Source organism: Trachypithecus francoisi, unplaced genomic scaffold (genome assembly GCF_009764315.1).
Source record: "Trachypithecus francoisi isolate TF-2019V2 unplaced genomic scaffold, Tfra_2.0 Lachesis_group15, whole genome shotgun sequence".
NCBI classification, from domain to species: domain Eukaryota; kingdom Metazoa; phylum Chordata; class Mammalia; order Primates; family Cercopithecidae; genus Trachypithecus; species Trachypithecus francoisi.
The window spans coordinates 393,985-454,932 of record NW_022681460.1 but is presented as its reverse complement, the minus strand read 5'-3'; the positions used below and the strand labels follow the sequence as shown (position 1 = coordinate 454,932).

Here is a 60,948-nt window from a genome sequence, read left to right as displayed (position 1 = left end):
CCTCGGCGGGCGCCGTGGCCCGGAGTTTCGGAGGCCGCGTCCCGCTGCTCAAGTGGGGCCCGCTGCGCCGCCCCCCGCGTGTGGCCGAGGGTCTCTGGGCGTCTGCGGCCCGGGAGGGCGTGCGGAGGGGACGGGGCGGCGGCACCAGCTCCAGAAGCAGGGGGATTCTTGCGGTGAACATTTTGCAGGAATGTAAATGAGTGCGTTTTGTGTGGTGAGGGAGGAAGGGGGAGCTGGGGGCGGGGGCAGGGGAGGACTGGGGGGGCGGGGAAGGGTGGGGGCGGGGAGGAGGGTTGCACATTTTACAGCTCACTGACCATTTGGCGATCCATTGAGAGGAGGGTTTGGAAAAGTGGCTCCTTTGTGACAGCTCTCGCCAGATTGGGGGGCTGCTGATTTGCATCTCATTAGCCATGCGGGCGGCCGGTGGAATATAAGTGTGGCAGGCGCCGGCGAGAGCCAGATCCTCTGCACGCACCCGCGGAGACCCGACCGGGCCGAGGGCAGAGCGCAGGGGAACCCGAGCAGCCGCGGCGCAGATCCTCCTCCCACGGCCCGGCCCCTCCGGTCCTGCGCGTGTGTACTGGATGGCATTGGCTGGATTCATCGGAAAGACGCGGATCTTTGCTGTGACACCGGAGATCAGAGCCCGGAGTGCTCCCGGAACGACTGCCGCCGCCGAGTGACACCGGGCCGCGATCCGCAGGGGCCGCCGCGCACACCCGCCGCGGCCGACCGTCCCCTCCGCGCCCGCCACTGGCCCCGGATTATCGCCTCGCCCGTGGGATTTCCAGACCGCGGCTTTCTAATCGGCTCGGGAGGAAGCTCTGCAGCTCTCTTGGGAATTAAGCTCAATATCTGGACTCTCTCTCTCTTTCTCTCTCTCCCCCTCCTTCTCCTGCGAAGAAGCTTAAGACAAAACCAGGAAGCCGGCGACCCTCACCTCCTCGGGGACTGGGAGGAAGGAGGAAAACGAAAGTCGCCGCCGCCGCGCTGTCCCCCGAGAGCCGCCTTTCCTCGGGCATCCCTGGGGCTCCCGCGGGACCTCGCAGGGCGGATATAAAGAACCGCGGCCTCGGGAAGAGGCGGAGACCAGCTTTTAAAGAAAGAAGTCCTGGGTCCTCCGGTCTGGGGCGAGGCGAGGGAGCTTTTCTGCCCACGCTCCCCGGGGCCCATCGATCCCCCGCGCGTCCGCCGCTGTTCTAAGGAGAGAAGAGGGGGCCCCGCAGGCTTGCGCGTGGGGCGAAGCAGCATGGGCGGTCGGTGCGCGCTGGCCCTGGCGGTGCTCTCGGCCTTGCTGTGTCAGGTAGGCGGGCAGGTGGGGGCGCCGCAGCCCTGCGGGGTCGCACGGCGGACCGGGGGCGCGGGGCAGGAGCGCGCAGGGAGGGGCGGACAGCGACACAGGCCGCGCCAGTCACAGCCCGGAAGGTGAATCCCGGGGGAGAGGACCCCAGCGCCGGCCGTGCCGCGAGCGCGCTCGGCCCCTGGGCCCCCCCAGGCTCCCCGCGCACCCCTCGCGCAGGGCCCATGCCCCTCTCCCGGGCGGGTCCCGCGTCCTCACGCCCCCGCCCTCCCCCGCGCAGGTCTGGAGCTCAGGGGTGTTTGAGCTGAAGCTGCAGGAGTTCGTCAACAAGAAGGGGCTGCTGGGGAACCGCAACTGCTGCCGCGGGGGCGCGGGGCCGCCGCCGTGCGCCTGCCGGACCTTCTTCCGCGTGTGCCTCAAGCACTACCAGGCCAGCGTGTCCCCCGAGCCGCCCTGCACCTACGGCAGCGTCGTCACCCCCGTGCTGGGCGTCGACTCCTTCAGCCTGCCCGACGGCGCGGGCGCCGACCCTGCGTTCAGCAACCCCATCCGCTTCCCCTTCGGCTTCACCTGGCCGGTGAGTGCCGCACCTGCGGGCGCCGGGCCGGGCCTGAAGCGTGGCGGGCGGAAGGACGCGCTGAGATCCCGCTTCGGGCGCTCGGTGGCGGGACCTCGGGGACCCCGCGAGGCGCCGGTGGGCGCTGCGATCTGCCTGGCGGCGGCCCCAGGGCTCTGGCCCAGCAGCGCGGACACCTCGCCCCGGGGCCCGGCGGGCTGCAGGAGGGGACCGCGCTGGGGCGAAGAGGAGAGGCCGAGCGCGCCCGGGAGATTTCCGTATCCGGCCTCTGTGCCAGGTCCCCAGTCAGAGGCGCCCCTTCACGTGGGAAGGTTCTGGTTTCCCGACTCCTAGACGCGTTGGTGGCGCAATTACCCGCGCAGCGCGACCGCTGCCACCCGGAGCGTGCCCATCCCCCGAGAAAAATGACAACGGCCCTCAGCCCTTTTCCACCCCATTCTGCCTGCATTCTCTCTCTCTCTCTCTCTAATTAAAAAAACAACGTAATATTCTGTAGTATATCCTGAAAACACACGTCAGGAAACCACTCTTTAGAAAAGTTACTCCATTTCCTTAGGGAAGGTGAGAGCAGGCAGGAGATGCGTGGAGACCCTCCCCAGACACGCTGCCCCAGACCTGCAGCCTTCAGGCCTCTGTTGCTGACCTGGTTGTTACAAATGACTCTGCTTTTTGCCTTTTTCTTTTCGTTACATTTCTGGGTTGTCTTACGTCCTCTACCCTCTCTCCCAGGGCACCTTCTCTCTGATTATTGAAGCTCTCCACACAGATTCTCCTGATGACCTCGCAACAGGTAAAAACAAAACCCAAACCCCAAAACTGCTTCCCCCAGTTAATAGCATTGGACTTTGCCCACCCATCCCGCAACCAAACCCAGACAGCTTTCATTCTTCACGAGCCCCAGAAAGTTCAGGGTAGGAGGACTTGGCCCTCCTTCCTGTGCTGAATGTCTGGGTCCCACCCCGTGCTCTGTCCCCAGTCTCAAGGTTCTCGGTCAGAACCAACCAGGAACATCTTCTCCCCACAGAAAACCCAGAAAGACTCATCAGCCGCCTGGCCACCCAGAGGCACCTGACGGTGGGCGAGGAGTGGTCCCAGGACCTGCACAGCAGCGGCCGCACGGATCTCAAGTACTCCTACCGCTTCGTGTGTGACGAACACTACTATGGAGAGGGTTGCTCCGTTTTCTGCCGCCCCCGGGACGATGCCTTTGGCCACTTCACGTGTGGGGAGCGTGGGGAGAAAGTGTGCAACCCTGGCTGGAAAGGGCCCTACTGCACAGAGCGTGAGTCTCTGGGAAGGCACCGCTGGCTCACTCGTCCACCAACACGGACCGCGGGCGGGGATGAGGCTTCCTGAGCCTGGGGGAGCTTGGGACTGTAGAGATGTTCTGGTGGGGAAACTGAGGCCCAGAGGACAGAAGTGGATTGCTATAAGTCACAGCTCCCAAGTCTGGGGGTTGGGGTCAATGCAGACATTTTAACATCCAAGACTGTGTTTATCCACTATCGGAACTGCCTTTCTTAATCAGGGAGGATTTTAGAGGCAGGGCCAGGGGTCAGGAAGTAAAGCCAGTGCTACCCTCAGAGTGTGTGTATTAGAGAGGGAGAGGAGGAAGGAAGGGAGGAACATAGAGAGAGCTTGTGTGTCAGGGGCACGCTTTCAACCAGAGTTCCCTGTGCTGTGACAGCATCACACTGGGAAACGTTCCATTTTCTCTCTGGAGCTGGTGTGCTTGACCTCTCTGGAGCAAACGCCTTTCCGGATACTCCCTGTGACGTGCACTGTCTGTGCTGGCCAGAGGGCAGGCTTTCGCTCCTGTGGGCTGCTGAGGCTGGGTCTCCAAGGCCTGTGTGGGCGAGGGGTGCACAGCCCCATCTGGCTTGAATGCTCAGGCAGCGCCTTGTCTGGAAAAGCAATGTCTTCCCAATAGTGACGGTGGCTCTGCCTGCCTGATTATTGGGTATTGACATGTCAATTTAATGGCAGGCAGGTGACTAGGGCAGGGGTAGGGGCCATGCTGGCTCCTGGTTCTGGTTCATGGGGACCTCAAGAGCCCTCTCTCCAGCTTACTGAGGCCTCATCTGCACGCCTGGCCATCCCAGCCCATTGGTACCGGATTTCCCTACAGCTGGGGATTGGGTCGGACCTGGAGCTGCCCAGAAACTCCAGGAAACCGTCATTCTCCTTGCTTGGAAACAGACAACCTTGGAGAGGCGCTCTGTGAGGCCCAGAAGCTCTGGCAGGAGCTGGGTAGTGCCTGGGGTTGAGGGTGGGTCTTTCCATTCACTGAGTGCCTTGATGTCCTGGTTACTTAGCTTCCCAAATTCCCTCTAGAACTCACTGAGTTCTTTCTAAGCTCTGCCTTGGCCTGAACTAGTTCTGTTTTTTTTTTTTTTTTTTAACAAAGCAAAATAAAACTTGTGGAGCTGCTTGTTAATGAGTTTCATAACCAGGCAGCAAGAGCCAGCTCCAAGCCTCAAGCCCAATGTCCACCCCCTGCCCTGTGGGAGCCTCTGGCCAGTCTGCTGCCTCCCAGCCTGCCTCCCTGCCTCTTCTTCACCACAGGGGAGCCAGAAACTTAGACTTTTTTCTTCAAACACTGAAGTGTCTCCCCGCCCCCAGCTCGCGCGTGCCGTAGATTAGATCTCTCCGGGGATAGGCGCAGGGACACCCGCCGGCTCCTATTGGCAGAAGGGGTGTGTGTGTGTGTGTGTGTGTGTACACGCGAGGGGTGTGTGTGAGGAGGTGGGGCCGGGGGCGCGGGGGAGGCCGGCATTGTTGCGCTGGGGCAGCTGCCGTAGAGGACAGACAATGGAGCAGCTGTCCTGCCCTGGCACCCTGCATACCAGCTGTCCACTCTTATCTGCACACACACTTTCTGGGATATTAAGAGGTGGAGCTTTGTGCATAGAATTGGGAAGTGGGGGAGGAGGAGGGGGAAGACTTCTGACCCTCTCTTAGAAGAAAAGGGGATAGGGTGGGGGTGGGGGCTTCCGAGAGCCCTTTTGCCCTTGAGCCACTGTGTTAAGAAGAATGCTCATCCCCAGGGCTGAGTCAAGTCCCAGGCTACTAGGCAGGGGGGTCAGTCCTCCACAACCTGGGGAGATTAACTCAGCTGGGATTTGCTGACTGAAGCCGGCACCTTGTGTCCCGGCCCCAAGGGCAGCAGCCCTGTTGGGAGGTACTTGGCGTGGGGCTTGACCCTGTTTTTCCTTTGCTTGTAGCGATCTGCCTGCCGGGATGTGATGAGCAGCATGGATTTTGTGACAAGCCAGGGGAATGCAAGTAAGTCCGCACAAGGTGGTGGTCTGTTGTGTTGCCTTTTCTTGTTGTCCTTTCATACCTGGTATATTTGTAAAAACAGCCCTATAGGTGATCATTCAAAAACCTCCAGTAGGATTGATTGAGCAGGGGGCTGTTTTCTCGTGTTTCTACTTAATAAATGTTTGGCAGCATGTGAGGTCATGGCGTTGTCATTCATTTACGCCCCTTCATGGCTATGAGGATTTACAGAGAGTAGTTTAAAAAGAGTTGGCACAGGAAACGACAGTGTCGTTCGGTGGTTCTCCAATGTTGCCTCATCCCAGAATCACTCAGGGAGTGATTTCTGAGATGCTGACACTGGAGCTGTCCTAATACCCACGAAGCCAGAACCTCTGGTGGGGCCCAGGCCAGGCCACAGCTCCCAAGGTGGCCCAGTGTTCTGCTGACCTGGAGAACCAGAGGCTCACTGGTGCTGCGGGAAGATGGCTTCTAGGGTGAGGATGTCCACTGCACAGCCAGCAACAGGCAGCCTCCATCTGAGTCTTCTGCTTTTCTCCAAGGTGCAGAGTGGGTTGGCAGGGCCGGTACTGTGACGAGTGCATCCGCTATCCAGGCTGTCTCCATGGCACCTGCCAGCAGCCCTGGCAGTGCAACTGCCAGGAAGGCTGGGGGGGCCTTTTCTGCAACCAGGGTAAGCCTTCTCTCCCTGAGGCGGCCTGCTCCCTCCAGAGCAGCCCTGGACTTCCCTGGCTGTTTGGTCACTGGAAAAATAAAGTCTTCCTGCATTTGATGTCGAGCTTCCTATCTCCTACTTTTCCTGTCCCCACCCCTCACAGACCTGAACTACTGCACACACCATAAGCCCTGCAAGAATGGGGCCACCTGCACCAACACGGGCCAGGGGAGCTACACTTGCTCCTGTCGGCCTGGGTACACAGGTGCCACCTGCGAGCTGGGGATCGACGAGTGTGACCCCAGCCCTTGCAAGAATGGAGGGAGCTGCACGGTGAGTTGGAGGCTCCGTGGCATCTTACCCCGAAGCTGGGGTGCCCTGGTGTTGAATGGAGTGTGTGGGCTCCTTGGAGCAACTTTGGAAAGCATTTTCTGACCTCTCCATCATGTAGGATCTCGAGAACAGCTATTCCTGTACCTGCCCACCTGGCTTCTATGGCAAAATCTGTGAATTGAGTGCTATGACCTGTGCGGACGGCCCTTGCTTTAACGGGGGCCGCTGCTCAGACAGCCCTGACGGAGGGTACAGCTGCCGCTGCCCCGTGGGCTACTCCGGCTTCAACTGTGAGAAGAAAATTGACTACTGCAGTTCTTCACCCTGTTCTAATGGTAAGGGGGCAGCTGGTGATTGCTCAGAGACTTGGGCGAGTGGTCAATACTGAGATGGCATTAAGAATGAGCATTTGTGAGTAACCTCCAGTTTAGGAAGCACTTTTATCCAGATCGCCAGGAATTCTCGATGGAAACTCTATCTTTGAGTCTGGAAAGACCTGGGGAGTGAGAGAGGCTGGGGCATTTATTACGAAGTTCTCTGCGAAAACCTAGACCAAGCAGTGTATGACTTGCTCAGGGCCACGAGGTGCTCGGGGCACCTGAGGCCGCCTCGGGTTCAGCAAGTGATGCTCACAGGCCCCGGCCACTCCAGCTTGGGAGAGTGGCCCAGCTGTGTGGCCATCCAGCACAATAGTCAGGGGTGTCCCTGAGTGAGGACAGAGAGCCTCCTGCTGGCAGTGAGGGGCTGGCTGCCCAAAGCAGACACACAGCAAGGAGAGCTGGGCCCCAGATCTGCCAGAGCATTCTGGAATGGTCATCCTTTGCCTCCCTCCCTCTCTCGCTCCCTCCCTCCCCTGTTGTCAGTGCCTGCTCCTCTCACTCACTGTGTAACCGGGAGCAAGGACACCCTCGTTAAGCCTCAGTTTCCCCATCTGAAACCTGGGTCCAGTGGCACATGCTCTTGTCGGGCTGTTGTGGCGACTAATGCAGTCACCAGGCGGAGGGTTCTGCACAGCGCCTGTCCAGATACTAGCCCGCGTGGTTTCTAACTTGTAGAGCTAGACCTGGACACCTCTCGTATTTGAGGTCCTAGACCACGTCACCTTGCACTGTTGACTCATTCAGGCCACAGGCTGTCTTTGGTTTGTCTGGTTTCTACGGTGACAGACAGACAGATGCTTCAGAATGACTTTTTGGTGAACAGACCTACAAGGAGACACGTGACGCTCATGTCCCTGTGTTCCAGGCGCCAAGTGTGTGGACCTCGGCGATGCCTACTTGTGCCGCTGCCAGGCTGGCTTCTCTGGGAGGCACTGTGACAACAACGTGGACGACTGCGCCTCCGCTCCATGCGCCAACGGGGGCACCTGCCGGGACGGCGTGAACGACTTCTCCTGCACCTGCCCGCCTGGCTACACGGGCAGGAACTGCAGTGCCCCTGTCAGCAGGTGTGAGCACGCACCCTGCCACAATGGGGCCACCTGCCACGAGAGGGGCCACCGCTACGTGTGCGAGTGTGCCCGGGGCTACGGGGGTCCCAACTGCCAGTTCCTGCTCCCCGAGCTGCCCCCGGGCCCAGCGGTGGTGGACCTCACTGAGAAGCTAGAAGGCCAGGGCGGGCCATTCCCCTGGGTGGCCGTGTGCGCCGGGGTCGTCCTCGTCCTCATGCTGCTGCTGGGCTGTGCTGCCGTGGTGGTCTGCGTCCGGCTGAGGCTGCAGAAGCGCCGGCCCCCAGCCGACCCTTGCCGGGGGGAGACGGAGACTATGAACAACCTGGCCAACTGCCAGCGTGAGAAGGACATCTCAGTCAGCGTCATCGGGGCCACGCAGATCAAAAACACCAACAAGAAGGCGGACTTCCGTGGGGACCACAGTGCTGACAAGAATGGCTTCAAGGCGCGCTACCCCGCGGTGGACTATAACCTCGTGCAGGACCTCAAGGGTGACGACGCCGCCGTCAGGGACGCGCATAGCAAGCGTGACACCAAGTGCCAGCCCCAGAGCTCCTCAGGAGAGGAGAAGGGGACCCCGACCACACTCAGGGGGTGCGTGCTGTGGGCGGGGCCTCAGGAGGGGGTACCTGGGGGTGTCTTCCTGGAAGCACCGGCCCATTTCTCTTCCCAAATGTGCATTCATTGTGGATTTTCTCTATTTTCTTTTTAGTGGAGAAGCATCGGAAAGAAAAAGGCCGGACTCGGGCTGTTCGACTTCAAAAGACACGAAGTACCAGTCTGTGTACGTCATATCCGAGGAGAAGGACGAGTGCGTCATAGCAACTGAGGTCAGTGCCGGCAGCGGCCACCCGCTCCTCCTCAGCATGGGAGCACCTGAAGCCGGAGAATGGGAATCTGTCTCAGGCTAACTTCCCATTTGTCTTGTGGCCCCTCCAGGTGTAAAATGGAAGTGAGATGGCAAGATTCCTGTTTCTCTTAACATAAGTAAAATTCCAAGGATATATGCCCCAACGAATGCTGCTGAAGAGGAGGGAGGCCTCGTGGACTGCTGCTGAGAAACTGAGTTCAGACCGAGCAGGTTCTCCTCCTGAGGTCCTCGACGCCTGCCGACAGCCTGCCACGGCCCGGCCGCCTGCGGCTCTGCCTTCCGTGACGTCGCCGTTGCACTATGGACAGTTGCTCTTAAGAGAATATATATTTAAATGGGTGAACTGAATTACGCATAAGAAGCATGCACTGCCTGAAGTGTATATTTTGGATTCTTATGAGCCAGTCTTTTCTTGAATTAGAAACACAAACACTGCCTTTATTGTCCTTTTTGATACGAAAATGTGCTTTTTCTAGATGGAAAAGATGTGTGTTATTTTTTGGATTTGTAAAAATATTTTTCATGATATCTGTAAAGCTTGAGTATTTTGTGATGTTCATTTTTTATAATTTAAATTTTGGTAAATATGTACAAAGGCACTTCGGGTCTATGTGACTATATTTTTTGTATATAAATGTATTTATGGAATATTGTGCAAATGTTATTTGAGTTTTTTACTGTTTTGTTAATGAAGAAATTCCTTTTTAAAATATTTTTCCAAAATAAATTTTATGAATGACAACCAGAAGGCGTAGTTACTGGGCTCTGCCTTAGCGTGGACCTGTGCTCGCCTGCGGCCTGAGAGGCTGAGGGCAGAGGTGGCCTTGGTGTTTCTCTTTTCAAGGCTTTGGTTTCCCTGGATCCATGAGAAGTGACCCATTCCTCTGCTCCATCAGGAAGCTGCCTGCTGGCCATCATGAGGTGAAGATGGTAAGAGCAGGCACACTCATGAAGCAGCTGCGATTTTCTAATTCCATCTCCCTAATGCATTTATTAGTTCTTTCCACAGAAAGAATAAGCATTCCTAATTCATTCCTTCATTCCTTCCTTCCTTCATGTCAGTGTAGACTCATGAGTTATTCTGTATCCAGTGGGCGACAGTTGTCATGATTTTGTCACCGTTTGGCGCTAACATGGCCTCGGACTGGGTGTGGGAGTCATGGAAGCGGCTCCTCTGCTTCCTGTTGGTGGGCAGCCCTGAGCATGTCCCGCCTTCTGCCTCAGCAGGACCCCACGGGCTCCTTGTGGACTGACCCCACTCTGGCCCTGGAATTTGCTGCTTTTTCCCCACTAAGCCCTGGTTCCTTCTAGTGGAAATGATAGCGATTGCATTTTTAACTTGTGCATACCTCAAAGCATTGAGCGGTTCCCAGGATGGACAGAGGGCGACATACCTAGCAGGAGCTCCATGGAGGGACTAGTGTTCACTCTCCCTCAGACAGGACTCCGCTGTGCCTTTCCTCCTTGCATTAAGGGCACATTAAATACAGAGGCCAGCAACACCAGCGAAGAGAAGTGTTGTGCTACCAACATTGAATCTTGAATCTGATGACAGCTCTCAGTCTAGTTACCAGTTACAGAAACACAGGGGACTGAAAACTCCTTCCTGGATGCCCCACGGATCTGCACAGCCAAATCCAGGGAACTCTGTAGCCGAATAAATTGCAAGGAAAAAACAAGAAAGTGGTAAAGGGTAACCTATAGATTCAAAGAGACACAGACATATCAATCCATGGCAGCGTCTGGATCTGGTTCCTGTTTCAAACAGTTTAAAAAATTTATGAACTAACTGGAGAAATGTAAGCACTGACTGGGATATCCGAATGATTTTAAAGTGTACTTGCTGCCCGGCGCGGTGGCTCAAGCCTGTAATCCCAGCACTTTGAGAGGCCGAGACGGGCGGATCACGAGGTCCGGAGATCGAGACCATCCTGTCTAACAAGGTGAAACCCCGTTTCAACTAAAAAAAAAAATACAAAAAACTAGCCGGGCGAGGTGGCGGGCGCCTGTAGTCCCAGCTACTCGGGAGGCTGAGGCAGGAGAATGGCGTGAACCCGGGAGGCGGAGCTTGCAGTGAGCCGAGATCCGGCCACTGCACTCCAGCCTGGGCCACAGAGCGAGACTCCATCTCAAAAAAAAAAAAAAAAAAGAATAAAGTGTACTTGCTAAATATTTCAGATGTGATGTGTTATTACTGTTCATTTTTTAAAGAGACCTTCTCTTTTAGAGAAACATTCTGAAATATTTATGGATGAAACAATATGAGGTCTGGGACTGATCCAGAGCCCCACCCCCTGCCGTGGGCACAGTGGCAGGGGGAGTCCCACGGGCACTGCTGGGGGTCGCTGCAGCTGGGAGTGGCCCACGGGGGCGCTCATTTTACTGTTCTTTCCTCTTGCGTATTTGTTTGAAACGTCCCATAAGCGAAAGCATTAAGCTGGATTATACAGTGAACACACGCACACACAAACACAGTTTCCTGGTGTGTACGGACCGCCGTGTCCATGACGTGACCTACAGCAGAATGCATCTTAGGGAGGCTTGCCGCGGTTGCAGATGTACGATGCAGACGAGAAATCTTATAAGACCAAAACTAAGCCAATCAAACTGGGTGGAGAACGGGAGTCTGGTCAAGGACGTCGGCACCAGCGTCTCGGGGGTTCTGATTCACAGTAGGTGATCACCAGCTCTGCCAAGTCCCTGGAAGGAAACAGCAGGGTCCGCAGCGGTGCTGGGAGCACCTCCTCCGGGTCTGCAGCGGAGGGCGCCTTGCAGGGCGCAGTTCTGCGCATGTGCTCAGCTGGCGCCAGCCAACGCTTCCGGCTGCTTGGAGCGTGGAGTTCAAAATCCTTGGCTTGGCCTCTCCGGTCATGCACCGTCCGGCTCCTGCCGGTCCTGGAGCCTCGTTTGGTTATTCTCCCACGGGTCCGTTGCCGCTGGGCTCCAGCCAGCGCCCTGGCAGCCTGGTTCTCCACCCGCCCCCACTCTGCGACCTGGAGTGTGACCCTCCCTCTGTCTGGTGACTTCCAGTGTGACCTTCCTCCGCCACGACAAGGACCCGCCTGGGTTACCTGCCGCACGTGATGGTGCCCTTGCCGCTTGCCCTGTGGCGTGATTAATGTGTGGAGTTGTTTGTTTAGTGGGCGTGTGTCCCAGAAGACTGCAGCCTCAAAGAGGGCGGGCCGCGTTGGCCTTTGTTCACCACTGCAACCCAATCCCCGCTTGGTGCTGGAGCGAGAAAACGTTCTCTGTCCATGTGAGCTATAATTTGAGAACACACAGACACACACTCAGGACATTTCATCATGAAATAAGTTCCATTGTCGTGTTCACTTTTAACAATGTCACTAGGAGTTTGGAATCATACCATGAAGCCAAACGCAGGGATTATCTGAGCGGGTGAAGGTAGTATTTTGTTTTTATTCTAATAACTGGCCGCCTAGATACAGCCCTGTATATGGTAAGAGTGCGTTTACTTGATATTCAGCAAACAAAGCGCTATGCAGTTGATAATTCCTCAGTCCATGCATTTTATAGAAAAGGCAGAGGGAAGGTAAATGGTTTCCTGAGGAATGGCTGAATGTCTAGAAACGTCAAGATGAAGAGTGGTGTTTTGCATGCAAGGACCTGTGCCATGAGCACCAGGCCTCACACATAGGAGGCACACAGTACGTCTGTGTTGAAAGCAGTGTCTTCCACTACAAGGATAAGACAACAGAGAGTACTTTGAAACTTTACACATTTGTCATTTGGAAACAATTCAGAGATAAGTTTTTAAGATGATATGTATTAGTGAAGAGTACTAGCATTTTTCCAGAACAATTTTAATTACATTTATTTGCTCAAACAAGTGACTATTTCCATTTTGGAGAAGCCCATCTGAGCTAAATCACTTTGCTGCTGGGAAGGGCTGGGGAAGTGGTGGAGGTGTCATCAGGGTGTCGTCTGGCTAACACACATTCTTTCTATTACTCTTGTTTCTTATGAAAACATTCATGGCTCCATGCCTGGCATTTGCTGAATCCATCTTCTAGAGGTTACGATTTTAATAGAATCCGGAGTGAGGTACCTGAGGAAGCTAGAATGAAACAGCGTTTTAAAATGTGTTGCAACATGAGCATCGGAACCTCTTGGTTTTTTTAAAGCACAGAAAAGAAAAATGACAAGACTCATGTCATTAATTACATTCTCAAAGAAAATAAGGTCAGTGTAAGAGGAAATAATCTAAAATGGCAGGACGGGGGATTCTCGTTGGATCAAGGCATGAAGGAAACTTCAAGGCTGTCAGTGGTTTATCGAGGAAGTGCTAGAATCTTCCTTGGATACGACTGTTAGAAGCCGAACCAACCTTCCATGGTAAGAGGTGCAGACATGTGCCTCAGCTGCTAAGGGCCTTCCAGGCTGTTTCCTGCGCACCAACTTCCTCTGCTTCCTTGGTGTCTAAACCCATGGTCAAAGCACTATTCACGAAAAGTGTGTTAATGTTTTAAGTTAATTTGAACTTTAAAAATTATTGATCCATAAGGAAAAATATGTCTGCTTTGTGGTCCTGAATATTTTACAAGAACCTTGATTGCTTTAGTGACTCTTAATTCACAACAGTGCTGGGATATTCAACAAATAAAATCACTTTTCAGAAACAGGATCAGAATCTGCTACTTCCTGCCCCTCAGCCTGCCTTTCCAAACCCTCAAGTGGTACCTGTTGTAGACACCACAGATCTCAACAGCAGTACTTTAGCCTGATGCCTAGAACCTCTTACACTTTTATGGAAGTGGCCTGAGCAGTGTTTGTGACGGGATTGGTGGTGTCTCCATGTTTCTCTCTTGCACTGTCTCACCCTGACCTGTGGGGGGAGGGAGGAAGGAAGGAAGAAGCGGGGAAGGGTGTCTGGTGTCAGATGCTTACAACAGGAATTGCTTACCTGCCGAAGGGCAAGTATTGTTTCTTCAAGAATTTGTATGAATTTGATTTTGTGAATTTCAGCTCTTTCTTAGAAGCTTAGAAAAAACGGTGGTATAAACATTTGAAATAAAAAAATGCAATAAGCAACAGAGTGAGATCTTGTCTCTACAAAAAAATGTTAAAAGAATTAGCTGAGCGTGGTGGTGGCACCTGTGGTCCCAACTACGCAGGGGGCTGAGGCAGGAGGACGGCTTGAGCCCAGGAGCTTGAGGCTTCAGTGAGCTGTGATTGGGTCACTGCACTCCAGCCTGGGGGACAGAGCAAGACTTCATTAAAAAAAAAAAATCAATATTAAAAAGGCATATTGAAAAGGGAAAAACACTCTAAATTTGAGAGTTTTAGTTAAAATGAAAAAGCCTCAGTGAGGACCCTTTCTGATCTTCAAAGTCAATACTTTTGACACAGGAGAGGGAAGGGAGGTGGGGGAGCCCTGGAGCTGCTGCCAAGGACAGGGGCAGGGGCCCCAGACGCAGGCTCCAGTGCCCAGGACGGACCTGGCGGAGGACAGTTCAGTGTCTCTGTAGTCAAACAGGTGTCAGAAATGTCATGAAACCCCCAGTTTATTTGTCATGATTACACTCTAGCCCTGACCTAGCAAGGTCACTGGGCAGTGACTGGTGGCAGGAAGGTGAGGAAGAGAAAGAAATACAAACATTTAAGATGAGGGCTGATCAGAGAAATGAAATGGAAAATGAAATTCATCATCCCGTTGCTCTAAATGCTCTAGAAGCACTTCTCATTTTTTTTATTTTTTGAGACAGAGTCTTGCTCTGTCACCCAGGCTGGAGTGCAGTGGTGTGATCTCCGCTCACTGCAAGCTCTGCCTCCTGGGTTCACACCATTCTCCTGCCTCAGCCTCCCAAGTAACTGGGACCACAGGCACCTATCACCATGCCCGGCAAATTGTTTTTTTTGTATTTTTAGTAGAGACGGGTTTTCACCATGTTAACCAGGATGGTCTCGATCTCCCGACCTCATGATCCACCCATCTTGGCCTCCCAAAGTGCTGGGATGACAGGCGTGAGCCACCATGCCCCACCAAGCACTTCTCATCTTAACATCCTCTTTCAGCAGAAGGAACTCATCCTGGTCCGAACTGCTCAGGTCACTGCTGACTCTGACTCCGGCTCCAACGGTACAAAGTCACCTCCTATTTAAAGATGCTACAGAGGACCCTGTCCGCACATGAGCTCCTCGGAGTGATGGAGGGGGAGAGCTGCCTTCCCGTTGCCGTGCGTGGAGAGCAGCAGAGACTGTGTTTGGACCCCTGCCACAGAAAAGGCTGCGTTGGCCGTGTCTCCAGGGAGGACAAACTAATTTTAACAAACTGACCCAAACAGAACTCGGAAGGTCAGTATGTTGCAATCTCCGGTCCTCCCGCCTGCTTCGTGGTTCGTTCCAAAAGCTAAGTATGCTGTTTCAATGTGATCTGCTATTTCGGGTGACCTAGTCCCTGTTAGTTCTTGATAGTCCAGGAGGCGCCTGGTAGGTGGAGAATCTTCCCCTTTCTCCTCCACAAACTTGACCTTGTGGAGAAGGCAGCCTGGAATCTGCTGGGTTGTGAATGTCTCCGCCTTTCCTCCAGCGTGAGTGTTGGGCCTGAGCACGATCTCTGCACAGAGGCCTGGGATGTCGCCTGGGGTGGTGAGGCCAGAGCGGGGCTGGGACTGGCTCTTCCCTGAGGCTGAAATCTGGCTTTTCGGCATTGGGCTTCTGCCTCTCACTGCCTTTCGCCACAGCTCTCTCCTCCACTCTGAAAGGCCCTTGGAGTAGAATTATGAATACAGTGTTGACAGCCTGGGCTCCAGGGAAAACGCGCTGCTGATGAGGTGCCCAAGAGCTTGTTTTCCAGACTCGGCTCTGCTGAGCAGCCCTGGAAGTTGAAACTTCACTTTGTCAAATGAGACATAAAGACTGTAAATTGTCTTCCCATCTCGGACATACCAAGCACCAAGCATACCTCTTTTTTTTTGAGACAGGGTCTTACTCCTTTTGCTCAGGCTGGGGTGCAGTGGCATCATCTCAGCTCACTGCAGCCTTGAACTCCTAGACTCAAGGGATCCTCCCACCTCAACCTCCCGAGTAGCTGAAACCACAGGCATGTGCCACCACCACGCCCAGCTAATTTTTGTATTTTTTGGAGAGATAGAGTTTTGCCATGTCTCAAACTCCTGGGCTCAAGTAAGCCTCCCACCTTGACCACCCAAAGTGCTGAGATTATAGATGTGATCCACTGTGCTGGCCCAAGCGTCCCTCATTTCTAAGGTGGAGTCAGATGTCTCATGGCAGACTGGATAAATACCTGATGTCATTTACCGTGTGTGTGTGTGTGTGTACGTACGTGTGTGTGTGTGTGTGTGTGTGTGTGTGTGTGGTGGGGGTAGTAAGTTTGAAGGTAGAGTCTGTACTGTTTCTCCCTTTTCACATTTTTTTCCCTTTCTACTCCCTCTTGAAGAGCATGATAATTTGGATAACAAAATGCCTCTTCATTACAGGGATAATTTGATGTTAAAACCCTAAGGTGAAAGGAAATGGACTTAACAAATGCCTGCCTGCCTATCTTTTCTGTGGTGTCTAACTTCTACCCGCTTATTATCTGGAAAACTTCTATTTCTTTTAGGTGCGTCCCACAGATTCATTTAAATGTTCACTGAGTGCTTCGTCTATGCTGCACGTTGCTTGCGTGGTGGAAATAAATGAGCAGTAGAAGCTGCGCCTGGCCTGAAGGCGCCCTGGGTCACTCTTGGGGAAACAGAGTGCCCACTGTTGATGCTCACCAAGGTTCCGAGCCTGTGGGTAAGCCCTTGCCATGCAGCTGGCCGTGGATCTGCCCTCTGTGACCAGCTCTAGAAGTTCACATGAATGGATTCTTCCTCAGCGTGCTTCTTCTGGATGGCATCCGTGCTTTCCTGGCATGTTGCTTAGGGTTTCTGTGAGAATTTCTCCAAGGGAGCCCTGGGCTGGGGAGGCTGCAGGGACCCAGCTTTCAAGCGGCAAAGGCCAGCGGCTTCTCCACACAGCCTGTCCCTGCGTCCTCAGGCTGACGCAGGTTCTGCAAAGGGTCACCCTGACGGATGCTAACAGCTTTTTATTGGCTTCCTCTCCTCCCTGCCTCCCCTTCCTGTGCCCACATCTGTCTCTGGGGCTGGCAGGACATCAGGCTGCTCCTCCATCTGGTTAAAGCTGGGTCCAATTGCTGGAGGTGGGGCTCTGCTGGGAAGCTTGGAGACAGGGTGGAGACTGCGGGGAGGCGGCTCCCTTCTGGTTTGCCGGAGGGACCAGGAATCAGCACCACAACCCCTACCTACCCCATGGCTTATTTATCTGATTAACTCATCATCATCTGTGGACACTTAGAATGGGGTCTTAGGGTGACTGATTGCTTGGGAACAGGCAGGGGAGGGACTCAGGGCACCAAGGGGCCGCAGGACTTGAGTCGGGGTCAGGGTGTAGGATGGGTAGAATAGACGGAATTGTACAATCCTGGACCACTGGTAATACCGAGGACCTGTGTGTACCTGCTCCCCACCCCACACACCTTTCTTGGTGTTGTCGTAGAAATAGAAGCAGAAATATGAAGTTTCTTTCTTCAATACAAGCCACAGCAGTTCTGGATACAATTTCCAACACGCCCCTCCTTGCACCTCACTGCCTTTCCTTCCTGCCCGATCCCTGGGCCCAAAACCCTTATGACTTTTTTAAGCCATAAATACACTGGTTCAGAAAGACATCTGGCTGAAACATGAGAGTTATGCCGTGATTCATCTTCACCTTAATTCAATTTAAACCAAAGCAATCGTGAGCCACCGTTCTCCATGGTGATGGCTCATCACCGCTGTGGAACTCCACGCACCTCACCTGGGGCAGCTGGTGTTCAGAAGGCAGATGAGACGTCAGGTGCCCCTCGGAGGCCACAGCTGACCACCCCTCGGAATGCTTGTAATTCTGCATCCTCTGCTTATTCAAGGGAACAATGTTACAAACCCATGCTGAGACACCCCCTTTTCCCCTGTGGATCTTAGGGAGTGGGGCCACTCTGGGGCTTGCTGCTGTGGTGTCAAACCCTGGAAGACAGTGGGATCTCACTGAGACAGACCCTTGTGCGGCCCCCGCCTTGGCTCCGGAAGATACCTTTGTACCTCTGCTTGCCTCCCACTTGCACGAGGTTCTGAATCCTTCTTTCCATCAGACCAAAGTCGTAGCATGCAGCTGGGGTGTTGCCCGCAGTGCTCAGTGATGGGAGAGCTTAGGGAACATTCGCTGAAAGAGAGAGATGAATGAAGATTCTTGAATGTGGGAGGCTGTGATTTTGTCAGACAAGAACACCAGGTGGGAAATTAGGGCCCAGAAGACTTGTTCCCAGTTGGACTGGGCTTATTCGACAGTCACGCAGGACCTGGTCGCCTCTTCTTGTGGGTTGAGAAGTTCTTGCCTCTCAAAGGGAGTTAAAACTGCAGTGCTCTCCTTGCTGGAATGCCAGGCGAGAAAGGCCAGTGAGACAGATGCCAGGGCCCTGGCAAGGCAGGCGCAAGGCCACCCAGTTCAGGAGGGGCCAAAGGAAGCGCGTTGGGCTGGGGCCTGGCGTCCATGGCCCATCGCGGGCTTGCACAATGCTGAGGCTCGGCAATGGGAACCTCGGTGCTGTTCATTCCTTGGGGAGGGGACAGAGCCCTCATTCCACAGGCCCTCAGCCTTCCCCACTGGGGTACTCAAGCTGAGGTGAGGGGGCAGAGGGGGCAGCAGCCCCTCCGTGGAAGCTCAGCATCCACAGGGACACCCGCAGCAAGGGAGGCGGAGCTGGGCAATATCCACGCAGTGTGAAGATATTTAGCAATCCGTTGGAAACTGAACTCAATGCGATGGCTTAGAAGACTGGTGATTCACCCTGATTAGATCGACCGGTCCTTACAAATTGCCTTTTCATGTTACGCTGTCAATAACTGACGTGTGTCATAACATTATTATACCCCAGATAGAAGATTCCAGAGGGAGAGACTCAAAGCTGCAGTTGCCCAGAGCCTGAGGGGAGGCAACCAGTTTCGCTCCCAGCTGTCACTCAGCTGGTCTTTCCCTGCACACAGAAGATGAGGGGAGGCGAAGCTGCATGAGCCCCTCCTGAGCCCACAGCTCCCGTGGCTTCTCCTGCCCCAGCTCACCTCTAAACCAATGCTCTGCGGCCAAGGCAGGGGTGTCCTCTCCCCACACAGCTCCGAGGGTCCCTGCCACTGGCTGGGCACCAGAGAGGCTTTGTGATTGCCCCAGCCAGTGTTCCCTCCCTGGGCCATGAGCTCTCTGAAGAGAAGGGTGGTCTGCTTCCCTCTGTCCCTCTGAGGCGTGTCCCGCAGTAGGTCCCAGTGATCATGGAAGGTGGAAGGAGAAGCGTGGGAAATGAGGATGTGGGGTTGGCAGGAAGTGACGGTGCCCGTGCCGCTGCCCGAGGGCCTCACAGCTGCTCGTGAGGGGCACCGCTGGTACTGTGTCCACCGGCAGCGAGGGTGTGCTGAGCCCAGGTCACCGGCTCCAAACAGCTGCAGGTGCATCTCAGCCAGGTTCTTCCCTACAGCATCAAAGCACCTTGGGTCCTGGCTCCTAGGTCTTGTGGAATTTGCCTACAGCACGAACAGCCTTCTGGAGAGCTCCACACAAAGAACCCAACAGCCCCCCTTGCCTCCAGCTGGCTGCGTTCTACGCATCGGGAAACCAAGGCACACAGGCATCACCTCGGGCCACATGGCTGGTGCAGGGGGAGGTGAGACCACACTCTTCAGGTTCCACAGAGCCACTGCAGCCGACGGAGCCTCCCCACGGTGACCCCCAGGCCCTACTTCCCTGGGGGCTGGAGCCCACACAGCCGTCTCCTCTCTACTCCGCGTGGGCCAACCTGTCTTCTCCACAGGAAACCCAGCTGCCTCTAGAAATTAACCACATTCTAGAAAGCGGGTTTGACTCCTGCGTACACTTTTACTTTCTCATTTTGGTCTCCAGAGGAAATGAAAATCCACAATTAGCACAGGACATGCGTGTGACCTGCGTGGCTTGCACCATTTGTCATTTTCCCACACATCAGTGCTAACTGGGCAGGCGTGGTCCTCACCCACGGGGACTTCCTCCCTCTGGGTTACTTCTGGACAAGAAGTCTCTGCAGCCACCTTTTCAGTGTCTGCATGCCTCATCCTCCCTCCTCCCCAGCCCGAAGCCAGGGCCGAGGGCCTGCAGCCGCCTCGTGCCCCCGAGCTGTGTCTCACAGGAGCGCCCACCCTACCGTGCCGAGCAACCTGCTGATGGGCAGAGGAAAGGAGCCCTTCTTGGCCTCCAGAGCCCAATAAGAACCAGCTCCTGGTAACAGTGGGGTGAAGCCAGTGACATGGGCTGATAGGAAGTCATTCCATTTAGGAAATCATTTGAAAATGATTGGATCAATGGTGTGAAAGACAGAAGAAAGATCCCTGGGCATGGCTTCCCCTGGCCTCCCAACTCCAGAGCTAACAGCACTTTGTGGATTAAGTCCCAGGCCCTGAGATGCAGATTAGCCTGGATTCCCCAGGGAGCCCAGTGGAAGAACAGGGTCTGTACTGGGGACCGAGCGAGGAGTTCGGCAGCGGCATGGGTGGGGGTCAGCGAGGCTGGAGATGCAGTGTGGTTCAGGGACAGGGAAGGGGCCAGGAGCCCAGGGATGCGGCAGCATCTAGAAACGGGAAGAGGCATGAAGAGGTTCTCTCGGAGTCTCTGGAAGAAGCCAGCCTGCTGACGCCTTGGTTTTTACCCCAGGGGGACCAATGTCAGGCTCCTGACCTGCGGAACCATGACGGGATGAATGTGTGTCTTGTAAGCCACTCGGCTGGTGATGGCAGTGAGAGCTCTGCAGGAGGGGCTGTGAGTCGATGAAGAAGGAGGGTGTATGGTGGCCTCTGCCTGCCCCCCTGGCCATCTGCAGCGGTGCCCCTGTGTGCTTATTAGAGCTTGATGCCCTTGTGCCTTGAAAACTTAGTCCAGACATTCTATGAAAGTGAAGATGGCGGCCGGGTGGGGTGGCTCATGCCTGTAATCCCCCCAGCACTTTGGGAGGCTGAGGTGGGTAGATCACTTGAGGTCAGGCGTTTGAGACCAGTCTGGCCAACATGGTGAAACCCCGTTTCTACTGAAAATACACAAATTAGCCAGGTGTCGTGGCACACGCCAGTAGTCCCAGCTACTTGGGAAGCTGAGGCAGGAGAATTGCTTGAACCCGGGAGGCAGAGGTTGCAGTGAACCGAGATCATGCCCTCCAGCCTGGGCGACACAGTGAGACTCCATTTCAAATAAATAAATAAATAAAATAAAATAAAAATAGCCAGGCATGGTGGTGTGCACCTGTAATCCCAGCTACTCAGGAGGCTGAGGCAGGAGAATTGCTTGAACTTGGGAGGCAGAGGTTGCAGTGAGCTGAGATTGTGCCACTGCACTCCAGCCTGAGTGACAGAGCGAGACTGTCTCAGAAAAACAAAAAACAAAACAAACAAAAAATCAAAGTGAAAATGGCAGATGATGCCACGTGTCCCCTGACCCCACACTGCCATCCGTGCAGAGAATTGAGCAGGACGCTTCAATGGGCGCTGGGAGGGAGGCAGCATGTCACCGTGGTCCATGCCCTGAGCGGTTTCGGGGTGTGGAGCTCTGCGCACGGATGCACCTCTCAGGCCCCTTTGTCTCAGCCAACAGTTGAATGCAGTCAACTGTGTAATCCAGAACCCAGAGTACTTCTCTAGGAAAACTGCTCAGTTCTTTCCAAAATGCCACGAGAACTTCAATGATGGGAACAGGGAACAGGTGCTGGGAGCAGCTGCCGCCGATTCATGGCTCTTCTTCTTTTAAATACGTTTTCTGTGGGGAAACCAAGGGCTTTCACAAGCATTTTGCTCTGAAATATTCAAGGAATGTTTCTTGTTTTTTCTTATTACAGCAACAGTTTTAGTATTTATAAGCTGAATCAAGAGGCCTGCCGCAGAACTAGGGAAGTAGCAAGATAGAGGGATTAAAAAAAAAATCTCAATTACTAACCCCTGCAGTTGCTTTGAAATAGCATTTGGTTCTCTACTGGCAGCTTTCAGAGATGAATTCTTGACTCCTTTACAAACCTAGGCTAAAACAGGCGCTCAGAGACGGTGTGTAAACTGTCAAATGTCACCCTCAGGCGCTGGGGGTGGGCGAGCACCCGCCCTGGTGATCTGAGTCAGAGGGTTTCATGGGCTTCTGCCCCCATTTCCTGATCCGCTGTCACCGGCATTCCCAGCATGGCTGGGGAGCGCCCTGTCTTCTGAGGAGCCCCGGAGTCCCTGGGCTGGGGCTGGCCACCCTTCCTCCACAGGTGTTTATGGTGTGTCTTTGTGCTGGGCCTGGGCTCAGTGAGCAGAGTCAACATGATTCTCAGGAGAGCGTTTATGGTCGGTAAGACAGATGTGAGGTGTGTGCGTTCCCCACACAAGAGATAAAGTGAGGCCTCGGTGTTTGCCAAACTGGGATCTCTATCACCAGCAGGCTCTGTGGGCGCCCACTGCTGCTCTGAGACTTTGAGCGACCGGAACACTAAGGGTTTCCATTCTTGATTCTCATTCATGTTTTGAACCTCCTGAAAAGCTGGATCCAGGTCAAGTCAGCTAGTTCTTGAGGTGGAGGATTGCAAACTTCCCTGCTCTCTCCACACACATGGTCCTGTGGGGAAGGCTCCAGGCTCTTCTCCCTCACAGGCCTTTGCGGTAACAGGCGCTATTTGCTCACAACGTGTTGAACCTGTGGGAATGAAAGCTGCTTAGGGCCATACAGTTAAATGGTGGCAACAGATATTTTTAAGATTAAAAAAGAATGTCACCTAAGAAACAAGAGCACACTTACCTCTGATGTCCCCAACGCATTAGGTAGAATCCCGTTGTCCACAATGACTGGGTTTTAGGGAGGGATTTTGTGGCCTGTCTTTTTGTTAGCAAGTGGCCCCAGCCAGTGTGACCTGGTCTCTGAGCCTTGTCTTCATAACCACCTGCCGAGTTCCCAGGCTTCCTGGTGGGCACCTTTCCTGCCATTTATCAGCTCAAAGTGAAGTGGGAATTGTCCAGTAGTCACTACTGCCAGTAGAGAACCAAATGCTATTTCAAAGCAACTGCAGGGGTTAGTAATTGAGATTTTTTTTTTAATCCCTCTATCTTGCTACTTCCCTAGTTCTGCGGCAGGCCTCTTGATTCAGCTTATAAATACTAAAACTGTTGCTGTAATAAGAAAAAACAAGAAACATTCCTTGAATATTTCAGAGCAAAATGCTTGTGAAAGCCCTTGGTTTCCCCACAGCTCTCAGGCTGCTAGTAAAGACTCCCGCTTTGGGGGCCGACTTCTCTGGACAGCTGCTCTTGTTTCCTGCCTCAGTCAACCTGCTCCACCCAGCATTTGCCCCACAGGCCAAGGGTCCTGGCACCCCAGATGTCACCCTTCCTTCCGGGAGGGCTGCAGGCTGAGGGTGGAGTGCGGGTTCACACCTAGGTGACAGCGACTCGTCCTGCCACGGGGCTTCCTGAGCTGGTGGTGAGGTTGCCGAGTTCTGAACCCACTCAGTGACAAGGACTGATGGTCACCGTGGGGCAGTGGGGGCTGTTCCGGGTATGGGGCTGCCCCTTTACCTCGGCTGTGGCTGTTCTGTATTAGGACTAGCGGGCACTTTCCTCCTGCCTGTACACCGAGGGAGTCCCCCAGGGCTGCCATGGCAAATTACCTCCTCTACGCAACCGAAATTCATTTTCTCAGTCCTAGAGACCGGAATTCCGGGATGCAGGTGTGGGTGGGGCTGGCTTCTCTGAGGCTGTCAGGGAGACTCTGCTCCAGGCCTCTCCCAACTTCGGGTGCCATGAGATCCTGGTGCCCTTGGCTTGTGGCTGCATCACCTTGATCTCTGCCTCCCTCTTCCACAGCCTTCTTCCCTTGCCTCTGTATCTCATGTCCTTATAAGAACACCAGTCACTGGATTCCAGGCTGACCCTCATCCAACACAATCTCATCTCCACTCTCAACTATCTGCAGAGACCCGTTTCCACACAAGCTCACATCACGAGGCTCCGGGTGGACATGGATTTTGGAGGAACACCTCTCAGCCCACTACAGAGCCTTTTATTACCGTCCATCAGATGAATTTTTCAAAGGCGAATCTGTTATACATTTTTTTCAGTGAGTATTTTCCAAGAACGCTTTGGGTTCAAAGCACCCAGATGGTACAAATGATGTGGAAAATGGCCCTCCCAAAAAAGACTCCATGAGGGAGCTTGCATGTGGGGCTGGGGGGAGTTGGAGACAGCACACATGAGCGGACGTGTGGCCGGCGCCCAGACCAGAGGCCACGTGATGACAGACCCTGCAGGGAATTATAGGAGGTGACTCAATGTAGAGGATTGGTGTCATATTAACAGAAAGCCAAGACTGAAGAGACAGGAATGACTGACTGTCCAGGTTTCTCAGACAGGTGGCCACACTGGGTCTGCTAAAAACCGGACCTTGGGTGTGCTGGACATGGGGGACCGTCCCAGAAAGCAGACAGCATAGGCCTGCATGCGGCCCTGGCCATGAGTGTGCTGGAAGTGGGGGACCGTCCCAGGAAGCAGACAACACAGGCCTGTGTGCGGCCCTGGCTGTGAGTCTCCACCTTTCTGTCTCTCTGGGCTGTGACTGGGCAGCAGGGAAGGGGGGAATCACCTGCCTTTTGGTTCAGAAAAATCCATTCCACAGTTTCCACCTTCCCTCGCTGACAAACGGGATTTTAAATCCCTTTATCTGGAGACAAACAGAAAGTGTGTGCTTGTGGCGAATAATTTGAACTGATATTCTTACCAGCTGTTAAGAAACACATGCAAAAAAAAAAAAAAGAAAAAGAAAAAAAAGGCTGGTGACATCTGGCTGGCATTGATATTTTGTGACAGAAGTATCTTTTTCCTGGGGGTGTTTTCCAAGAAACCAGTCTCAGAGTCCCCAGTCCCCTCACTGCCCGACTGCTTCAGCCTCCAGCCCCCAACCTTTGACCTTTTGGAAAAACAAAAAAGAAAGAGATCATATTGACCAAAGCGACTGTAACCCACATTGCGGCCACATAATTGGGCGTGGTGACATTGCGTTAGCTCAGATTAAACAATGGCCGAGCAGCTGCTTCCACTCGCCAGGCTTTCGACTTCAGCTTCCCCTGAGCCACACAATGGGGCATTTTGCTGCGATGGGAAAGATCAGGAGAGGAGGCCCTGTTCCCCACCATGGCCGGCTGACCTCCTCCTCCTCGTCCAACCGCTTGTCATCGGAGGGATTGTAAATCATGTCAGATAAATGTTCTAACTCACACTGAATGTTTTCTCTGAAATATCTAAGTCCATTTTGCCTCATTTTCCCAAGAACGCTGATGAAATGGGCCAGTTTCAGAAGGAAGTTTAGGCAGTTGCGTTTCCAGACTGGTTAGATCCCTTCTGGATAAGCCAAGGTGCTCGGATACAGCCCAGCACCAAACAGGGACTTTGCGGTCAACAGCAGACCCCACAGGTAGCCGTGGCACCATAAGACTGTCACGGAGCTGAAAGTGTGCGGTCCTCTGGCTGTCATGTCGCAGCACAATGCACGTTTCCAAGCCTGTGGTGACACTGGCATGAACAAGCCCATGGTGTTGCCAGTCAGGTAAAAGTCATGCACATGCCATTGTGCACAGCACATACAGCCAGATAATGATCATAAACATTGTTCCCGGGTGCATATTTACGATACCAAACTTTTAGTCATTATTTTAGAGTGCATTCCTTCTACTTATTACAAAAAAGTTAAGGCTGGGCATGGTGACTCATGCCTGTAATCCCAGCACTTTTGGAGGCCGAGGTGGGCGGATCATGAGGTCAGGAGATCGAGACCATCCTGGCTAACACGGTGAAACCCTGTCTCTACTAAAAATTAGCCGGGCGTGGTGGTGGGCACCTGTAGTCCCAGCTTCTTGGGAGGCTGAGGCAGGAGAATGGCATGAACCCGGGAGGTGGAGCTTGCAGTGAGCCGAGATCCGGCCACTGCACTCCAGCGTGGGGGACAGAGCAAGACAGTCTCAAAAAAAAAAAGAAAAAAAAATGTTTTTTTTTTTTTTTTGAGACGGAGTCTCGCTCTGTCGCCCAGGCTGGAGTGCAGTGGCCGGATCTCAGCTCACTGCAAGCTCCGCCTCCGGGTTTACGCCATTCTCCTGCCTCAGCCTCCCGAGTAGCTGGGACTACAGGCGCCCGCCACTACGCCCGGCTAGTTTTTTGTATTTTTTTTAGTAGAGACGGGGTTTCACTGTGTTAGCCAGGATGGTCTCGATCTCCTGACCTTGTGATCCGCCCGTCTCGGCCTCCCACAGTGCTGGGATTACAGGCTTGAGCCACCGCGCCCGGCCTGAAAAAAAAAATGTTAACTGTAAAGCAGCCTCAGGCAGGTCCTGTGGGAGGCATCCAGGAGAAGCCACGTCATCACAGGAGATGACGGCTCCGTGCATCACTGCCCCCAGAGACCTTCCAGTGAGACCACATGTGGAGGGGAAGATGGTGATATTGATGATCTCGGCCCCCTGCAGGCCTAGGATAATGTGTGTGTCTTAGTTTTTAACAAAATGTTTAAAAAGTTAAAATTTTTTTAAACAGAAAAAAGCTAATAGAATAAGGATTCAAAGAAAGAAACTATTTTTGTGCAGCTGTACATGTTTATATTTTAAGTTACGTGTTATGAAAGTCAAAGAGTTAAAAAATTAAAAAGTTTATAAAGCAAAAAGGTTACAGTAAGCTAAGGTTGATTTATTATTGGAGAAGGAAATTCTTAACAATGGATTTAGTGCAGCCTAAGTGTGCAGTGTGTATAAAGCTGATAGCAGCACGGTCATGTCCTGGCCTTCTCATTTACTCTCCACTCGCTCACCGGCCTCACTGGAGCAGCCTGCATGTGCAGTGTGTATAAAGCTTACAGCAGTGTATGGTCATGTCCTGGTCTTCTCACTCACTCCCCACTCACTCATAGACTCACCAGAGCAGCCTGCGTGTGCAGTGTGTATAAAGCCTACAGCAGTGTACGATCACGTCCTGGCTTCCCACTCACTCCCCACTCACTCATGGACTCATCAGAGCAGCCTGGGTGTGCAGTGTGTATAAAGCCTATAGCAGTGTATGGTTGTGTCCTGGCCTTCCCATTCACTCTCCACTCGGACTCACCAGAGCAGCCTGTGTATGCAGTGTGTATAAAGCCTACAGCAACGCAGGCAGGTCCCGGCTTCCCACTTACTCCCCACTTACTCGCTGACTCACTAGAGCAGCTTCCAGCCCAAGCTTCATTCACGGCAAGTGCCCTACATGGCCGTACCATTTTTCATTTTCTATATTTTGTTTTTACTGTGCTTCTTTTCTATTTTTAGATATGTTTAGGTGCACAAATGCTTACCATTATGTGACAATTGGCTGCAGTATTTAGCACTGTGCAGGTCTGTAGCCTGGGAGTGATAGCCTGCAGCACACGGCCTGGGTGTGCAGTGGGCTACACCTTCTAGGTGTGTGTCCTCGTTGATGTTAACACAGTGACAAAATCACCTCACATGCATCTCTCAGAACACGCAGCTGTATTCCTCCTCCTCCTGCCTCACATATGGAAGCTTTTCCGGAAGGCGTCGGCTGCCCATGGCTCCCACCCGGACCCCTCAGCACTCATGCGGAAGTGCCGTGTTCTGTGTGGCAGGGACCGGCGAGTGCACATTCAATCTGCCGTTAGAAGGGCCCCTGGGTGTTCCAAGAATAACCCCAGTGCACCAGGACTGGAGGCCCCCTGGGTGGGGAAAACACCTCTCCCAGCCTTTCAGTTCACAGATGGGGAAACTGAGTCTCAATCCATTTCATCAGATCCCCTAATCACAGTCGGCGCCCTTGCCATCAGATGTGAACAGCTATGCACTCCCTGCACCTCCCGACTGCAGGGACTGCACGGGGGACGCAGGACCCTCGTGCTCTCTGTGCCTTGCGACTGTGGGGGCCCAGTGTGTTTGCCTCCTCTGCTTTGGGTCTTTCCAAGGAAGTGCAGGCAGTGGATTCAGGAGATCATAGAAATCCCAGAATGGAAACGTGAAGAAAAGCGCTCCCTGGGGTCAGCAAAGGATGGCAAAAGAACTGGTAATTACCTCAGTAGAGTGCAGGGAAACACAATCTCTGCAAAACTAAGTTTCAAAGTCCTGATTTCAAGGGAGGTGGATATTGGAAAAAACAAACAGCCAACACCCAGCCTGAGTCTTTCTGCCTGTGTAGCCTGGGACTGCCTGGCCACTGCGTATCTGCTGAGGCGAAGTTGCTCAGAACACAAGCATGTGGGCTCCCGCTGTCCCGCTGTGGGGTCTTGACCGGAAGGGAGGTGATGAGCAAAGCCCAGGTCACCTCCCACCGTGAGTGTTTCCTGCAGGGCCTGTGGGTGAAGGACCCTTCCCTTTCCCTCCAAATATCACCCTGCCCCGAATCACTTGTCTCCTGTCTTTGCCAGTGGATGTGAGTACCTTGTCCACTCCTTTAAAACTACATAGAATGCCTTACAATGTCCCGATTATGCTCTGAAAGATAAAAGTTTTTTCACAGGGCGTGTGTGTAGACCAGTGTTGTACAATTTGGTTTAGATCCCTGAAAAAAATCTCAATTCTTTCTCATAATTTAGTGCAGAGAATAGAATACAAGACAGAGTGTCAGGGTGACAAGGAAACTTCAAAACATGTGAGTAGGCTCGTGCTGTGGCTCACGCCTGTAATCCCAACACTTTGGGACGAGACAGGAGAATTGCTTGAGCCCAGGAGTTCAAGCCCAGCCTGGGCAATGTGGCAAGACCCCATCTCTAAAAAAAAAAAAAAAAAAGTTACACAAATTAGCCAGGTGTGGTGGCACATGCCTGTAGTCCTAGCTACTTAGGAAGCTGGCTGAGGTGGCAGGATGGCTTGAGACCAGGAGTTCAAGGCTGAAGTGAGCTATGATTGTGCCACTACACTCCAGCCTAGGCAACAAGCAAGACCCCGTCCCTAAAGAAAAAAAAAAAAGCATGAATTGCTGAGGCCCAGAGAGTCCAAAGGACTGGCCTGAGGTCACACAGCAGGGGCACGCCATGGGGGTGAAGCTCTGGCTTCCCCCATCCATCTGTGTGTGCTTTCCTTGTTATTAATTCACATGAGTGAATCGCTGCAAATGATGCATCTGGATAAACACTGGACTTCTGTTTCCCCACAGCTGCAGGAGAATCACAGTCTCAGCGGCTGCTGCTCCTGAGGGGCACGCGTGCTGCCCGGTCTGGAGGGTTCGCTGCGATCGGTGCTACAGCTTTAGGAACTGTGATTTACTGCGGATTTAAAACTCTTTAAACAGCCAACTTCCTGCTGATGGGTCTGAGGGAAGAGTGGCAGGCGCAGTGCTGGCAGTGACTCGGGCAGGGCCTCGGTGCAGAGGCTGGGAGGAGCGCCTGCTTTTTAGGAAAGGATGCTTCAGGCTCAGCCTCCTGTCCATGCTCCTCTCCAATGTGAGTGCAGAGAAGGTCCTGGGTTCTTCTGTCTGTGGCTTCACTCTGGGGGTGAGTGTGCCTCTGGAGTCTCTGAGGGGACGCGGGAAGGACGTTCAGTTCAGAGCCTTTAACCAAAACTTTTACAGCAGCCGGTGGGGCAAGGGCTCCCGCACACCCCGAGTTTGAGAGATAGCACCTCAAATTTTCGAACCCTGGCCCACGTGGAGTCAAGCAAGGCTGCTCCGAGGAGGGAAATGGCCGCCCTGGTGCTCTGGGCAGGCCTGGAGGGCTGAGCCTCAGGCAGTCAGCACCACCCTTCCCTCTCCCTGGTTCCCAAGAATCTGAGAGCGATTGAGGAAATGAGGCTGTGAAGTTTTAGGCACTCCCAGGATGAGTACAACGTGGGTTTCACACAAGCGAGGCTGCTGCACCATTCCGCCTGGTCACATTAACTATCCACATTTTCCCAAGGAGTGAGGATGTGCCCGTTTCCTCAGGGTTCTTTGGTGGTGGTTTCAGTTCCTTGCTTCAGTCTCTGGCTGACAGAACTGACTCTACAGGCTTAGCCCTCATTCGTCCAAGACCCAAAGCTCCCAGGATGCAGCTGGGAGCTGCAGTGAGCACCTGTGCACCTGCTGATTCTCCAGGTCTTGCATGGCCATGGTGGGCTCTCTCTACAGAGGCTCAGGACTTGACTCGTATTAGGATGGGGTGTCATAGTTTTGTCTTGCTTTACCTTTTGAAAACATAGACACAGGGTTTTGCTCCATTGCCCAGATGGGAGTGCAGTGGTGCAATCACAGCTCATTGCAGCCTCAACCTCCTGGGCTCAAGGAATCCTCTCACCTCAGCCTCTCAAGGAGCTAGGACCACAGGCACCACCATGCCCAGCTCATTAAAACATTTTTTTTCCTTTGGTAGAGATGGGGTCTCACTATGTTGCCAAGACTTGTCTCAAACTCCTGCCCTCAAGTGATCCTCCTGCCTTGGCCTCCCAGTGTTGGAATTACAGGCATGAGCCACCATGCCCGGCCTTGTTTTACTCTTTATAAATCATGTATATAAACATATTTTATTAATCCCAATAAAACCAAGGCCTTCAAGTCCAAAAGAGCTGCAGCAGAGGAGGTGGAGAAGACAGATATATAAGTATGGAAAACATATTCTTAAGGTCTGTTTTCAAGATTTAGTGAAATTTTGGGAAAAGGTACAGAAAATACTTTCATATTTTGTACTTATAATTGTTACTGTGAAAAGAGTTGCTTTTTATGGAGTGACATAAATTTGAGAAAAAAAAGGTTGTGTTTAAGAAATTTGATACAGCTCTGAATTATACATGGAATGTTATTCAACTCAGTAGAATGTGGTGTGTGGGCAATTATCCAGCATGGTAATTCCACATTACAAACCTTTAAATTTAAAACAGATCAAAATGAATCAATTTTGTAAGTGGCTTTATCTAGGTGCAGTGTTTGCATTATGTGACATTTATTTTATATTGTCACGCTGTCCTTGAAGAGTCCATTTGTTCACATTTTGGTCCTCAACCAGGAGCAGTGTCTGCTATCTGCACAGCTGCGTCTGAGGGCAGCTCCCAGAACAGTGGCTGCAGAGGCACAGGTGGCAGCTCCACCTGGGCACGGTGTGGGCTGCGGTGGCCTCTGAACACCTCCAGGAGTGAAAACCCAAACTCTTCTTCTTTGCTGTAAAGCATAATTTTTGTTTTAAATCCTAGATTGAAAAAAACATGTCACAGAAAGTTCGGAAGCGAACTTTTCAATCCCAGTCTTCTCAACCACAATCATTCGCCATTTTTCTTGTACTTCTTTTTCCTATGTGCACTTTTTACAAAGTTGCAATCATAGTCCAGGAACGATTTTTATATCCTGCTTTTCTTTTTACTCATTATGCCAACTTTAATTTCTAAGTTGCTACACAGTCTTCAAAACCATAATTGTAAAAGGTTGCTTAATAATTAATCAGGCATTTATTTTGAAAATCCTCTCTTCTGTAAATGACACTATGACCAATATATGCCCCTTCCTCATGCCATGTTAATTACTGGGTCAAAGAACATAAACCTAATTTTGTTTCTTGATACACATTGCCACATCTCTCCTCCCGGCATTGAACCAGCTTCAGTGTCACTAATATATAAGGATACATTTCACCACAATTTATCATTACATTTTTGTAACATAATGAAATAAACAATTATTTAATTACATTATTTGACCATGAGCAAATCTGGCTATTTTCTCATTAAGATTTACAATTTTTCTTTCATGTTTATCTAAATCATATTAATGGATTTATCAATACACTTTTCTATCAATTTGTTTGATCTTTTTATGTAATAAATAATCCCTTATGCTGCTTTTTAAATCTCTAGGATTGTCAGAATGTATCGGGAACATCAAAGGCCAATTTTTGTTATTTTTTCCATAGAACCTGCATTTATTTTTAATTTAATGTTTTACCATTTGGTTGATGGAAGTCACACTTAACTGGTAAAGAGAGCTGTTGAGTTAGTCAGCCAGGGTGCAAATCTGATTTGATATCATGCCAGCCCAAAGTAAAGCCCCTGGTTTCTGCGAATCTGCAGGGCATGGAATGGGTAATGAACTCTGACCCTTTCTGTAAGGAGGATGGATGACAGCCTGGGGATTCCCATCAGGACTTCCACTTCCAGGAAGGTTGATGGGCTCCAGCCATCTGCAGGCTGCGTCATCCTCGGCCTGAACTCACTGGGTGCAGTCCGAAGGTGCCCAGATGCCCCAGGGTTTCCTGGGGCAGCTGAGGGCTTTCAGGAGGCTTCCTGGGTCCCAGGGCAGGGAGGAGGTGCCAGGAATTCATTTCACTTTTGCAAATTCACATTAGGACTCAGAACTTTTGAGGACTCATGGAAATTCTCGAAAAATTATTCTGCCTCCAAAGCATTGTGAGAAAGCTGGATCGATAAACATCATTGCTGACTGTGTGCCAGGCACTGAGCTTGGTGCTTGGTGTAAACGGTCTCTGCTCCTCACAACGATTCTAAAAGGCTGGCAGGTTTTTAACTCCAGATTGGAGAAATCGGAAACTCAGGGTAAAGCGTTCCCTGGTGACGTGGCGGGTGACTTGCAGTGCCGTGACCCATCCAACTTGAATCTTATGCTCTTCTTACTGGCCCTGGTCCCTAACAGAGACACAGATGCCATTCTTGCCGTTATCCCTTTGGGATTTCTTAATCTTTTACCTGAAGCTTCAAAGTGGTCAACTGGTCTAAGGCTCTGGGCCAAGTATGGACTTTACATGGTTCTGGCAAGTTGCCTAGGGATTTATTTTCTTCTTTGTGCTTTTTCTGTAATTAAAAGATTTTTTTAAACAATAACTGTGTATCAGAAAAATACAATAAAAGCTTTAAACATTTTTATGAAGCTGACAATTTGCTTATAAAAGCAATCATGGCTGCAGGGCTTAGGGCAGAAGAAATGAATGTTTCCCTGAGATTTCCTCTTTTCGGCCGTGGCTAACCAAGCAGGCCACTAATGATGAGATTGGAGGGAATTATGTGGCCAGTTTTCGGCAGCAGGGCAGGGTTCCTGGGGACTGTGAAGCCTCTTTGGTTTTGTGATACTCATGTGGGGCCTGGTCCACATCACTTAGAATGTTTTATTTCTCTTTAGGTCTTGGACCTGGACCCGAGAGAGCCCAGAACCACAGGAGCAGCAGAAGGGCTGGAGCGTCGCACAGCAACTGTGGGCCCGCGGTGGCTCTGGAGCCAGTCGGTGTGACTCTGCCATTAGCTCTGTCCCCTTGGTGAGGTGATTCAAATTCTCAGAACTGTTTGCCCATTCAAAACATGGGGATGATAGCTCTGTGTAGTGCTGCTGTGAGGGTTAAACGAGAGAAATATGTGTAAAAGTGCTTAGTACAGACACACTTCATATTCTTAGTCACTGCCTGTGTTCCACCAGGAAAAAGTGCTTTCTGAGTCAAATTTTGTCTATTTTTCAAGGCTCAGCTGATCCCAGCTGTGAATAAGTTTACAGGAAGCTTACTGTTACCCCAGGCAGGAATCCCTTCTACTCCAGCCGGGATTTTTCAGCAGTTAGGGCCTGTTCAACAGAGTAAGCCAGCAGGAGTTACATTTAGCCTTATGTTGCTGTGTGCATTTTAATGTTTGTGCCTGAGTGGATTCTAAGCTCTTTGAGGGCAGGAACCATGTGTTAGATGTCTTGGAATATCTTACAGAATCTCGAACAGCGGCCAGTCCTCCAGCAGAAGCTGCAAACTGACTCCTTCGTGTGAGCTGGAAACTGGAGTGCTGTGTTCACAGTGCTGGCCTTCGGGAGGTAGAAAGGCCACACTGGCCAGTGCACGTGGTTGGTGCCAGATGGCTCTATCCTACCTCCCTTCGCAGGGGCTAAACAAGGGCAGTCTGGGTGCTTGACTCAGCCAATTCTGAAGACAGGTCTTTGTGTGGCAGCCATCAGCCAGAAAAAGAAATTCTATTTTGATTTGGTCATTTATTGGCATGAAGTTTTACTTTTGCCCACTGTGGTCAACCAGATGTACTGGTTGGTGCTGGCTGCAGCCCACGGAAGGCCCCACCTGTGCCATGGGCACAGACAGATGGGAGCAGCTGGCTGCCTGGAGACAGGACCTCGGTTTCCGTTTGATGCAGCCACTCCAAATAAACATACCAGTCTATTGTTTGTAGCTGGCATCATTGACTTTCACAGATAACCCCCAAAAGAAGATGGGATCTCTCCACCGGCCTGGATAGGGGTACAGCTACACCTTGCACATGGTTTCACATGAAGAGAAACATGAGATGAAATAAATAAAGGAACAGGAAAGAGAAATACAAGAACTAAAAGTGAGAAGTATCTCACTTTTAATCCTTCTCGTGTCTTTGGGGTACCACCATTTAGTGAATGGGACTAGCGATTCTAAAATATAATACATTTCACAATCACAACTGACATTTTGTCTGTTTTCCAATACATTTAAAGGATACAAAATATAATATCACTTCAGTCTTCATAATAGTAATATAGTCAGGTATTACACATGATCGTTCTACTAAGTTTATTTGAGGGAAGCAAACATTGAGAATGCAGGGATGAGATTCCAGCCTCTGTTGGCCTTAGTGTCACCAGGGTGCTAGTTTCTCCTGAGCCTCAACCTGCATTTTAAGCAGACCCAGGTGGTTTCTTGCACATTCGTGTTGGAGAAGCACTGCTGTGGGGTCAGCACAGAAGTCCTCTCCATGTTTCGTTGAGTTACAGCCCCCAGGTTAACAGTCCTCCCCTGACTTGCCAGAACAAGCAGCCTTCCTTCTTTCAGAAGGCCTGGGAAAACTGCTCAGGCTGGGACTTGTGGGCGGTTAGATTCAGTGCCACAGAGGCTTCTAGTTGAGGTTCGTTCCCCATTCCCCTGGGTCCCAGCGTCTCTCCTGAGCCTTCGCTTGTGAGAAACTGTTCTGCTTTTTTTTTTTTTTTTTTGGAATTGGATTCACTTAAAGGTTATTTTCATTTTATTTGAGATGGAGTCTCGCTCTGTCGCCTGGGCTGGAGGCAGTGCCGGATCTCAGCTCACTGCAAGCTGCCTCCCAGGTTACGCCATTTCTGCCTCAGCCTCCCGAGAGCTGGGACTACGCCTGCTACCTCGCCTGGCTAGTTTTTTTTTTTTTTTTTTTTTATTATACTTTAAGTCTAGGGTACATGTGCATGATTTATATCAGTATAACTCCCCAATGCAATCCCTCCCTCCTCCCCCTCCCCATGATAGGCCCCAGTTTGTGATGTTCCCCTTCCCGAGTCCAAGTGTCTCATTGTTCAGTTCCCACTATGAGTGAGAACATGCGGGTTTGGTTTTCTCTTCTTGTGATAGTTTGCTAAGAATGAGGTTTCCAGCTGCATCCATGTCCCTACAAGGACGCAAACTATCCTTTTTTTAGGAGCACAGCAGCCACTTCAGCACAGGCTGAGGGTCTCTTATCTGAAGTGATTGGGACCAGAAACGCTTTGAATTTTGGATTTTTGAATATTTGCAGGTACATAATGAGGTATCTTGAGACGGGACCCAAATCTAAACACAAAATTCATTTATGTTTCATACACATAGTCCGAAGGTCATTTTATACATTTTAAATAATTTGTGCGTGAAGCAAAGTGCGGACTGCGTTTTGACTGTGACACGTCACATAAGGACTGTGTAGAGTTTTTCACTTGTGGGGTCACGTTGAGGCTCAAAACATTTCTGATTTTGGAGCATTCTGGATTTTGGATTTTCCAATTGGGGTGCTCACCTGTGTCACTTTTCTGCCATTCCACCATCAGGTTTGTGCCTCTCAGGTGAGACGCATGGTCCAGAGAGATCTTGGGTCTCAGACAGAGAAAACTGACAAGGACAAAAATGCACCCTCAGCTGAGAAGAGGGCACCAGATAGAATTCTGGTTAAAAATACTGTGGGGCAGTCAGGTGTCCGACCTACGTGGTCACTGATGAGGTAGTGGGTCGCAGCTGACTGGTGTGGTGTGCAGGACACGGAGGCTCGGTTCCATGGTCGCCAACGAGGGAGTGGGTCACGGCTGGCTGGTGTGGTGTGCAGGAGGCTCGGTTCCATGGTCTCTCCCTGTGAGCACTGCAGAGAAGGCAGCTCAGTGGACGCCACTCACACAGGGGCAGGGAGGGGGTGGCAGTGCCCCAAGGGACTTTCCAATATACTAAAATTGCCTAACACAGCAGTTCCTCATGGATATTGGTAACGAAGGCAAGATGTGTTTTTGGTTTATTGTTACTTTTGGCAAGTCTCCAAAACTCATACAGCCTAGTTTTCTGATGGAAACTGAGAAACATTTATCAACAACAGTATCTACCCAATAGAATCTTGTAAACTTAAATGCAGTAATGTGTTTTTAGAGCACTAGAGTCTTTGAAAGAGACCTGTATCATGAAGTAAGAGTATCAGCTCTTATTCTCAGTAAACTTCAGAAAGTACAAATACTGCCATTGGCTGGGAGTTTCCTTGTTCATTTTCCTGCACGGGACACCTTCGATCACACCCGTTGTCTGCATGAATCAGGTCTTCTCTATTTCTCAGAGGTACGTCATCCGTTCTAGAGAGTTCTGTCTCCCATATGAAGTGCTTCCTACAGAAACAATGAATGTACAGCTCTTCATGTTGCCAAAGCACCAAGACACACTAAACCCACACAGCACATTCCACAGGGCATTTTGAGTGGCTGGAGGCCATGGCACTAGAGCCCAGGGTGGCACCTGCACACTCCCATATGGGAAGTGGGCATGACCAGAGGCAGAGGCCAGACTTGGCAGCACGTGCTGAGGCTGCAGAGCCCTGACACTGGGTGGCCCAGCCAATACAGTCTGACAAGGAGCTGCATTCCACCCGTGTTGGAAACGGATGCTGACAGACTGCTGCACAGAAGCTTCTGCAGCCTGGTGCCCACCAGGCCCATGGAGGAAAAGGGTTCTGGAGTGAAAAGCCTCATCTGGCCCTCAGGAGGCATCTGTGTGAGGGCAGGGCCCTGTTTGCCCCGGGTGTCAGAATATATGAAGGACCGGAGCTTGGCTTGGCCACTCCTGAGACAACATCAATGGATCCTGCACAAAGCATTCCCAGGCCGGGCTGGAGAGACTTTGATGGAGCCTGTACACAGCATCCCCGGACTGGGCTGGAGAGACCTCCTGCCTGTTTGCACACACTCGAAGGGATATTGTGTGAATTGTTTTCTGAACACACCATTTTCCTTACAGAAACTCCTATTCATCCTTCAATCCCAGCTCACAGTCACCTCCTCTGGGAAGCCCTCCATCGCCGGTCATTGTTGGGTGGCGTGCCTGTCTCCTCTTTGGACGGCAAGCTCCCCAGGGATCCTTGTGGTGTCTTTTCATTGCTTTCCTCCACTTCCCGCATGGTTCTTGGCACACACTGGGTGCTTACTGAATACATGGTCAGTAAATTTAAAGGATGAGATGTACTGATTAGTATTTATATCAGATTTCTTTTTTTCGGTATCAGATTTACAAGCTCCATGATGCCCACCATGCGCTAAGAGCAGTAACTACACCCCATTCTCTCCGCATCTTTTCCTGCTGCCACAGGCTTACGTTTTTATCCTATTATGAACTTAATGCTTTTTGAATTCACTTCTTGAATTATTATCCTGGCTGCTCAGCTAAGAGGTGGATCCCTGTGGCTCTCAGTAGTGTCTGTGCTGCCACGGGCTGAGACCCGTGACTTCTCAGGGGTAATTACAGTGAAGACACTTGCTGGTCTGCTTCTGACTGCAGAGCTGCAGACCCAGGGAGTCAGGAGGGGGATAAAACCCACAGCTGACACAGCTCTGTGGTCCTCAGGTTGCCTCTCACAGACAGAGAGGGGAGATGACACTCTGCTTCTCCTACAGTTTGGAAATTTCACCTAAGCATCTGCAAGTGTTTTAAAGGGAACATGCTGGGTCAATAATTGGAACCTTTGGTGTGGGCAGCAGTTAGAGATGTCACAGCAACGCTGAGGGCTGCAGAGGGGGCTGCAGTTTCTAACTGCGTGTCAAGGTCCCGCGCCTGTGGCGACCTGGCGTTGGCATTTCCGCAGCCTGCCTGTGACCTTCAGTGAGTGCAGGTGTCAGGTCTGACCCTTGCTCTGTGGATTCCTTCATCAACCTCGGGAAAATATGTTCACATCCTGGTGGATTTTCATTTTAGACCAATTTGTTTTTGCCCCCGTGTCCAGGCTTTGGGCTCCCATGTGTGATGGCTACTGGCTTCGATGCTGTGGTGATGTTTCCATGGCATTTCCTTGGTTAGGGCAATTCCTGGGGATGCCCATGTTGGTGGGAGGCAGAGTGCTGGTTCCTGGCGGCCTGAGATGCATCTGCATCTCCAGCCTGGTGACAGGCACTCCGCAGTACTTGGGGTGTGGAGTTCCAGGGAGAGGTCCAGGCATCCAGGGATGCCGAACAAAGGCTGGATAAAACTCGGTGCTCGTGGAATCTGACAGTGTGCCATGTTTCAGCAGGGCTGATTTCTTCTAGATTTGCAATAAGGCTTAATCCTGAGAATCCAGGCATTCACCCAACATTCCCGCTAATCACAGAATCTCAGGAAAATAAGCATAGGGTGGAGGCCTAGGGTTGTCCCCCCAACCCACGGCTGCCAGGGAAGACCTGGACTGACCTCGGACTCTTGCCCTTTAGTTGAACGGCAGTCTTTGAAGACAGCTTGAGGAAGGGACGTTCTAGACTTCCCAGGGAATCATTTCCTGATCTAACTCCCAGCGAAACCGCCAACCTTCGCTTCTTCCTTCTGTTCATTTGAAACTTTGTTGTTGTCCAGTTCGAACGCATTGTTAGCCACGCAGGTGGGTCAGGACTGCGAATCCAGGCTGCAATGAGGGGTCAAGTAGTCATTTAAATGAACATTCGATGCACATTCTAGGCCTGGTAAGTACAGCTGATTGATGCTGGTACTAAATGAACATGGCAAAGCTGCAATGGGCGGAGCAAACGCCGGAGAAAGGCCACGTTTAAAACGTATTTGTTGAGTTCACTTAGGTTACCTGCGGGGCTGCGGCTCAGCTGTGCAGAACAGCTCCGAGGCCTGGCTCCATCTGTAATAGCTGTGTACACTTCGCCACACTTCCCTTCTCTGTGACGTGGGATTAAAATATCTCCCTAATAAGGTACTGGGAGGATTAAAGAAGATAATGGGTGTGAGTGCTCAGCCGGGTGCCCAGCACATGCTTGGCGAGTGGGGGCGAGTGACGGGGCTGCCGTGCCCCAGCCGCCCACAGTGAAGGTGCTCTCAGGGTCAGTGGAGCTCACCTCGGGTGAGACGGCTTTTGCTTTCCTAGGACTCTGGGATCAGGTTGGTTGTGTAACTTGGGCTTCCAGAGGCAGGGCTGTCCTAGAGAACACCATCCTGTTATGCAAACCAGGGCATCAGTGCTCAGAGGGAGCTGAGCCCTGGGTCTGAGCTGTGAGACTGCACCTCCTGTGCCAGTGGCCGCCATGGTGCAGGTCTCCTGAGGGTGGCTCATCCATGCCAGAGCCTTTCTCACATGGTGGACGCTCACATGGACCGCTATTTCACGTGGGTCCAGCCCAGAGACACACCCTGCATCCTCCAGAAAGGGACTTTCCTAGCCACCAAGGCTGCCGAGACCTGCCAAGGCCACTTGGCTTTGGGACGATTTGTGTCAGCCATAAGGAGAAGTGAATGGCGGCTGGGACCCCATGTGCAAGTGGAGGGCTCTGCAGTGGCTGACACACATGAGCTCATGGAGGGCCATGAACACTGCTGATTGGTGCTCACACAGTGCCACAGCAACATCTCTTGGTTCCTGCCTGGCATTTCATGGGCTTTCCGGGTCTGCAGCCTACCCTGGCTTCCGGAAGCTTTCCTCAGAAGACGACCCGTGGGAGAGGATGACTGGGTGGAGTCTGTTGGCAGGACCAGCGTTGTGGGGCTTCCTGGAATGTTCCTGGGCTCCAGCAGGTGCCTGCCCAGTGGCATGGCAGGGGCCACTGGGCCTGGAGCCCCACGGATGTTGGGTGGGAAAAGCCAATGGTCCCTCGTGACACAGGCGTCTTCTGCAGATGCTGAGCTCACGCCCCGGGAAAAGGCTACAGTTCAGATGGTCCACGTTCTCCACGTTCTATCTCAGTAACATCTAGATAATCTTAGCCCTTCATGTTACTACCCTGGTTTCCAGATGAGAGGCGTCCACCTTATGGTCATGGCACAGTAAGCCATGTCGAAAATCTCCAGAAATACTTCAGCTCCTTCTGCAGGAACAACCCGTTCCAGGCCACAAGCTGAACACAGGGCATGTGGGTGTCAGCCTTACTTCCATTTTATCTCAAACAAAAGAGCTATCACTGATGAGTCAGTTCAACAAACATCTTACCTCTTATAAATCCCAGTCAGATTAGGTGAGGCCACACATCTGAATTTCTGCCTATGCAGGATTACTTGTGATCTCTTTTGAAGTTCCCGGTGACCCGTGTTTGCCTTAGGATAAGTGGCTACACGAGGGAAGCCACGAATCTCATCAGCGGACGCCCTGTGTCCTCCTTTCTTTTCCTTTTTGCCCTAGACTTTTCAGCCTGTCAGTCAGCTGATGAAGTCTCAGGATAGCTCCTTGCTTACAGTCCTCTTTCGTCCTGGACGGCTGTTGTCACAGTGAGAAGCTTTGAGGTTTTCTAATTTAAAAACAGCTTGCACAGAAACGATGCACAGGATCTCAAGGCAGCTGAGGTCTTCTCCAGTCAGCTCCGTGACTCTCCACCGGGTCCCGGGGAGGGACTGTGCCTCGGTGTCTCCATTTCAACCTTGGTTTCATAAACCCTTTCCTTTTCCCCCTTGAAACGCACCGCGGATGGATTAGGTCATTTATACAGGAGCACAAAGCCTAGTAAAAGAGCTGACTCACAGGCCCGTGTTGCCCCTGGTGACTCCTGCAGCTGCTCTCAGAGCCTTTGGACACCCCAAACTGTGAGTGTGTGGGTTTTTTTTTTTTTTTTTTTTTGGTAAAATGTGCCTAGTGGGAACTTTTAAAATGTTAAGTAAATAAAGATATTTTTAAAAGATAAATTTTCACAGCCCTTAAGAAAGTTTAAAGCGCTCCATTCACGGTGCCGGACTCAGGCCATGGGATGACTGAATTTTCAGGTCTGACTTGGTCTTGAGAGAAAGTCGCGTGTGGGGCTCCGCCTCCGTCCCCCTCCCTGTCCCCGTCCCCGCTGTCGCTGTCCCCGTCCCCATACCCGTCTGCATCGTCTGCGTCCGCTGCGTCGTCTGCCGCGTCTGCGTCGTCTGCTGTGGCTGTGTCTGCATCTGCGTCGTCTGCGTCGTCTGCGCCGTCTGCTGCGTCTGCGTCGTCTGCTGCGTCTGCGTCGTCTGCGTCGTCTGCCGCGTCTGCGTCGTCTGCCGCGTCTGCTGCGTCTGCGTCGTCTGCTGCGTCTGCGTCTGCGTCGTCTGCTGCGTCTATGTGTGCGTCTGCTCCTCAGGAGCTGCTGCACCTTCTGGGAGGAGCAAAGGGACCGGACGTTTCTTCCTGAAGTCTGGAGGTGTCCCGGCCCAGAAGCAGGAGGGTGGACACGCGGGGGTTGGGGTTCCGTGCAGCACACGGGTGATGTTGCTTTTCCGGGTCCTCCTAGAGTCAAGCCGCTGCTACCACGAGGGGCTCTGGGAACGGCAGGCTAACAAGGCCACCCCTCAGGAGAGCTGTTAGGGCAACTCCTCAAAATAACAGGCGCGGAGCAAAGCAGACACCCTTTGGGGTCTGATTCCAATGGGAAGGGCAGTGGCCGCAGCCAGCGTCTTTCCAGGCTGGCATCGCAGCGAACTCCTGCCCAGGCCATGGGACAGGCACGCGCCCACACCCTCCAACCACAGTCCTGCAACTTTCCAGGAACACACACAAAGCGCCCCCCACGGATGTGCGGACTTTCCCATGGGTTCTGTAAGATGTGATGGCATGGCCTCAGCCTGTTTCCCCACTAGTCATCTGAGCATATCCAGGATGAAATCACTCCCAATTTTAATGTAAAATTCTGCCTTTCAGGTGAGAAACAAAGCTTGTGTTAAAGGTCGAGATTTGATTGTAGGTACTGGGTTTTTAATCTTGGGTTTGGTCCGTATTTCCTGCGGCCTGAGCATGGGGCCGTGTGTGTCTCTGAGCTGGGGAGGGGAGACTGTTCCCTCCTGGGCCTTGCTCCTGGGTATGGAATGCCCAGTAGGCAGTGAAAAGGGGGTCCGAGGCCCGTGCACGGGGCAGGTGCGGATGTTGCTCCAACCTCACTTCAGCACAAGGGGAGCAGCAGAGGGGCTGTGAAGTCCATCTTGTATCCACGTGGGGCCGGTTTCCAGCCCAGCTTGTGACTCCTGCTCTGCCTACGTGGGGCCTGTGCCCAGCCCAGCTTGTGGCTCCTACTCTGTCCACAGCCCTGGGTCGCACCCCACAGCTGGGGAGGGGCTGCCTGTCCCGTTTCCACATCGCGCTCACCTGCCACGGTCACAGGCCCTGGCCCAACCTTGGGGCTGCTGGTGGCCAGGATGGGATGGATGGGATACGACAAAACAGTCTTCAGAGACCCGTCTCAGACCCTCACAGCACCCCTGCCCCACCCCGCGCCTGCCGGGAGTTGAAGGAAAGGGAGCAGAACGTGTGTGCAATTAAAGATGAGGGGAGGTGTGGGGTGGGGGACAGTGTGGGAGCCGCGTGTGCCGCTGTGAAGGAGCGTGTCAGGAAGCTGCCAGAGAGCTGGACCCGAGAGGGAATGGGACCCCCAGGGCTGCAGGCCGGACCCCTCTCCGCAAGGCCTGGGGGCTGGCGCAGGGCTGGGTCTGCACACTGAGGGGCAGCCGCAGGAGGGGAAGGCAGGCAGCCAGGCCCGCCCCCCAGGCTCCCGCGGCGTGGACGCAGGCGGGACTCAGTCCTGGGCCAAGCTTCGTCCTGGGCTGGCTCTGCTTTAGCGCGACTCTGAATGAAACTTCATTCCTCCATTTCCGCTGGGACAGCTGTACTGCTGGTCCCTGAGCGTGCGCCAATATTCACTGGAAAAGTCGACTTTTCCAGTTCACTCTTTAATTTTGTTTGAGGCTAAAGTGCTCTAACACGGGACCTGCAGCTGCCTTCTTCTACAACGTCTGCTGAATCTCCATATTCTCTGGGGGCAGCCTCGCTGAAATGAGGCTGGCTTCTCTCGATGTCTGTTCCTCACGCTGTGGGTGGGGCTGCGGAGGAGGGTGGCCTGAGACGTGGCCCTTGCAGGCCCTGCACCAGGCTGCAGCTGCCTCAGAGGCTGCCATCGACCCTGCAGGCACGCCCTGCTCTCCCTGTGGCACCGCTCCGAGCGCTGATGGTGGGGTGTGGCTGGGGCACCTTGCCGCACGTTGGAGGGGGTTTAATTGCCGGCTTCCACATCATGCTCTTAGTTGCTACTGAGTGAGTGAGACAGCCCCAGTTTCTGCTCCCACAGGGTTCAGCATCCGTCTCCAAGTGTCTTTTCTGGGGTGTGAGATTCAGCCACTCACACCAGCCAGTGCTCCCTGCTCTGCCTTGCGGTAACTTTGAGCCACAGACGCTGGTGAACAGCTTTTCCTCTAGGTGGGAATCCAGCCCTTCCCACACAGCCCTGTGTTGTAAAGACCTTGGATGTCTGCAGCAGGCCAGTGCCAGGCACAGCTGTGAGCCTTCAGGGAGCCCCCCTGAAACCCTGGCCGAACCCCTGGCCCTGCGGGCCGCACACAGACTGTTGTTGGAAGGCCTCAACTTGGCCTGGTCTTGGTTTTCTCCTCGGTGTACGCTGGCATCTTGGTTTTCTTCTGGTGTAGACCGTCATCTTGTTTTTCTTCTTGGTGTACACCGTCATCTCAGTTTTCTTCTCCGTGTACACCAGCACCTTGGTTTTCACAGGCACTGGGGCCAGATGCCCCTTCGTCTCCCTGTCTCATTATTCATTCACTTGTTCACTCTGTAAACGTGTCACGAAGGTGTGGGCAGGAGTGGGCTTGGCTCTAGGGGCCCGGTGGAAACTTCCCAGCCCCTGGGAGCTGAGCTGGGTGGACGGCGCCTGTGTGGGGCAGTGCCTCGGGAAGAGCCCACGGTGCCTCCTGGGTCTGCTGCTGCCCTTGCCCTCCTGCCTCTGCAAGATCATCTCCTGTGTGGCATCATTTGGTCCTGTCCAGGAGCCTGGTGCACGAGGTGGAGTGGCCCAGGGGTTGCAGCTGCCCAGCGCATGGGAAGGAGCAGGCACTGGACCCCGAGTCCCCTTTGTGGCCCCACCTCGGTGGACGCTGGTGGCTAAGGAAAAGTGTTCTGAGTGTGTGAGGAGAGGTGCTGAGACCGATGTCGTCAATCACACACAGAAAACAGAGCCATGTCGGAGCCAGGGGGGAGGTCATTCTGGCTTTGTTGTCCTGGGGTTCCAGCGAGCGCCACACGGGCAGAACCCATGTTGATGCTCAGGGAGGCTGCATCACCCTGAACAGTATCTTTTCTGTGGCTCAGATCTGTCCTGAAAGCTGTTTCTTTTACAGTCCTTCCTGTTCATCAGGTTTTACCTTAGTGTGGAAAGAGTGACGAATAGAAAGAAGAGGGACTGTGAGCACAGTTGCTGGGGTCGGCAAGGGCCGGAGCTGGGGGTGCTGCAGGGGCCGTGAGGGCCGGAGCTGGGGGTGCTGCAGGGGCCGTGAGGGCCGGAGCTGGGGGTGCTGCAGGGGCCGTGAGGGCCGGAGCTGGGGGTGCTGCAGGGGCCGTGAGGGCCGGAGCTGGGGGTGCTGCAGGGGCCGTGAGGGCCGGAGCTGGGGGTGCTGCAGGGGCCGTGAGGGCCGGAGCTGGGGGTGCTGCAGGGGCCGTGAGGGCCGGAGCTGGGGGTGCTGCAGGGGCCGTGAGGGCCGGAGCTGGGGGTGCTGCAGGGGCCGTGAGGGCCGGAGCTGGGGGTGCTGCAGGGGCTGTGAGGGCAGGAGCTGGGGGCGGCTGCAAGACAGAGACACAGCAGGCCTGCGGAGGGGCACTAGCGCTCACCTTCGTGTTCTGTGTGGCCAGGAAGTTCTGATTAAGATTGGATACAGTGTAACGGATGACATGATAATGGATGATCACAGAAGCTGGTTTGTGAGGCAAACCACACTTATAAAATTTGGTTTCCCACGGTTCTCGCCCAGGGAAGGGAGCCCACGCCTGCCACATAAACATCTCCCTTTCACCCCTGCTGGGCACCCAGCAGCCGGCATCAGGGCTCCAGGGAGGCTTTGCTTGCATCTGCTTGGGTGTGAGGTCCCAGGGCCTCACAGGGCTTCACGCGGGGGCCACTTGCAGGAACCACTCTTGGAGAACAACCGTGTGATATTTTGACCAGGAGGACAGCACAGGAAGGGCCATGGGAAGGGGTTCGCGTTTCAGGCATGTGGGAAAATCCCAGGCCCTGGGGTTGCGTTTGCAGGCTTGGTGTGAGAGCCCTCGTGAGGGGGGCTTACCCTCGCTCTCCCACCCCGTGGTGCCATCTGACCTTGGTGCTCTCCCCTGGCGTCCCTGGATTTATTCCTTATCCACATTTTGTGACAGCAGTGCCTTTGAGGAGGAGGCCCAGGCCAGACATGGGTTCTGTCCCGGCTCTCCCAGGAGCTGGTGCCGTCTAGGGACAGGTGTGGGACGTCACTAGCTGCATCTCTCATCCGTAAAGTGGGGAGACTCTATCATCTGTGATGCCTGGCAGGAGCAGAGAACGAGCTCCTCGTGTATCTCTGCCAGGTGCACAGCTGGCCTTCAGTCAACATCCCCTGCTCAGCAAGTTACTATTTATAAATTTAGAATATTCAGAATTCCTGAATATTCAATATGGCATTGCTTGTCAGCACTGAAATTTCTAGTCAAAGAAATTCTTTTCCTGCTCAGAATGTACTTTAAAAATCTGGCTGTACTCAAATGTCATCTGCAAAGTGGTCTGTGGCCTGGAGGCCTTGCAGTCGACAAAGTGGCCACAGACAGGGAGCTGAGGGCATCTGGGGTGGCCACAAGCCTCTCTCACGGGGCCCTGTGTCCTGTGGGGACAGCGAACCGCAGTGCTCCCTCAGCTCAGCCCGCCTGGGAACAGCCACAGTGGGGCCTGGGAGGAGGGTGGTGCAGCTGTGGGGCCATCCTGACACCTGGCCATTCGCCGGAGGGCCGTTTGCTCCCGGGAAGTGATCAGGGGAGATCGCTGGGGCCTCCGTGAGCTCTCGGGAGCGTTTTGCGGACACAGAGCCAAGTTGCCAAGGGCAGCTCTGCTGTTGACAGGCTGCTGTCCTTCTACGTCTGGGGACGGTCACAGAGCATCTTCCGGGGGCGTGTGGTTCTGTGTGCAGGCGCCGCCCCGGAAAGGTCCCCGCAGCAGCGTTTGACCAAGGGCAAGGCCCAGGGACTGCCTGGGACGCTGCATGCATGCACAGCCAGGCTGCACCCTGTGAGCAGAAGGTGTTTAACACTCGACACAGAAATAATAGTGTTCACACACACATTTTATCACAATGCTTAATAGCCGTATCAAGAATCAGGAGAAAACAATGCATCCTTTTATAGCATTTTAAGGTAAAAAAAACAAAACCAGTGAGAGAGGAGAAAGCTGCCCTGCCAAGAACCGTTCCTGTCTCCCCGGCCGTCAGCACTATTTATGACAGTACCCGCTGGTCGTCGCAGTTATTATTATTGTTGTAAACGCTGCTAGAAGTGGGCCGTCCCTCCCCAGCAGACAGACCTCCCTCTCAGCCGGCCTCTCCTGGTGAGCTTAATTGAATGTCCCGATGCATAGGAGGAGGGTTAATGGCATAACTCAGTCACACAATATCTTGGATTACAGACAGCCAGCAAGCAAAGGCCCGGCAGCATGGCAACGGGGCCGGCACCGTGGGAACAGGCGGGCGGACAATGATGGGATTGACAGTGTGCATGGAAAGGCCACCTTTGGGAGAAACCGTATCTCCCAGCATGCTGGGGAAAGTGAGAAATAGTGGCAGATGCTGCTGGACTGCAGCAACAGATGCTTCTGGCCGGGCCCGCCAGCCAACCAGATCACACGTCGCTAAGTAGGGAGCACTGCTTCCCCGCCCCCGCTCTTTGTCGGAGGGAGGCAGCAAATACAAATATTGCAGAGGAATTAAAAACAGCAGATGGTGGCAGCAGGGCTTGATGAGGTCAGGGTTAGGCACAGGCATACATTTGGTGGTGGCATTAATCACCTTCCTCTGGGAGTGGAGAGCTCAGGCCTCCAGCACAGCTCCGAGCTGACCGCCTTCCTGTGCTGCACTCCGCCCTCCCCGAGGCCTGCCCGCTGCCTGCCGCCCTCTCGAAGCGGGCTGACCCCACAGATCAGCTTTTAGATGTCTCCTTCGATTTAGCAGAGTTTAAAGAGAACATATGTTGAATATTTTGTTAATTCAATTTGTGTTTAAATAATTGATGTCGCCCAATTCCAAATGTGGGATTCTAAAGGGCTCCTGTGCTGGTTTGATGCATTATCTGTCATCCTATTGTGCCAGGTCGGTTGTTTTCATTCGAAGACAAACGCTCGCCCTCTCTTTAGCATGAGCTCAGGCGGCACGCAGTTTAGAGTGTCCGTCATCGCAAGTGTCCAGAAGGAAGTTCTTGCAAATCTCAGACTCCTCAGAGGAAGGTCAGTGGGCAGAGGAGAGGCCCGATTCCCCGCGACCTCTGGGGGTGGAAATTCCACTCTGGCAACTTTCTCGGGAGGACGTTCTGGTTTCACTGAAAGGAGCATGACTCTCGGGAGGGAGAATGCGGCTTGGTGTGTGCTTGCGTGTGGAGGGACTGGCGTCTGCCTTGCATGTATGTGAGCACGTCTTTGTATACTTGTGTGCTGACTGAAGGTGCTGTGTGTGTGTGGGGGGGTGGTATGTGTGAATAGGTGTAGGCATCCCTTAATAGCATACCTTATGAAAAATAAAACCTGTGGGGCCTTTGGGAGGCTGAGGCGGGCGGATCACGAGGTCAGAAAATTGAGACCATCCTGGCTAACATGGTGAAACCTGTCTCTACTAAAAATACAAAAATTAGCCAGCCATGGTGGTGGGGACCTGTAGTCCCAGCTACTCGGGAGGCTGAGGCAGGAGAATGGCATGAACCCGGGAGGCGGAGCTTGCAGTGAGCCGAGATGGCGCTCACTGGGCGCCATCCTGGGCGACAGAGCGAGACTCCATCTCAAAAAACAAAAACAAAAACAAAAACAAAACAAAAAAAACAAACAGGATATTTTCTTTTCCTAGAGCTAAATTAACTTCTTTGGGGTAACTTTCCAGGAGTAGAATAATGGGACACATGTAAAAACAGGAAACAAGACCAGGCATGGTGTTTCATGCCTGTAATCCCAGCAGTTTGGGAGGCTAAGGCAGGTGAACTGCCTGAGTTCAGGAGTTCAAGACCAGCCTTGGCAACATGGTGAAACCCTGTCTCTACAAAAACTAAAAAAACTTAACTGGGAGTGACGTTGCACACCTGTAATCCCAGCTACTTGGGAGGCTGAGGCAGGAGGATCACTTGAAGGTGGAGGTTGCAGTGAGCCAAAATAACACATATTCATTGTAGATAAATTAGAAAGAGAGGTTGTAGCTAGCTGAAAGAAAGAAGAAAGAAAAAATGGGGCCGGGCGCGGTGGCTCAAGCCTGTAATCCCAGCACTTTGGGAGGCCGAGACGGGCGGATCACGAGGTCAGGAGATCGAGACCATCCTGGCTAACACAGTGAAACCCCGTCTCTACTAAAAATACAAAAACTAGCCGGGCGAGGTGGCGGGCGCCTGTAGTCCCAGCTACTCGGGAGGCTGAGGCAGGAGAATGGCGTAAACCCGGGAGGCGGAGCTTGCAGTGAGCTGAGATCCGGCCACTGCACTCCAGTCCGGGCGACAGAGCGAGACTCCGCTTCAAAAAAAAAAAAAAGAAAAAATGAACAGAGCCACTGTTAATATGTAATGTGCATCCCTAAAGTTTTCCTCCCTTTGCCTATATTACATACATCTTTCTCAAAACTGGGATCCTTTAGTTCTGTAAGTAGCTTTTCTTTAATTGTGGGGAAAAACCAAGTAGCATAAAGCTCACTTTCCTCAAAATTCCCATGAGTGTGGTGTGATACTGTCAGCTGCACACTCATTGCCATTCAATGCAGCTAGTTTTTTAACTTACGATGTTGTGAGCATCTTCCTGTGTCATTAAATATTCTTTAAAACATAATTTTATAATGTCTAGAAAGTGTTCAATTATTCAGATGTTCTAAAATTTACTTGACTAACTCCCTTTCATTGATCATTATTGTTGCATCTATTTATTACTTCTATTAAAGTAATAGGAGTTATAAATTATAAATTAAAGTTGTGATGAATATGCTCATATAAAAATGGTTCCATAAACTTCTAATTATTTATTTAAGATCAATTTTGGAAAACAGAATTACTGATTAAAATGTACAAACCTTTGAAAGGTTCTCAATTATATGCTACATTGTCCTCCCAAGATCTGAACATGTGTGTGTAACCCCAGTAGTTTATGATAATCAGTTTCCTGTGTCCTTGCTAACTCTAAATACAGACACCAAATACATATTATAGAATATTTATAAATATATTTACTATAATATTTATCACATTACTTAATAATAAATATACATGCTAAAAAGTTTGCAAATTTGGTACCATTTACAATTTTAATTACTTGTGAAGTTAACCTATAAAAATATGTTCATGGTTCACTTGCATTTCCTCTTGGTGAACTGGTTATTCTAGAACCCACTTCAGATGCTTCATACTTAGGGATGAGCTACTTCCTGAAAGTGTGGCCCCGTTTTTTTTCTGACGTGGGATCTGCAGAAGGTTTGGGGAAACCAGGTAGATTGGGGGAAACCAGGTTTACTTGGCCTGTGTCCCTGTGTCCCTGAGTTCAGGTAGAATTGTGCTGTTTTAACTGGGTCTGGAATCTTGCAGTCTCTTCAAAACCACAGGGCCCCTTCCCCATGGACAACAGGTTGAGTGGTGTTTTCTCTCCTCTCTGTGTATTACAGGACATGGGGGTCTGCTGGAGAGTTCTTAGGAAGGAGCTAGCACTCCCCAGACCCCTCAGCCCTTCCGAATTCTTCTGGGGCTGGAGTATCCCGCTGATCAATAGTTCAGTCTTTCCAAACTGAGGTCTGGTGGGACCTGAGTTCTGGGTTTTTGGGGCTCTACTTCTGCCAAGCTCGGCAAGCATGCAGGGAGCAAGGATGCTGCTTTTTGAAGAGATGTGTGTCACCCACCCCACTGACACCCGTGTGGGCTCAAGTCTGGGCACTCTTGCCATGGTTTCTGGGACAAGGCAGCAGGCAGTGCATGGTCGCTGGAGGCGTGGTCGCTGGAGGCGTGGCCGCTGGGAATGTGGCATTTCCAGTAGGATGTCTCCTTGTGGGCTTTGTTGGTTTTGTGCGACTCTTAAAACTGGGCAAAATGGTGGGTGTTGGTGAATTTTTCTAGGTAGATGGCCAGTTTATTTCACTGGCTTGTCAAAGGAGTCCATGGCTCTGAGACAGAGAAGTCAGAGACATTTGAGATGGAGGCTAGCCAGCAACGAACCTGACTGCAGATGATAGTTTGAAATTTCTTCTGCACATAATCGTTAGTGTCTACAGGGTGTTCTGTTGGTACAGAGTCTAAGTTTATTAACCAGCCCCCTTTCGTTGGACATTTATGTTCTAGCTATATTTTGTTATAAATATATATTTTTATGACTGAGTTATTGTTCTGATGCCTAGTGTGTTACAGCCTTGGTTCCTTCTGTCTAACAGGAGTCTTTGCAGTTGAGCCCATTTTTTATACTTCTGAGGCCTGGGAGCAGTGGCCGGTGCACGCCCCCAACACTCACTCCCAGTTTAGTTTTCGAGGCCACTCTGGGCGTTGAGGCTGATGAAACCACACAGGCATACTCACAGGATCTCTAGAAAACACATTTCAAGCCTCCCAAAGCATCGATATTTTAGCTTAGAAGAAAGCGACGCTCTGAACTGATCATGCCATGTTAGTGGCGCTGCACCTGCCTTTCTTCTTCCTGGGGGAGTCTGGCCCCCGACCTCCCTTGGAACGGTGTCCTGCACAGAAGTTGACAAGGAGCTTCTTTCTTCCACAGTGGACTGGTGCAGGCATCACCGTGAAGCAGGCGGAAGACTCACGGGGGGTTCTGCCGGAGACCCCCAGACATCAGGCTTCTCGCTCCGCCGCTGTTCAGGTCCTGTGAGCCAGATGCTGTGTCAGCCCCGGGACCCCGACAGCACGCCTCACCCCGGGGAGAGACTCACACAATCCCCTCCCCTTCAGGACTTGGCTTTATTGAGTGCCAAGAGGGTCAGGCTCATGGTCACTAGAAGCTGTACTTGAGCCATGAACCGAGTCTGAGGACGGCCGAGGCCATAGAGTATTTCCCTTGAGAAAGGAGCATTTGAGCAGACACCTGGAGAAGCGGCAGGGGCTGACCAGACGGGGCCGAGGAGCAAGACCCTCCTCGGGAGAGGGGTCGGTACGAACAGAGACCCCAAGGCACCTGGCAGCCAGGGCCCGGTGTGCTGTCCACGGGTCTCTCCTGTTTGCGATGGCCGGAAAGCCACAGCCCCCCAACCTGCCTCTGGGCAACATAGTGCTCGCTTGAGGGGGGACCCAGGGCCGACTGCATCTCCACGGAGCACGGCCGTGGCAGTCCCTTTCTGCAGCTGCTCCCGACTGAGGACTTGAGGCCCCGGGATGGGTGTCAGGACCCGCTGGAGCCTGCGGGCTGTTTTGTTTTCAAGAACACACAAGAGAGTTCCTGACTCCTGCCCTGAGCTCCAGCCCCTTCAGGCTGTGCGAGGCCCCCCACGTGCAAATCGGCTCTGGGGCTCCTTCCATCACTCTGCATAGGCCCCTTCTGAGGAAGCCACAGGGTTGCTGGGCTGCGTTTCTCCCTGGACAGGCTCCCCTGGGAGTTACTCTTTCTGCGAGCCCCGCTGGACCAGGTGCTCCTTTGCCCAGCCCAGCACCGGGCTCCTGCGCTTCTGGAAGCCTGAAGGCTGGGAGGACAGCACAGAGCGCATGGGGGATCCCACGAGACTGTCCTTCGCAGTGAGGGAGACGCAGTGGTTTAAGCTGAAACTCGCCCAGGTTCACCGGGTCTTGCTTCAGCAGCACAGGCTCTGTGTTGAGGCCGTGTTTACTCTGCGGGGAGAGGTGAATTTCTGAGGCATACAAGCTAGTTTCAGATGCCGGCCAGCTCTGCTGTTCCTGCTTAGTTGATATCTGAAAGTCACCCTCCAAATCTTTGTTCCTCTTACTCTTGGATCTGTTGTGTGTTTGCCATGTACTGTGTTGAGTAGATGGGAAAGGAGTGTGTGCACGTATTTGGATCAGCAGCTCTCAGCAGCTCGGCACCCAGGAGGAGTGTGGCATGCAGGCTTTCCTGTGGCCTCGAGAGTCCTGGGACCCCGGGGTCTTTGGGGGACCTGGCATTTGAGTGCTGCAGCTTCTCGAGACCATGCTGGGCCTGCCTGTGTCTCCCCAGCTGTCCCGGTGGCCAGTGCTCATGCCGGGTGCCCTGGCTGGCTGCTCCTGCCTCTTCTGTCTTGGTTGATTTTTAGGTGAAGTAAAAAGGAACTGAAGGGTTTTCTTTCCGTTGACTCTGGCTAATGATGCATCACCTGCTCCCTTGGCTGTGGGGGAGCAGTGCAAAGGTGTCAGAGGAAGAAGGGGCCTGGATGCTGGAGGGGGGTGGCAGGAGACAGGGAGGGGGGCAGGTCTCATAGGGGAATGCGGAACTCAGTTTCTGGAGGAGGAACCCCCCAGTGTCCCCTTCCCCGGTTCTCATTCACAGCCACGGCCCCCCAGCCTTCCTGAGCTGGCTCTGCAGGCCCCAGCTTCCTGGTGCGGCTCTGAGTTCAGTTTATGTGGAAAGTGAGCCTCTGACCTCCGACCTGGGCCTCCATCTGGGGAGCGTGGTCACGTGGAGATGCTCCGGCGGGGGGAAGAGTCGCTTCCCAGATGTGATTTTAAGGATCATCGTGAGAAACTAACAGTGGCAAAGTGACCATTTTTCTGCGGTTGTAAACAGACAAATGGAAAACAGTCATCCCTTGATTATCTATGTAAATCGTCAGGTTTTATTTCTCTGAGTGCAATAGGAAGTTTCTTTGTTTTACTTTTCCCTGTCAAGGAGCCAATTAAATCAGACTTCCCTGTGCAGGCAGGTCCAGCTGTCAGGGACTTGCTCCATCAGCCCCTGTCATCCATGAATGGGAAATTAATCAGCGCCGTTCGGGAGAAACTCCCACTCAACGCCACGGCCTTTCTTTCCTCCCTGATTGTGATTTCATACCTTTTATGTAAAGCAGACTTCAGAGCCTCCACCTATTTAAGGAATTTTTCAATTAACATTTCTTTTCCTCAAGAGAGACCAGAGCCTTTGGTTCTCCACAAAGGCTGGCTTTACTTTTCCTATCACAAATGTGCCCAGGTCAGTCCCCGCAGGCTGAGGGCCTATTATTTGGCATTGATGATTTTGTTTAACGACCCCCCCTCCCCCTAATCAATAGCTGATCAGTGCACAGCAGGGAAGTCTCTGCTTTAAATCCACTGCTCTTCAGGCGAAAATCGTCTCCTTTGAATAAAAACACGCCTCGGTTGAATGTTAAACCCATCTAATTGGCGGTGTTTTTAAAGAAAGCACAGACAAGAGATATCAGGAAAACCACCACAACAAAAATCTGTAAAAAGCTTCTTTTACTGTTGGTGGAATCTTGTGTTTATTTCCAAATAGACATTTTTTATTGTCACTTTTTTTTGAATGTTTTGTTAATTGACCCTTTAATGGAGTCATCGTTTACTTCAAATAAAATCCTATTGTATTAAATCTTTTACAGATTTCAAAATCTTCTCCCAGAGTCTAATCAAATCTGCTAGCAAAGATTTAATAAGAGCAGTATCCAGTCTGACAAGCAAAATTTAGTGGAGAATTCAACTAATTTTGCTGAAAAACTCACTGCTTTACTTTACGGGAACGTCTAACAACTCCGTTCTGTGCTAAGGGTCTTTGGTCAGTCTTGGATGTTTAAAACCACAGTTAGAACCAGCAGGACAAAGAGCGACTCAACAGGGAGACAGATGATCCTGGCCACAAAGCCAGGGAGTTGAGGCAGCGGGCAGGGTGGCCACAGCCTCCCCAGCAGCCCTGCGTGTCCCAGCGGCCAGAGGCGGCTGGCAAGGAGGCTGCTGGCCATGCACAGACGCTGCTGCCCTGATTTCAGAGACCGAGAGGACGGGAGAAAAGCAGCATCTGATGTTAAAGTGGAGGCATTTCTTGCATCCTTGACTTGGTCAGCTTGATTACGGAAGCCTAACACAGGGTGAGCCTTCTGCCCGGAAGCTTGCTGAGTCCGAGTGGTCCTTTGATACGTGATTATTCTCCGCACTTGAAATAAGTGTGCTAGCCTTTTTTTTTGTTCCCTGAAAGGGGCTTGTTTCTGAAGTAATTTTGGAGTCCACTTAATATGCAGGGTAAACAAATCTGCAATTCTTTCTTACTTCACTTTGTTTCTGTAGTGCGTGTTACTGCGATATTTGCTTTCGTAAAGCTGCGATTTCAGCATGACACATTAAAAAGGAGGGCAAAGGATGCTCTTTTTGACAAAAGGAAATCCACAGAAAATCAAGAGTCGTTAATAAAATAAAGGCCTTTGTGTCTTCCAGTCACAGGGTCTGCTGTGTGTTCTGTGTGGGGAGGGCTTGGGAGTCCTTCCCTGGTCTGGTGTCAACCACAGGTAACACTGGCGCCTTGTGTTTGCCAGGCAGTGCGCTGAACACCTGTGAGCTGGATCGTCACATCAGCCCGTGAGACAGGTCCTGCTGCAGAGGAACTCAGGCTTAGAGAGAGAACACGCGAGGCCGAGTCCACAGCGGCAGTTGGCAGGGTTTGGGCTCAAGTCCAGACTGTGTCTCTCTGGCCTGGCTTGGGACCAGCACTGTCTTCTCTCCAGGCTGAGCCTCACCCTGTGGACACCACAGACAGCTACTGACGCTTTCGATTGTCCTCCTGTGGACACTGTAGACACCTGCCCACCCTTCCAATTGTCCTTCTGTGGATACCGTGGACACCTGCTCACCCTTTCAGTTGTCCTTCTGTGGACACTGTAGATACCTACCCATCCTTCCAATTGTCCTGTGGATACTGTGCATACCTGCCCACCCTTCCAATTGTCCTTCTGTGGATACCGTGGACACCTGCCCACCCTTCTAATTGTCCTTCTGTGGACACTGCAGATACCTGCTCACCCTTCTGATTGGCCTTCTGTAGATGTTGTGGACATCTGCTCACCCTTCAGACTGGCTCTCTGTGGACTTTGCGAGCACCTGCCCACCTTTTGGATTGGCCCTCTGTGGATGTCATGGACACCTGCCCACCCTTCCAATTGTCCTTCTGTGGACACCCGCTCACTCAGTTGGCTGTCTGTGGAGATTGCAGACACCTGCCCACTCTTCTGATTGGCTCTCTGAAACTCTGACTGTTTCCTCACGTGAAATGATGTCATCATGGATTGAAAACAGCACTGAACGCGCAGATGGTGTTTTGAAAGAAGCCAGGGATTGATTTTTGTGCTGTATGTAAAATGCAGGCCTGGTGCAGTGGCTCATGCCTGAAATCTCAGCACTTTGGGAGGCTGAGGCGGGTGGATCACTTGAGATCAGGAGATCGAGACCAGGCTGGCCAACATGGTGAAACCCTGTCTCTACTAAAACAAAAAATTAGCCGGTCCTGGTGGCGGGCACCTGTAATCCCAGCTGCTCAGGAGGCTGAGGCAGGAGAATCGCTTGAGCCTGGGAGGCAGAGGTTACACTACAGCCTGGGTGACAGAGTGAGACTCTGTCTCAAAAAAATAAAAATAAGATAAAAATAAATAAAACGCAAGCCTCTCCTGGCTGATGTGCAGCTGCAGAAGCTGCGTGGCTGCTCCTGGTCGAGGTGCCCCCAGGTGAGAAGAGCCTTCCCCGCACAGGAAGCAGAGAGGAGAAGGCTCAGACCCCAGGATGGAAATGGCCAGAGGTGACTCTAAGTCCTTGCATTTCCATTGAAGAAACTCCAAAAGGTGACCGGATGCAAGAGCTGACTCACAGATTTGAAATGTCAGATGTCTAAGCTCGGGTCAAAACTCTGAAGATGTGAGTGAGTCAGCAGTTTGAATGATAACACGGTTATTTTATAGGACAGACATTACACCTAAACATTAGTGAAAACAGCATGGCCTGCACGGAGCCACTAGTCCCGCTAGCCCCTGCCCTCATCCCCCTCACCGAGGGTGGGGGCCTGTCGGGACACTGTGGGAGCTGAGACCTTGTGCTCGGGCCCTCGGGCCACAGTGCAGCTCCCTGGGTGGAGGAGGTGGCAACTGACCAGGCCTTCGTTTCTCAGATTTTTTTCTGTGACAGGGACTTAATAACACCTCTCAGCGTGGCTTTCACGTAAGGATCATAGAACTCTCCTATTAATTAATTAGCTTGTTACCCCCTCTGAATTATTCCTGGTAGCACACGGCCCTCACCTGCCCCGACACTGACCTCAGACTTGCTCCGGCCACTGCGCTGTCAGTGGTGCAGGCTCTCCTCAGGCTCGTCTCACCCTTCTGTTCAGATGGGACAACAGGCAGTCCTCCATGGGCTGCTGTGGACTTGGCTGAGGGGAAGGGAGTTCCAGCGTTAGGAACAGCCTAGAAGTGACCAGGTCCAACTCCCTAAGTCCGTAGACAAGGATGCTGTTTTCCGGGATAGTCCAGCAAATTGCTAAGCTTGTCTGGGCATCCGGTCAGGGCTGAGCCTCATGCCAGGGGCGTCAGCAGCGTTTCCTGGGCCGAATCTCGGCGCTCCTGACCCCATGGCATGTTCAGCGCTTGGAGCTTAAGAGCCAGAGGGGTGTGATTCAAAGGAGAGAGAAATCACCGGAAAGTGAGTCTTGCTGTCGCCGTTCAGGAACAAACCCTTTCTTCAGAGGCACAGAAAGAACCGCATCTCACACAGTCAACTCCCGCAAGCTGCAGAGCTGGCCTGGGAGGCCACACGCGGGAGGAACAGCTGTGGCTCTTCTGTTCCATCACCCTCACCTGGAAAGGCAGCCTGGGGACCCACATTATCCGGGGTGGGGAGGAAAAAGGGGCGCTTGGAGAGAGGAGTGATGGCAAAGCCTCAAGTGGGGCTCTGGGAGCCTTGGTTTTGCAGGGCTCACACATCGTACCCAGGAGGAGAGAAGCCCAAGGAGAAGCAGCCGCCACAGGGTAGCGAGCGGTGCTGATTGTTGTTATTTTTTTAATTCCCAAGGGCCTGTTACTCACCAGAGGTGCCAACCAGCAGCCTGTTGGCCGAGGGAGTGGACTTCTGTGCTTGTGTCCTGAACACAGTGTAGGAGACACAAAACAGCAGTTTAGCAGCAGGACGTTTGGCCTCAATAAGAGAGGAGAGAACTAAGATGCAATGAATGAAGATGAGCAGTGAGAGGCCCCGCGCAGCCCAGCCTCCCATCACCTGTGTCCTCTGCATTGCGCCGTGGGAGCAACTTGGCAGCAGCATTCGCGTCCTTCTGCTCTCTCTGTGGCTTCCCCTTAGGAGCAAGCTCTGTCTCCAAACACCCAGGGGGCATTTCACGTTGGATCCTGGGAGCTGCGGCCAGACCAGGCCTCCCCAGTGCCTGCTTCTGTGGGTGGTGTCTCTGGGTGAATGAGTGGGATGAAAGTCTGCAGGCCCACTCTGCGTTCCAACGGGACTAAATGATCCCAGGGAAATAGAACCTGGAGTGGCTGGAGGAACTGCAACTTTGATAAAGAAGAGATACGTCTGTAATCTCACGGGACCCACATGCAACACCTGCTGCTCCCCCAAAGTCCAGCAGATGCCCCCGTATTCCAGACTCCACCCTCCTTCCCTAGCTGGGCAGTGCACTTGGACAGCCAGTCAACCGTATATCTCCCTCCAAATACTTGTCATGTAACTCAGAGCTCATGGCCTTCATCACGAAAATGCAACGCACTTCACTCCAACCTGAATACAATTTATTCTAGATGCATAAAACGTCATGATTTCTCAGCCAGATTTGCAGGCTGACAGGGCTGCAAGGCCCCCACGCAGGTCCTGGGCTCCTTATAGGCTGGCACACACTCCCACTGAGGGTGCTAAGTGTGCCAACTACAAATAGCTCTGAAGAAGCTGGGATTTAGTCAGTTGCCATTTCACCCGTGTGTTTCCTCTGGATGCAAAGCCACCTGCCTGCGTCCCTCCAGCCCCTCGAGGCCCACTCAGCCACTTGGCTGGTGCAGGGCCCTGTCTGGCACCAAGATATGAATCTCAGCATCAGAGCTGCCTCGCTTTCCAGGATCAGGCCAAAGCACACTCGGCACCCGCATTCGCACGCTGCCTGGCACAAAGCTGGGGGGCACAGCAGAGCCTCGAGGCGTTGTTCTTGCGGCCATTGGGGACCACCAGCTGCAGAGCTCGAGTGCCCTCCAATGCCCTGGCATGGTGGCTTCCCGTGAGAGTTCACTTCCCCTGCTGCCATGTGACTCCCTGCACAGCGTGACTGGTGGGACTGACTTTCCACAGCCGTCTGATTGAGGCCCATGGCCGGGTGCCTGACTCCCTATGGATGTGTGACTGACTCTCCACGGCCATGGGACTCTCCGTGGCTGTGTGACTCTCCCCCGCGTGTAACTCTCTCCCCGTGGCATTGTGAGTGGCCGTGGCTCCTGTTGCTCCTGGGTCTCCCTGAGTCCCTGGGCTGATGAGGCAAAGCTGCCCTGCTGGGCAGGACACCTCCCTTTCCACTGTGCGGTCCCAGTGGTCACACATCCTTCTCCTTGCTGGAGTGACCCACACCAGGGCAGACTGAGCACAGCCAGGTTCCTGAGACCAGAGCTGCCAGCCCTCAGGGTCTGGAAGCTTCCAGAACAAACAGCAGCAGCAACTAGGCCCATATTTTTAAGGTCTGTGTCCTATTGGGGCATTTGGCTCCCGAACAGAATTTGCTGGGAAGTGAGCAATATAAACAGAACCCTCTTCCATGTCGCTAGGGAAAACTCCTTCACTTTCTCTCAGCGTGTTTATTTCTCTGAAGTGGAAGACCCATGTGACATTGCAATTCAGGCTGAGAAGCATCGAGTGCAGTGAGTGTGGGAGGTGAGAATACGGGGTGGCGGTGAGAACGCGGGGTGGAGGTGAGAACGCGGGGTGGAGGTGAGAACGCGGGGTGGAGGTGAGAACGCGGGGTGGAGGTGAGAATACGAAGTGGAGGTGAGAATACGGCCGTCTGCAGCCTGGGTGTGCCAAGGGCACTTTGTGCGAGGTCTGCAGACCACACTGACAGGAGCGGACACCTGGCTGTGTGGAGAAGTCGCCTCACCTCCCCGAGCCCCCGGACCAGAGAGTGTTACCAACCCCTGTTCCTTCTCTGAAAAAGTGTGATCGTGAATGTTTGTCAAGGACTCTGTGATGCTCTTGGGTGCATGCATTTTCCCAATGCTTTGTTACATGTTTTTCAGGACAGTGGAGGGTTGAGGTCACATTAGCACTGACTTGCCGTGCGCGGAGGTGGACGACCAGGCCTCCTGCTCGGGGGGCTCGTTGGAGGGAGCCGAGGGTCTGGGGGACAACTTCAGTGTCCGCATCAGTGGCTTCCTCTGTGATTGGCTGAGAGTGAGGTGGGAGGCTCAGCTGCGGGAGGTGTGTTATCCGCCGGGTCCTGATCAGCTTGAGTCCCTGGGGTTTACCCGGTGCGTGAAGCGAACTTTCCCTCAACAGCGTCATTCTCACTAGCTCTGAAGTGTGTGGCAGCTTTCCTCATGGAAGTCAGCGTGCTAGAGATGAACGAGAAAACGTGCCAAGAAACGTGGTTGGTGAGGAGAGGCTGAGAGCCCGGCACGAGGGTGAGGAGGTGAGAGCCGGGTGCGCAGCCCGTGCGGGAGCCCCCTGCGTCCGTCCCGTTGCTCCAGGGGCAGCTCCCACGGGGGAACAAAGCTCAAAGCCTGTCTCCTTGGCGGCGCAGGGCAAAGCTCAAAGCCTGTCTCCTTGGCGGCGCAGGGCGGGACTCGTCCCTGGTTTGGTTTGGCGGCCGCTGCCCTGGGCCTCCCCGCGCTCTGCGCCGCGCGACGTCCTCGTCTTCTGCCCCTGCCCGGCCTCCGCTCTTCCTCCTGCAACTCCCGGGACTCGGAGGCGTCCGTGCCGCCCTTGGCGCCTCGCGGCCCCGCTGTCCTCAACGCCTGGCGTCTTCATCTTCACACATACGCAAGAGCACACGTGCATGTGTGTGTATCTTCCCCACAGAGCAGTGGGTTCTCTCTGTCCAAGAACGGAGAAGATGTGAGAATGAGCTTTAGCCAGGCTCTCCCCAGGATCTCTGCCGTAGGCTCCAAAGCCCCCGGAATGAGACGGAGAAAGAGCCTCTGGCGCTGGCAGCAACTCGGCCCTAATGACCAGATGGCCGCACTCCCCGCCACGCACGCCAGGCATTGCTGTGGTCTGCCCTGGAAACTGCCTGGGCTGGCGTCTCCTTGCCCCTCCGAGACAGCGTGCCAGCCAGCACCCCCTGGGGAACAAAGCAAAGGGGAAACCCAGGGCCCTGGGCCGGGCACAGGCAGGCTGCCTCCTGCATGCTCAGGGCCGAGTCCCCGGCACTAGCCCGGCCGTGGGGCCACTGACCGCTGCTCTCTGCAAGTTTTGTTGTGATGTTCAACTCAATCCCAGTAAGTGCTGAGAACCAGGCAGATGTTGGTGCCTCAGTCTCACAGGGTTGTGCCCCGGGAGTGTGGGCCAAAGCCCCTGCAGCTCCTGAGGGAGAAGAGCTGAGGCCACGCAGCAAAGATCAGGGCGAAGCCACCGGGCAGGACGCATTCCTGCTTCGTGACCTGCGGCTGTTCTGATGCCTTTCCTGCCGTTACAGGAACTCGAGATGCAAAACCTGCTGGAATGTCCCATGCAGTCCCCCGGCAAATGCAGACTACATCACGTGTCAATAAAAGCCACGCATTCTGAGGACAAGGGAGGCCCAGAGCTCCTTAGAATCCCCTTCCGGTTCTGACTCCTTTGATGGCTCTTCTCAGGCCTTTATCAGGATTCAGATCACATCCCTCAGCGCTTCCCACCATTTTTCTTTAGCCTTCACTAAAAACTGCGCTTTAATTTTTTTTTGAGGCGGGGTCTTGCTCTGTTGCCCAGGCTGGAGTGCAGTGGCGCAATCTCAGCTCACTTGGTCTCCTGGGTACAAGCGATTCTCCTGCCTCAGCCTCCCGAGTAGCTGGGATTACAGGCATGCACCACCATGCCTGGCTAATTTTGTATTTCTAGTACAGACTGGGTTTCGCCATGTTGGCCAGGCTGGTCTCGAACTCTTGACCTCAGGTGATTCATCTGCCTCGGCCTCTCAAAAGTGCTGGGATTACAGGTGTGAGCCACTGTGCCCGGCCTTAAATTTTTAGAGAAAGCTTTGCG

General features: G+C 52.8%; 1 protein-coding gene and 1 long non-coding RNA gene across 2 annotated transcripts; both read left to right on the top strand.

Moving 5' to 3' along the window:
- The first annotated feature begins 282 nt into the window (after window positions 1-282).
- DLL1 (delta like canonical Notch ligand 1) lies at window positions 283-9,219 on the top strand. The gene is made up of 11 exons (XM_033234155.1): window positions 283-1,306; window positions 1,584-1,880; window positions 2,610-2,670; window positions 2,905-3,162; window positions 5,105-5,165; window positions 5,705-5,835; window positions 5,981-6,150; window positions 6,269-6,485; window positions 7,396-8,194; window positions 8,313-8,430; window positions 8,540-9,219. The coding sequence occupies exons 1-11, from the start codon at window positions 1,253-1,255 to the stop codon at window positions 8,543-8,545; spliced, it is 2,172 nt and encodes a 723-aa protein (XP_033090046.1). The 5' UTR covers window positions 283-1,252; the 3' UTR covers window positions 8,546-9,219.
- Window positions 9,220-28,601: 19,382 nt separating this feature from the next.
- Window positions 28,602-54,137, top strand: LOC117096843. Its single transcript, XR_004442671.1, has 3 exons — window positions 28,602-29,012; window positions 32,612-32,744; window positions 52,307-54,137. It is a non-coding gene; the product is annotated as an uncharacterized LOC117096843 (long non-coding RNA).
- Window positions 54,138-60,948: the final 6,811 nt, after the last annotated feature.

Excerpts from the sequence above, each read along its gene's own strand:
- DLL1 (XM_033234155.1), top strand. The coding sequence starts at position 1,253 with ATGGGCGGTCGGTGCGCGCTGGCCCTGGCGGTGCTCTCGGCCTTGCTG. Across the intron at positions 1,881-2,609 it reads CCTTCGGCTTCACCTGGCCG|GGCACCTTCTCTCTGATTAT; the intron begins GTGAGTGCCGCA and ends CCTCTCTCCCAG. Across the intron at positions 6,486-7,395 it reads TTCTTCACCCTGTTCTAATG|GCGCCAAGTGTGTGGACCTC; the intron begins GTAAGGGGGCAG and ends CCTGTGTTCCAG.